Source organism: Dipteris shenzhenensis, chromosome 24 (genome assembly GCF_047967505.1).
Source record: "Dipteris shenzhenensis isolate YYH24624 ecotype China chromosome 24, Dip_SZ_1.0, whole genome shotgun sequence".
Lineage (NCBI taxonomy): Eukaryota > Viridiplantae > Streptophyta > Polypodiopsida > Gleicheniales > Dipteridaceae > Dipteris > Dipteris shenzhenensis.
In genome coordinates this window covers 42712394-42784482 of record NC_141619.1, presented here as the reverse complement: position 1 = coordinate 42784482, position 72089 = coordinate 42712394, and positions in this window count along the sequence as shown.

The following is a 72089-nucleotide window of genomic DNA, read 5'->3' as shown; positions in this document are numbered from 1 at the left end:
CTGATTCCAACAATATGAGCCTAGAAAGGCTCAACTACTAGAGTGAAGGCAAGATTAGAACATGGAACAGAAGGTGGTGTATGAGGAAAAGGCACAATAGAAGCTCCTTGGTCAACCTTCTTCATAGGATCATCCACTATTGCCTGAATGACACTGATTGTCTTTGACTCATAGCATCCACCATTGCCTCAACAGCATTGATTATCTGAGAATCATCAGTTTGTTTGACAATATAATGTATAATGTTTATCAATTGCCTCACAATTTTATACTATGAAAATAATCATTTTGTACCTATAATCATGAATTTTTAATTATCTCAATAATTCCATTTGGGATATCTTTATATAGAATTCTCCTTTCCCTTTGCTCCAATACATGTCAACATGTAGTGTAAATCAATGATTCATTCAATAATAAATAAAAAACATTGAGTCACATCAACTCTTTGTTTATCTTCTTGTTATTCAGAATGAATGAGAATCTTTTTGCAACAATACCCTCTGTCTCCACCTGAATGTCCTGGGGTAATTGAGTGAGTGTGCAACATTGTCTGAGTGATATAATTCCCAATAAATTGTCATTCTCATTAATGGTGATATCCAATGCTTCATTCTCATGACCAAAAGAGTTCAAATCTTGATCCATTGGAACCAATTGGCTCCCAATCATTCTACTACAGCTATAGTAACATGTTAATATGAAATTTTGAGTGGCAATCATGTACTTCAGTTTAATGGAGTTGCACACAACCTCACAGTATACTTGGTTGGACGTTATCATGTCCCAACCATAATCTAGGAAGTCATGAATTCTTTTAGCACCATTTGCAAAGAAAGAGAGCATCATCTTTCAAATCTTGATAGAAAATTTATTGAATGGATCTACAAAGACTATTATTGGCATGCAAATAGTTATTTTGTTGATTCTACTAGCAATCCCTGGTCGTAAGGATCATTGTACTTTTGAAAACAACCTAGCTCTATATGACTATTATAGCACCATGAGGAATTGGCCAATCAATGGTATTCCATGCTAGAAGAACTAGTTTCTTCAACACACCATGGGTGTTGGCTTTATCCAATAGTTGGTAAAAATGATCATAGAAAAAGACTCTTAACTAGCTAACTATGCTGCCAATCTACCTTGATATTGCAACTCTCCTATGGACCCATGTAATACATCCATGAATCCTAAAATGCATTCAATAGGCTGCCACTGCTCATAAGATGAATGATATATATCTGAAAATAAAAATAAAGACATTGAGGTTTAGGAAATTCTCTGCTTATGAAATAAAAAATTTCAATGAAGTTACTTACAATTTGGCTTGTGTTGTGGAAGATAAGTTGGATAATTCTCTCGCAACACAAGCTCTCTATGCATGTACTGTTAGTCAGAAAAGAAATCAGGACAAGAGGCTAGAGGATAGGTATGGTGACGCTCGAGGGCCATAGAGGAATGGGGAACGTGAGGGGAGAAGCATTAACCTGGATGGGGAAAAGAGACTAAGAGGGGAGGAAATGAAGAGGGAGACTATGGCACAAGGGGAGAGAGAGAGGGGAAAGAAGAGCATGTACATGATGGGAGGAGGAATGTAAATATGGAGACATCAAGGGAAGAGGGCCATGCTTTATTTGAAAGGAAGGGAAGGGGGAAATCAAAGTACTAGCTAGGTGGCTTTACAAATAATGAGCGTGTCAATCAAGGAATAGCCCCCTCCTTTTATAGCCAAGAGAGAGGGTCTCTCCCAATAAATTCATCCTCCCACATGCATGGTGTGTGTGGAAGAGTCTCCCATGTGGGCTAGGCAGTTATGCACTCTCAGTTGTGTGCGATAATGCTTGGCCACATTTTTCCACATATATCAACCCCCATATCCCAAGTCTATGATACTCCCTTAGTCTCTTCCCAATTTTATAATACGTTCAAACATCTAGGATGACAAGTGGAGGGTTGGCACAAGGAATCTTTCCACCTCATCCTACTTTCCCCATTATTTAACTTGCACTCTTGGACCTTCTATACCTCCCCCACATGGACCTATCCTACATGGAGGGAATAACCCAATATAATATCCATCTCCACTTATTTTAAATAACTTCTCCCATGGACTTTGGGCCATATCTCACTAAATGCAGGAATGGGACCGCCTAGGTGGAGGGTGGCACATGGAGGAACCATGCCACCTTACATTTCATAATATTACTACCATGGATTATGTACAACACACCTTATGGGTCCTCTTATGTGGAAGGGTGGCACATGATCATGCCCTGCCACCTCAATCCTGGGCCCTATGCACACCATATTTTATTATACTATTGCCACACATACAAGCACACACTCATATTTATGCCTTTTTACTTTGGTCAAATTTATCCATAATAGCTCCCCCCCCCCAGGCAGGGAATGCACAACATTTCCATGCCTAGATCCATCACGGACAAAGAAGGGCTTGAGATAATGCTTGTTGATCACCTTCTTGCCATATGGCTCATGGAGCTCCTGAACTTGTATAGATCCATTGCTACATTCCTTGACGACTTTGTATGGACCGGTCCATAATGGAAGGAACTTCTTATCCATTTGGTGGTCCAATCTGTTATCAAAGAATAGCACAACATCCCCCTCAACAAAATGTCTTTCCCATCCCTTGCAAATCTTAGCATCCAAGCGGGCCTTTTGTTGATTGTTTTGAATCTCTGTTTGATGTAGGGCAAGGCATCGGGTTTCATCTAGCTTCTCAAGTTGCACCAATCGGGCCTCCACATGTTTATCTTCACCACATGACAGGTCATGTAGAATGGATGCAAGATGCAAGGAAAATGGAAAAACCAAGATTTGTGGAGACTGGTGATGATACTGCACATCCTATTGTGCAGATTGTTAAAATTCCTTTGTCTATGCAGGATGGGAAAAAGAAATACCTGTCTGATGTATTTCATGTCCCGAACATTACCAAGAACCTGGTTTTTATTGGTCAAATGGTTGAGCAGGGCTTGCAGGTCAGATTTAATCCTCATGGATGCTTTGTTGAGGATATGAAAAATAACGGTCACTTGATAGCAAAAGGAAAGAAGAAGGGCAGGATGTTTACGTCGGATGCTGACATGCCTGAATTGAGTGCAGCAATGTTTGCACATGGGACCGGTGTAGTTATAGATATTGATATCTGGCATAAACGCATCGGTCATGTTAATATACAGTGACTTAAATCAATGCAAGCCCAAAATATTGTTGCAGGATTGCCTAATTCAAGGTTGCAGAAATGCATAAGGTTTGTGAAGCCTGTACATTTGGAAAATAGGCAAGGAAACCATTTCCTAGGCATGTTCAAGAGAGTAAAAAGCCATTGGAATTAATCCACTCTAATGTGTGGACTACTAAAGCTGCATCTATTGGAGGCTGTCACTATTTTGTCGCTTTTATTGATGACTTCAGCAGAAAAGTTTGGGTGTATTTTATGAAAAAGAAAAGTGAAGTGTTTGGGTACTTCAAAGCTTTTAAAGCTATGGTTGAAAAAGAAATAGGCCTGCAAATAAAATGCCTAAGGTCAGATGGAGGGGGAGAGGACCTCTCAAATGAGTTTGCAAGGTTCCTGCAGGAGCATGGCATAAAGCAGCAATATTCATGCAGTTATACCCCACAGCAAAATGGACTTGCAAAAAGGAAAAACAGGCATATTGGAGAGGTATCTAGGGCCATGCTAAATGAGAAAGATCTACCAGATTATTATTGGACTGAAGTAGTTGCTATAGCAGTTTACATAATGAACAGGACTCCCACTGCAGCAATACATGGCATGACGCCAGAGGAGATGTATACTGGTACGAAACTAGACGTTTCTCTTTTGAAAATTTTTGGTTGCATTGCCTATGTTCATGTGCCAGATGAGTTGAGGTCCAAGTTGGATCCAAAAGCTGAGATGTGCATCTTTATTGGTTATTCTCTGCAGTAGAAAGGGTATAGATGCTATAACCCTTCTACTCGTAAGTTTACAATGAGCAGAGATGTTGTTTTTGATGAGATGAGCAGCTGGTATAAACCAGTAAATGTGATGATTGGTGTAGATGCACAAAATGGTAATGCTGCACAGAATTCACAGCAGTAGTCACAAAATATTAGTGGACCTACAGTGTCCTCTAGCAGTGGTTCACATACTTTACTATGGATAGGCAGATTGAGATCAGGAGAATCTCCTCAAAGCAATGCAGATAGTGGTATGCAGGTATCACGAAAAGCAAAAGAGAAGGTAGATCAGCCCATGTTTGATGTGAATGCAGGTCACTCTTATGTGAATGGTGAATCCAGTGGCTCAGAATAGAGCATTAATGATGAGTTGGGTATTCCTTCTATTGTTACACCTGGAGTAAGGAAGACCAGGGGTGTTTTGAGAGCACCTGGAAGTGAGCCTAACTTATGCAGGTCTACCAGAGCTAGGTATCCTATGGATAGGCTGAAATATGATGGATTTACAACCATTCACTATGCCTATATGGTCAAAGTGATATAGGAACAAGAACCCACTTCTTTTGAACAAGCCATGGGAAATGAAAAATGGGAGAAAGCCATGGATGAAGAAATGGATGCCTTGGAAGCAAATGCTACATGGGAATTGGTGCCTTTCCCTAAAGACAAGAATGCAATTGGCTATAAGTGGGTTTATAAGATCAAGCACAATGCAGATGGTTCTGTGAGCAGATACAAGGCAAGACTAGTTGTCAAGGGGTATGCACAGACATACGGCATTGATTATGAAGAAACATTCAGTCCAGTTGCAAGGATGGTAACTATAAGAGCAGTCATTGCTATGGCTGCATCAAAGGGATGGTCTTTACATCAGATGGATGTAAAGAATGCCTTCTTGCATGGTGATCTGCAAGAAGAGGTCTTTATGGAGCAGCCACCAGATTATGTTCATGCTATTCATCCTGAGTTTGTTTGCAGGTTGAAGAAAGCCTTGTATGGCTTGAAGCAAGCACCTAGAGCATGGTCTGACAAGATAGGACAGTATCTTGTCACTATTGGCTTTCAGATTTCCAAGGTAGATTTCTCACTCTATGTAAGAAAAACAGAGAAACGGATTATCCTGCTTGTCATTTATGTTGATGATTTGATCATCACAGGTGATAGTGATGAAGATATCCTTCATGTGAAAATGCTATTGAAGCAGAAGTTTGAGATGAAGGATTTGGGAGAGCTACGTTATTTCTTGGGCATTGAGGTGATTAGATCACCAAGTGGGATACAGCTCTTACAGAGGCAGTATGGATTGGACATGCTATCCAAATATGGGATGACAGGCTGTAAGCCTATTTCAGTTCCTTTGGAGCAGAATGTGAAGCTGAGCATAGATGCAGGTGAGCTTCTGGAAGACCCTACTATGTACAGACGCATAGTAGGAAGTCTAATTTATATGACGATTACTAGGCTAGATTTAAGCTATGCTGTTGGATTAGTAAGTCAGTTTATGCAGGCTCCAAGGAAACTGCATTTGGATGCGGCTAGATGCATACTCAGGTATGTGAAGTCCACATTACAATATGGACTATTTTATGAGGCTAGGGTTCAAATACAGTTGCATGGATACACTGATGCTGATTGGGCTGGTAGTATTTCTAATAGACAATCTACCAGTGGATATGTGTTCTCTTTTGGGAGTGCTGCAGTCACCTGGAGCAGCAACAAATAGCCTACAGTTGCCTTGTCGAGCACAGAGGCTAAGTACAGGGGTGCAACAATGGCTGCATGTGAGGTAGCTTGGTTGCATAAGCTACTTTATGATAGGCATCAGTCTGCAGATGGGCCAGTTGTCATTTATTGTGACAACATGAGCAGTATACACTTGGCAAATAACCCTGTCTATCATGCGAGAACAAAGCACATTGAGGTGCATTATCATTATGTGTAGGAGAAGGTTTTACTAGGTCTTATTGATCTAGTTTATGTCAGCACAGAGGATCAGGTAGCTGACATATTCATGAAGGCATTGGGCGCAGAGAAGCTGCGCAAGTTCAGAGACTTGCTTGGTGTGCAAGGATTCGGATTGAGCTCGAGGGGGAGTGTTGAGATATCGAGCTCCACTCGCGATATGCCAGGGTGAACATTGTGCATTTATGTCATCGACTTGTTAGCTGCAGATGCGGTTGGTACAGCGCCCACGAATAATAGCTGGATGACAGCTATCCTTACCTACTCTAGTTCATGGCTCAGTTAGTATGCCACCTTAGTTAGTTGAGTTTGGTTTGAGACCCACATATAGGGTTCTTCTATTTCTTTGTACTAGAGTTCTTTTTGGCTTTCACAACTAAGAAGAGGAAAACTGTTTTCAGCCTCCACCTTTGTGTGTGTATTCCCCCATTGTGTATGAGAGAAAGCCGCAAGTGAGACTCTTTCCCTCTCTCCCACTATCTTCACACAATGCACTATACAATTAGTTGTTGCAGATTGACATGAAGATCAAGAAAGATATCTCGCCCATTGGTAGCCGTAAGGTGCAAAGGGCCAGGCACCAAATCCTTAAACTCATCAAGAAGTGACATAAATATCCACCCTCCTCGAGTGGCATGCATCCATGAAGTGAACTTGAAAAGGTTTAGAATCTCTGATCTAGTAGGAAATATGAGTAGAGCACATGAAGTACTTTTGCTTTCTACAGCATGTGAAAACTCCCTATGGTTAGAGAGTCACAGTTCCCAAGATTTCAATATGTAAGCAAAATCATTACATTTTCATCACTTCTTATCTGCTAGCCCAATGATAAGTCTCCCTTTTGTGAAGGGGGAGGTCTTGGGTTCAAACCCCACTCTTTAATAAAAAGAGAGGAGAGGAGAAGAGAAAGAGAAGGAGAAGAAGAAGAAGGGAAGAGAGGGGGGGCATGGGATCTGTTATAGTTTTGCAAAAGACGCAGGAGCCTAGAAAACTATTGCGATCTATCCGTGATGCATGCAGGTGTACACAGTAGATGCACAATTCATGCATGCAAGAACTCAGAGGAAGCACGAATGTTACAATTTTGCATATGCAACCGGTACGAGCAGAAGATTTGCCAGCCAGAATACACATAGGAACCACGAGCAGAAAGCAGGTAAATTGGAAGCGTAGAAGCAAGGAGTTTTGCAGTTGTAGAGATAGGGAAGGCACGTAGTTTGGAGGTGTAAAAGTAGAGAACTGCGCATGGAAGAGGCCACAGCCAGTCATAGGAGTAACAGGTTTTACACCACTAGCCGTGGAGATTTTGATCCCAATAGCCACACCATTTTTGTTAGCCGAAAAAAAAATCAAGACAAGAGGCTAGAGGATAGGTATGGTGATGCTCGAGGGCCATAGAGGAATAGGGAACATGAGAGGAGAAGCGTTAACCTGAGTGGGGAAAAGAGACTAAGAGGGGAGGGAATGAAGAGGGAGACTATGGCACAAGGGTAGAGAGAGAGGGGAAAGAAGAGCATGTACATGATGGGAGGAGGAATGTAAAGATGGAGACATTAAGGGAAGAGGGCCATGCTTTATTTGAAAGGAAGGGAAGGGGGAAATCAAAGTAATAGCTAGGTGGCTTTACAAGAATGAGCGTGTCAATCAAGGAATAGCCCCCTCCTTTTATAGCCAAGAGAGAGGGTCTCTCCCAATAAATGCATCCTCCCACATGCATGGTGTGTGTGAAAGAGTCTCCCATGTGGGCTAGGCAGTTACACACTCTCAGTTGTGTGTGATAACGCTTGGCCACATTTTTCCACATATATCAACCCCCATATCCCAAGTCTATGATACTCGCTTTGGTCTCTTCCCAATTTTTATAATACGTTCAAACATCTAGGAGGATAAGTGGAGGGTGGGCACAAGGAATCTTGCCACCTCATCCTACTTTCCCCATTATTTAACTTGCACTCTTGGAACTTCTATACCTCCCTCACATGAGCCTATCCTACATGGAGGGAATAACCCAATATAATATCCATCTCCACTTATTTTATATTACTTCTCCCATGGACTTTGGGCCATATCTCACTAAATGCAGGCATGGGACCACCTAGGTGGAGGGGTGGCACATGGAGGAACCATGCCACCTTACATTTTATAATATTACTACCATGGATTATGTACAACACACCTTATGGGTCTTCTTACATGGAAGGGTGGCACATGGTCATGCCCTGCCACCTCAACCCTGGGCCCTATGCACACCATATTTTATTATACTATTTCCACACATACAAGCACACACTCATATTTATGCCTTTTTAGTTTGGTCAAATTTATCCATAACAGTACACATGTTGAACCAATATTTCCTTTATTGATTTCATCCCCTCCTTGGTTCTAAAACCTTTCACCCTACCCTTCCAAGATGCCAAAAAGAAATTACTTGAATGTGGTTTCTTCCTTTTGTTTGGTTGCATGAGCACCCAACTTCCTTTTGATACAGTCAGTCTTTGCCAAGAGCCATCCAGTGTAACCTTGTTGGCAGCATCGATGGAAGATATAGAGGAAAGAGGTCAACAAGTGAGGGAGCTCACATCTATAGCTTCATCCTCGACAGTCTAATCAACATGATGTTTGGCACGAGAAGGGTTCTGATTATCGATGCATGCCATTGAGACTAGTATCCAAACTTTTACTCAAACCCTGAAGCTCAATGGACATATCAAAGAGCATGCATTAGACTCTAGTCTTGAATAAGCACGATCTTCTTATTCAAAACTTAAGAATATTATCAACAAGAGAGATTGATAAAGCAATGACATCATACTCATACCTTGCGCTTCAATATTATGATCAACAACACTTCCTAAAAAACTAAGACCATGGAAAACTTTCAAAAGTTACATTCCATTCTGCAGCATCTTTATAAATACACTCTTGCTCACCAAAAACTGAAAGAATATAATCCAACGTAACACTTTCACATATTAAATCTCAAAAAAGAGAGATTGAAAAAACAAAGAGCTCGTTGTTGTACCTTGCTCCTCAATATTTTGATTAACAAAGCTTCTCAAAGAGCGAGGTCATGTCAATGGTTTTCCGTACCCATGAAAAACTTGCAAAAGTTATATTCTAGTCTACATCATTTTGATAAACACATAGTTTTGTGCAAGCATAGATTAGATTCAAAGAGAGAGATTGACAAAGAAAAGAGCTCACTCTTGTACCTTGGTCTTAGAGGTACTTCGAGTTCTAGTTTGCTATTGCCACCCAAAACTCATGGAAAGAAACCCAATCCATAAGTTGAAGGAATGTATACGAGGAGCAAACTGAGAGAGAGAGAGAGAGGGAAGGAGAGAGAGAGGGAGGGGGAGAGGGGGGGGGAGAGAGAGAGAGAGAGAGAGAGAGAGAGAGAGAGAGCAAGAAGAGTAATTGGGGAGGGGAGAGTAGTTTGGGGGGAAAGCACAGTTTAGATAATGATGTATTTTGAATGAGACATTGTTAGGTAGTAGAATCATGTGAGTAGCTCGACCAAATTTGTTAATTGTTTTTTATAGTTGTACATTAATAAAATATTATTTCTTGCTCTGACAATCCAGATATAATTCAAAATTTTTATAATTTTCCCACGTTACATTGGCTCTATGGCCATTGGTTGAGAGCTATTTTTCATTTTGGTCAAAAGGCCCCAAAATGAGCTCCCTTTTTTCCTAATGCGACTACTTACTTGTTACATATGGTATTCTCAAAACATTAGAGAGGGATGTGTGTGCCTTGGACCTTGGCCATCCTTATACAATGGCCAACATAAGGTTGTCACCCTTGCTTCAATGATTTGCACATGGATATATTTGTGTTTCCCTTGCTTTAGTGATTTGCATATGGATATATTTGTGTTTCCACAAACGTGTTTGTTGCTTCTTTGCATACCATATCTCCTCCACACCTCCTCCCAATGCCAATGAGTGGCATTCATTTGAATGAATGGTGGTGTATGCAGAAAAGGAGGGTCTTCTTATTGCTAAATTTGAAGGTCAAGGGCACCATCTACATCTATTACAATGTAGAGAGAAATATGTATGCATGTCCTATCCAAGATACCCATTAAAAAATGAGGATACAAGTTTAAATAGAATAAAAAGTAAGTCACTAGAGTAGTGACTTCTCCAATTGATCTCATTTTTGTTTTGCCATTGAGAGTATATCAAAATTATTGCTGAGTCTATTATCTAGTGGAAGCAAATGATTGGTGATGTGTTGCATGTTCTTATCAGCTCGCAACTCATGCTTGCCACTTGTACTTGCCTTGCACTTGCCTTGGAGAGTCTCCATGCAACCTTGACATAGCTCCATAGAGCCCTTGCCTAGCCTCTAGCCTACCTTGGCGATGGATATCTCTCCCACAGTAGCTAGCCCATCCTCTTCAGGCTCCAACAGCGGCCAGCCCATCTTTTTATCAATTGGTTTGGATGGAATTTGAGAGCAAAATTTGTATGAGGAAATGTGTATGGCCTTCATGATCAAGACTTTGTACACTGTGGAAAGAAACTTACAAGCCCACTTGAGAGTCCTACTCGACAACTAGCAATTGGATGTGTTTGGATCACACTAAATCATGTATCTATTATTTACAATTCTTTTTCAATTGAGGAGCACAAGCTACGAGATGGAGATGCTCAAAGGAATGATCCACAAAATTGGGGAGCAAATCAAAGGATTGCAAGTAGACAAGTAGAGAAATGTTTGAGAAAACTTCAAAAAAAAGAAAGAATTATGAAGGGGATTGACGCCTATTTGATGATTGTTGCTGATTATATTGATATTTTCTTATCACCATATTTGATCTTGAAGGAGCCTATGGTGCTTGCAGCCAAGGTAGTTTTCTTTTCTAAAATTTGGTGACTATGGATTCATCACCATTCAACCTACACCTTGAAGAAAAATTTCATCAATAATAAGGAGGCTTATATGGACTGCATACTTTCTTGTCATTTTGTTATACTGCTCATAAAGATGTTTCGAGATTTTTATCTTAATATGAAGTGTCAAGTACATCTTACTAGTTCTAATGCTACTGAAATCTATTTTAGTAAAGTTGGAGGCATGATTGGACAAGAAAGAGCATTTGATCTTGGAGACAGTTACATAGCATTGATAGCTTGAATAAAATTGCCATGCATGAGCGTGCTCAAAATGGTCTAACTTTCTCTAGGGCTCGTAAAAGCAAGAGCATATACGAAAACATTTGAACAAACAAGAAGTGATGATTGAAGAAAATCTAGGTGACTATGAGAGTGTTTCTTTTGATGAAAAGATGATTGATGCATTGAAGGAGGGCTTACAACAAGCTCACATACTATGGATTTGAAACCTAGCAAGGCTGAAGACTTGAAATAATGGTTTCAACCTTGGTTGGATGCAGGGTCTACATGGTCTAAGCTAGATGTTGAAATGGGAGAAGCTGATGAGAATGATGAATTTGTGGAGCCATGTGGTGAAGAAGAATCTATGGATGAGAATAGCAATGAAAGCGAAGAGGTTATTGAACTTAGTGAGCTTAGACATGACAACATTTTGAAGGGAATAAGAAACACGCCCCCTAAGAAAAACATTAGCCTCATTGTAGAGGTTGACGGAAAGTTTATTTTCAAGTCAACATTAGAGAGCCAACTCAATGGATGTCCAACTTTGGCAAAAGATAGTCTCACAAGGGTAAAGCAAGGTGTTTACTTCAACAATGAAGCAAAAGCACAATCATCAAATGGAAATTTCTTTGGCATAGGTTGTGACTGTGATGTATACTTTCATGATGACACAAAAGGACAAGGAAATCAACACATGAAAAGAAATGGCAAAGCTACAATAACGAGGAAGATGGATGCAACTCATGGTACATGGTACTTAGGAAGAGTTCAAAAGATGAGGAAGAAAGTCGGAGGGAGGTACGTGGATTATAAGCATGGCTTTGATTTAGCAGATAGGCCCCAAGGTTTGAAAGTTCAGCTTGGATGGTATCAAAGGGCAAAAGGAGCACAAATTAACACTTATGATTTGATAAACTTATACATGGTGGACATTGAAACAATTATTTTATTAGTGAATTTGACATATAATATAAGAATGGACAAGTACCAGGTAGATGAAAATGACTACAAAGTTTTTAATGACTTCTTGAAAAGTGCTAAGTAAGTTTACTTTTAATTTTCATGCAAGGTAAAACTTTCTAAAATGTCTTATAATGAGCTAGATCATCTAAAGATCATCCTTGGCTAATTTTGGTTTTAGATAATCATTGGTCGCATGTATCGCATAAGGAGTTGAGCTAGTTCTTGAGGCAAAATTCTACATTTTTTGTAAGTCAAATACCTTTAGATAAACTTGAATAAAAACTTTTCTTGAGATATAATTCTATATTTTTTGTAAGTCAAGTAATTTAGATAAACTTGAGTGCAAATGTTTTCTAGCTTTATCTACTTACATTAATCATGCAAAATTATTGATTCTTCTTGGTGAATAAGCAAGGAAGTACTAGATGGAAGGTCAAATTTGGAAGCCAAGTGGCCTGTTTTAGGGCCCTCCCTTGGCTATAATCTTTACACTATAAACAAGACAATTTCACATCCTCCATGTTATCCATCTAAGATCATTTAAGGATCCATCAATGAGGAGGACAAGTTTGCATAGCAACCTTTAGTCTAGCTATCTCTAGTTGATTTTTTACCACATCTAAGTCTAAGGTTTTGATTATACTCTTGATGACAAGTGACCTTGGTTGTAACTTATATCTATTTTTAGATATCAATATGCTTGTACTTTGGATCCAATTCTACCTTTTCATTTGGTACTTTTGATGAAATTTGGCTATAGCTTGTGACCGTTGGTTGTGTGCTAGAGTCTGAATATCAAATTTAGCATCTATAAAAGAGAGTTTATCCACCAAATTGTGCAATAAATGCAAGTGTGATATGGATCTCATTGAAGCTTGAAACATCCCAAACCTCTAAATAAACCTTTGTGTGAAATTCCATATTGTGCAGCAAAAGATGGATTGTAAAACTCTAAAGGACTACTAAAGGAAGAATATATAAATACATAAATATGAAAGCATGTAGCTTAAAGAAAAGTAAAGTGACATAAATTGAGAAAAAGGTTCAAATTGAGTGATAATAAGCATGCACTTAACATGATTAAGTTGGATGCTTTTTGATGAGATGATAAACACTATCTTTTCCTAATATAAAAAGTGGCATATAGGCAACATGATGCTAGTGCATGCATCATATTGAATATAAACACTTGCACTAAATCAACATAATGCTACTACATCATGCATCATATTTAATATAAAAACTACCATTAGATCAACATAAGGTTAAAGTTTGGGACATCTTCTTATAAGTTTGTGCCATTTTATTGATGATTCAATTCAAGTTACTTCATACAAATCTCTAGTAGCTAGTGACAGTTTGGGAGCATGCAAGGGAAAATTTTTTTGGAAAAGGTGGAGTAAATGCATGAGATTTTGAGAAATGAAAAGATCAAAAGTTGAAAATATGCTCTATTAGTACTATTATGGGTGTAAAGCACGCATCTCTGCCACATACAAATTAAAGGGCTTTATTCAATTATACAATACAATTTCTCATAAGTAGCGTCTGTTTCAACTTACACTAAAATGTACAAGAGGAGGGAGAAAAATATAGGCTTCTCAAATTTTAAATTTATTGAAGGGATATAATTATTGATCCAAAAATTCACAGTAGGGGTATATAAAATAGATAAAATGTGGTTACAGAGGGGTTTTTAAAATACCTTTTGAACGCACGTTGTATATCTAACTTATGTAAGGTGGACCCTCCGAGTATGTGATATGTACATTATCCCTACTCTATGACTCAATATATTCTTCCAAGCATACTATATGAGCTATATAGCTCATACTATGTACTATGTACATTATCTCTGCTATATAGAAAGTAGTCTATTCTTCCAAGAATACTAAATAAGCTATATAGCTCATGTTATGTCTGATGTACATTATCCCATGCTATTGATCATGCAATCTATTCTTCAAAACATAATGTAGATATATAGCCCATACTGTGTGCTATGTACATTATCTATGCTATGTAGTACTCACTCTATTCTCTCAACCTATTGAATAAGCTACATAGGTCATGATATGTTCTATGTAAATTATCCCTACTCTGTAGCACTCAATCTGTTCTTCCAACCATACTGTATGAGCTATATAGCTCATAATGTGTACTATATACATTATCTCTGCTATATAGCAAGCAGTCTATTCTTCCAAGCATATTATATGAGTTATATAGCTCATGCTATGTGTTATGTACATTATCCCATACTATATAACATGCAATATATATTCTTCCAAAATAATGTAGCTATAGAGCTCATACTGTGTGCTATAGCACTCAATCTTTTATTGAACAAGCCTATTGAATGAGCCATATAGTGCATGTGTTCTACATTATCTTTGCTATACAGTACTTAATCTAATATTTCAAGCATGCTAAATGAGCTATATAGCTCATGCTATGTGGTATGTACATTATCCCATGCTATATAGCACTCAATCTATTCTTCCAAACATAATGTAAGAGCTATATAGGTCATGCTGTGTGCTACGTACATTATCTATGCTATATAGCACTCAATCTATTCTTCCATTGAACATAATGTAAGAGCTACATAGGTCATACTATGTGCTATGTACATTATCTATGCTATATAGCACTCAATCTATTCTTTCAAGCCTATTGAATGAGCTATATAGATCGTGTGATGTACATTATCTCTGCTATATAATACTTAATCTAATATTTCAAGCATGTTGAATGAGCTATATATCATAACACATATCATGTGATTTTTATATGCTACATGGCTCATTATTTTTACTATGAGGCACCAAAGTATCATTGCACAAGGTTGGTTAAAATACATATGTTTGGAGGTTTTGGAAAGTTTTGATATTTTGTATATATTAGCAAGTTTTAGTTTTAGAAATAGAGAGGATGATTGAGGAGGCACAGACCCACATGGTTTTTTTCTTGCAATTGAAGTCCAGGGCTGAGAGTCCAGGCCCCCCATTGTTACTCGTCCACATACACTGGTTATTGATGATATGGGTGGTTTACTTTTGAAGGCCAGTGAGTACAGCCACACTACTCTACCTATTACTTCCCTTTTGGTAAGGTGTTTGGATTACAATACGGTCACATGTACCACTTTATTTGATTTGCTTTATGTAGCAATAGAGATTGGTATGTGTGTACATAGTGCATGTAGGGAGTCCATTTCAGAGAGATCCAGATCAATTCTTGGCATTACAATTTCCTGTAGATTTGGTATATCTTAAATTATATGTGGTTTTTTCATTGTAGCAAGTTGGTTGTTAAATTATTGAAGTTTTGTTATGTTCATGTGTAGATGGCTGACTTGATCCTAAGTTTACTTCTCCTAATGGCGAGCACGTGATTTCTATAACAAGTGTGTATTGTGACAATATTCTCAACTATTCTTAGTTTCCATTTTTCTATGATAGTACTTTTGCTATTAATTTTGTAATGCATGTGAAGGAGGATCTGTGGTTGGAGATGTAAGAACACTTAAGAGAGGGAGGACTAGTGATCTAGAGTGCACTTTTGTATGTAGCAGTCATGACCACTCTGTGTTTTTGGAGTCCATCCATGGTCTGAGAGACATCACATACTGTATGGTTGAAGGTATGAATCTATAATATTTGTAATTTCATACATGTTCATCCTACTAGACGATCTAGTATCAGTTGAGTATGATATTCAAATGAACTTTTAGGCTCATGGAAATTAAAAAGAAGAAAGAAAGCGTTGCAATACCTTGAAGAAAGAAAGAAAGCATTGCAATACCCTGAAGCCTGAGTGACTAGAAGAATGAAGGAGAAGGAATCGTTAATACAAGTTGATGGAGGTGATCAGTTGGATGGCTCAGGAGGGTAGGTGCAAGATGTGGAGGATCTTGGGGGACTGTTGTTGGACTAGTGCAAGTAGTTGATGATGGCATTCCCTCATGTGTGGTTGAAGGTATGAATCCTTATCATTCATAATTTCATACAATGTTTATCCTACTTTGATAATCATGGTATCAGCTGCTTATGATCTCCAAATGTCCTTGTAGGCTTGGACAAATCAAAAAGAAGAAAGCAAGTATTGCAACACCCTAAAGCCAAAGGGGAGGCTCTTGACTAGAATAATGAAGGAGAAGGAATTGTTCTAGGAGGATGGAGGTGATGAAGAGTTGGCACAAGGTAGGTATTGGATGTCTAAGAGCCTAACAAGGCTCCCATTAGACCACTAGATGTCACTGATGATGACATTACATTATCTCACTTCACACAAAAAAGACTCTTGAAGCATACAGCTTAGGGCAATGGTATGTCATTGAAGTGTAATGAACTTCCATGACATTGTAATACATTGTATGTGAGTAGTTATTTGCAAGTTAGTTAGATGAGCATCCCAACAATGTAGCTTGCAAGAGTTTTTTGCAATATAATAAAGATGTGCCATGCTTGGTGAATCATGATCCACCATGTGTTCCATTTTCTCCATGTTTGTCTTGTTTGACATGTTTCAATAATCTTTAAGGCAAGTTATGTCTTGCCCAAAAATGCAATGTGCATGCAATTACTGTGCGCAATGCAAATAATTTGAATGATGATTCACATGCAGGAAAAGATCATGCTACAAAAAGAAAAAAGCAAGAAAGGAAGCATAAGATTAAACGGGATGGGGACATAAACAATGATGAAGGGTATCCTGATGTTAACAAGGCACAAGAAGGGTTTACTGATTATGTGGAAACTTTAGGGTAGGTTAAGGGTCTTAGCATGGGAAGGTGACACAAAAAGCACTGTCCGAGACAATGTGCTTTCAACATGTATTCTTAGCACAAAACAAATGAAAACATATTGTTTAAATATTAACGTAATAACAATATTTTGAAAGGCTGTTATAAGATTCTGCCAGCCAGGCCGTTATGTGGTTGAGGGACGAGGGTAGTGGGAGGGGTAATCTACATTTTCTGCCATCCCTCCCTAGCTTCTCTTGGCATTCTCGAAGATGCCTATGCTCTCTATCTTTCATGTGTATGCTCTCTTGAGATCACATGATTGCATGAGATGCATGTTTATCGCTTGTGGAAGCAGGAAAAAGCCAAAGGTAGAAGACGATCACTTGTCTCTTCCACAAGTTTATGAAGAAGACTTGGGAACAAAAATGAAGTAGTTTGAGTGAGAAGGCTTCTTGACATCCAAAAATATGAAGCATGAGCGGAATTTTTGCACTAAGAGGTCTCTGCGCCTATGGTTTATAACTCGAGAACTAGTTACATAAGCTCGAGGCTTGATCCTAGCCAATCGTGGGTGTCTCGGATGAGCAGCTCCAGGAGCAAGACTTATTGCAAGACTTTATGCCTACAAATTGGTACTAAAAGCTTTAGAAGGTACTACTCAAAGCTTTCCTCTTCCACTATGAAATCGACCATGATTGAGCATGTGTTCCAGATGCTAGAAGTAGTTGATGAGGGTCTTGGTCAAGTTGTGTGGCTGATAGAGCTTCCCCACATTCTGCTATGATCAAGATTACAACAAAGCCTGTGTCTGTTGGAGCTGAATTTTCCCCCCAGCACACTGCTTCATGATTGCCCGACCTTAAGGCATAGGAAAACGAATAGCTTGCCATGATCACAGAGAATATCAAAGGTTCTTCTATCGCTATGTCTTCCAAAAACCCTATGAGCCTAGGATAGCAAGGAGGTACATCTACCACAACAATATCATCATTTTACTCCCAAGAAAAGAAGACTATAAGGGCTTGGGAAGCATCAAGGAAGATGGAACAAAGAAGAAGAAAGAAATGTAAGTTGGATGAGGAAGATGATTTTAGCACAATGACAGAAAATATTGTGTTGTTTATACAAAAGAAATTAGAATCCTCTTCAAAGAAGAAAGGTTCAAAGGTACTTCAGCAAGTGCTTCGTGACCCACACATCTCAAAGCATACAAGGGAGTAGAATGCAAGCACAGCACTGCTTTCTGCTCTAAATGAATCTCTGCAAATCCTAAAGAATCACAAATCAAGTGATGAATTGTTTGTCAAAAGAAGCACTCTCACTTGCTTGTTAAATGCATTGCCAAGAGACCATGAGGTATCCATTGGCCAAGTCTCTAGAATTTTAGATGTACATCCAAGAGCTTTTCATCATGCCCATCAAATTCTTTCCTGCAATGAAGTTGAAGAGAAGATTCCATTGGATTTATGCAAATGTTAGCTTCTAGTTTGTGCATTTGATGAGGAAGCCAGAGAACTTATTGTCAACTTCTGGAGAGAGAACACTCAAGTGTCTCCAAACAAAAAGGATACATGTCGCCAACGTGTTGCTAGACAGCAATACACTAAGCATCCAACTCATTTTCTTGAAGAGTCGCAGGTAAGATTTATATGTTTATCTTGTTCTTAAATTCTTTTTGTGTGCTTTTATATGCTTGATTGTGCTTTTTATTATTTTTTTGTGCTTTCATGTGCTTGTATGTGCTTTTGTGCTATTCTTTTATGTGCTTCAAATCAATGCATCCTGATGTGATTATTGGGCAATGTAGTTTTGAGAAGTACAAACCATATTTTGTGCGAAAGCTAAAGGACAGGAATACTTGTTTCTGTATTCAACACATGCAAATGATATACTTCAAAGACGCCATCAATCATGTTTGGTCCCCTTTGTTTGGTATGCATGGAGCAACATGTGCTTGTTCTTGCAAGATTTTCTTATGTGATAGAGATAATGGTATATGCGTAGTGTCAGATCATGTATTCACTTGAATAATGGTATTTTGGGAGTCATGTCCTTGTAGTATACTAGAAAATGCAGCATTCCATCAGTTGGAATGCCTCATGGCATGTTGGGTGCAATGTAAGGCTAAACACCTATTTCATTAATTTTGGACTTTTTGTGTTGTTTTTGGACGAAGCCCAAAAATCCTTCCCAAATGAAAACTTTACTTTATGAAAATATCCTTTCCAAATCAAAATTTTACTTTCTAAAAAGTTTCTTCCCAAATCAAAAGTTCACTTTGTGGCACTGTCATATTCACATAAAAATATTGTTTTTTCAATCTATACTTTTGCACCAACATGCAAGAATTTGAAATAATCCTATATTAGAAATTCTAGCTATATCTAAGTTATTTGTTAATTTAATTATTTTTAATATTTTTCCTTGACGTTTTTCCTTCCCAAATCAAAAGTTCACTTTGTGGCTCTATCATATTCACATACAGATATTGTTTTTTCAATCTATACTTTTACACCAACATGCAAGAATTTGAAATAATCCTATATTAGAAATTCTAGCTATATCTAAGTTATTTGTTAATTTAATTATTTTAAATATTTTTCCTTGACGTTTTTCATTGACATGATAAATTTATAAATCCATGAAAGGAGACTTAAATATTTCATGAAAATAACATTGTCACTCGGCAATATGCACAAAATTTAACAAAACTTTTAATAAATAGAAAGAAGACATGATGCCATAAGACCAAAGAGGGATAATAGCAATTGTAGCTAAATTATGTATATGATTACATTGAGAGACGTTGCTCTTAGCTACAGTCTTTATATCCAAAATGATATAGATTGAACATATGTTTACAATTTAAATTGTTGCTCTTAAAGAGCCTCAATTCGTGCCATCTGCATAATTTGACACCCCATTGTCTTATTGCTCAATGTCACGACAGTCCCTTGCCAGTTGCCATCTGCATAATTTGACCTAGGCTTGTCTTGCCAAGCCTTGCCCCTTGGGTGCATTGACTCCCCATTGTCTTATTGCTCAATGCGATAGTCCCTTGCCAGGTGCCATCTGCATTAACTCCCTGTTGTCTTGCCAAGCCTTGACCCTTGGGTGACATCCAGTGCAAAATACAGGTGCCATCTGCATTAACTCCCACAAGTTATCTTGCCAAGCCTTGCCCCTTGGGTGCATTGACTCCCCATTGTCTTATTGCTCAATGTGATAGTCCCTTGCCAGGTGCCATCTGCATTAACTCCCTATTGTCTTGGCAAGCCTTGACCCTTGGGTGACATCCAGTGCATATTTTGACTCTTATTTGACATACGAGGTGATGACTCTGATTATAATTGTCTTGGATTGGCTCCTTGCCTAGTACCCAAATAAAATCCTTCTGAATCAATGGACTTCAATACAAAGCTTTAATCATGGACATTCTTCATTTGCGCTATCTCCTTCTACTTCCTCCATGGCGAGCATCCTTAAAAATTCGTGTATGACCCTTGGGTGACATCCAGTGCAAAATACAGGTGCCATCTGCATTAACTCCCACAAGTTATCTTGCCTACCCTTGCCCCTTGGGTGCATTGACTCCCCATTGTCTTATTGCTCAATGTGATAGTCCCATGCCAGGTGCCATCTGCATTAACTCCCTATTGTGTCTTGGCAAGCCTTGACCCTTGGGTGACATCCAGTGCATATTTTGACTCTTATTTGACATACGAGGTGATGACTCTGATTATAATTGTCTTGGATTGGCTCCTTGCCTAGTACCCAAATAAAATCCTTCTGAATCAATGGACTTCAATACAAAGCTTTAATCATGGACATTCTTCATTTGCGCTATCTCCTTCTACTTCCTCCATGGCGAGCATCCTTAAAAATTCGTGTATATGCAAAATAGTTTGCTGTGGTATTTTTATTTTTCCTTCTACCTCATATCCCATGTGCTTCTTTGATTTCTTTGCCCTTGAATGCCAAGACACTATGATTGTCTCTGTCGAAACTTGAGAGACTGCTTCATCATTTGGGACCCACTCCTTCATTATACAATTAGTATATAATGTGTTGTTATCCATATCCTCCTTCCTGCCCTTTGGCTCATACCATACCGCTGTAAATGTTGTAGCTCTCCCTTGGTCATCTCTTTGCACATCAACTACTTTTGCAACCCAAAACTTCACATTCTCATATTCATCATCCGATGGCCGAACCACAACAAAACAATCAACCTCTATATCTACTTGTGGCATAAACTCTCTCTTCTTCGGTCCACAATATGGACGTGGGAGTAATGATACAAAATCATTTTCAAAGACTGGAGCTGGGCGCAAATCGTTATGAACATTTGGCCAAAACATATTGCATTCTTCCTTGACATCCTTTGAGCCTCGCATTCTCTCAAGGTCCTTTATTAAATTTCGTGTCTTGTTAATTACAGTGGTAGTGTGTTCTCTCCAAGCAGGCTTCGAATCAGGATATCTCTGGAGCATTTCCTCTTTGTATGTAATAAATGCTTTTAATCCATCTATTTCACAATTAGACCTCTCATTAAATTCTTGTATAGGAGCCCATGTTGGATACCTTTCCTTGCTGGGAATTGAAGTTAAGAGACTGTAAGGTTCTTCAGGTTCCCATTTTGTATCATGAGAATACTGTTGCCATTGCATTACGGGTTTTTCATCTTTTAAAAAAAAACGAAAGTAGTGTGGATTGGTATGACCTGTCAATGCATCACCACCCGTTTGTATGAAAGGTAGAATGAAGCTCTTCCAATCATACATTCTTTCGAGCCTCTCACATACTGTACTTTCCTTACGACCACCAACTTGCCTGCCACATCTTCTTACCAAGTCATCTATTGTCTCCACATCCTTGCATTTAAGCTCCCTTGAGACTGTGCTAAAAACTTGATCGATATCCTCATGTGTATGCCCAACATACAAAAATCCACATTCGACCTCATTGAAGATTCGATGAGCAACTAGCATGGAGCAGAAGGCAAACATAAGTACATTCTTATTTTCTCGCCAGCAATTATCAGCTTGTATTCTCAAAGTCGGTGGCAGGCGACCTTTTTCTGCATGTACATTGCGAATTGCCTTCATAATAGATGTTACAACTTGATTGCTATCATGTAGATGCAAGGAATCAATCCATATATCTGCAAAGAACTTAATTCCATGCACTAACACTCCACATAGATGTGTCTTTAGAAAGTGCTTTCCTTGTAATTTAGGTGGAGTGGCAACAAAACGAGGCAATGTTGTTGTATTCTGATCCATGCCATCTACAATAAGACACATGTAGTCATCAGGATGCGAAATAGCTTGCTCCTTCCAAAATGCATATTTTTGTCTGGAATGTCGAATAAGGTCATGATGAGATTTTCGGTTTTTTTTGTATAATTCCCTTTGATTTGGACATGTTGCACTCTCAATCGCTCGCTTTAAATCATCACAGACATTGCACTTTGACATTTTTTGCCTCCTTGGGATTTTAACATATCCAAAGTTCTTCTTCCAAAGAGTATACAAAGTATGAGAAGAAGCTACAGCATCCCCTCTTTGCCTTTGCTTTTCTGCAATAGAGTCAAATACTTCGAGCTTTGTCAAGCCCATTGGAAGGTGCATTTCAGTGATCGCGTCACCGTTAGGGAGTTTGGTAGATATATGGGGTTGAGGCAAAGCATTTTCATGTATGAAGTCTTGTAAAATTGCTGCTGCCCTGACAGTTGAGATTCTTGATTTGGACCTTCCTCTATTACCGTGAATGCTAAATTTGTTGCCGCCCTTTGCCTTGGTGACTAAATCCCAATATGTACCATGGGATAATCCAGTAATATTGCGATATGCCTTATTGCAAATCCTTTTTCCATTTACGAGAGGTTTTACCTTTTGTCTTGAACTTAGCCTTTTATTGCCATTCTGAAGAAAGCAAGAGAGACTTGTGAGAAGGTATTCATTTCTTTCGCTTCCCCTTCTTTGCCACACGTGTCCTCTACATTCCCTGATGTCTGCAAGATCAATGAAGCGCATACATCTTCGCTTGCAACATAGATATCCCAATGCATTTAACATGTTCTCCTCCTTCATTACTCTCTTCCTCTTTGGTTGCTTTTGTGGATCTGCCTGGATTCTCTTTCTCTTCATGCATATGTATGACCGTTTTCGTTCCTCGTACACATTGTTATCTGTATTTATGCACTTCTTCTCCTCACATTTGTTTGTAACCAAGCATCCATGATTGGTCGTTGCATCCTTGTTCATATCACAATCAAAGTTAAATACTGAATAATCCTCTGTTGATCTCATCCTCATTTTTAACATACTCTTAGGACCATTCAATGAATTCAATATTCTACGAGAGTATTGAGAACCTTGAAACTCTTCCACTCCTGAGAGAACATCACTCATTGGGACATCTTGCATGGATTTCACAAATCCACAACCTTGATTGACACCAGGTTTGTTAATATGCATGAACTCATCCACACTTGACAAGACATCGCTATTGAAACCTTTGCCCTTCTCACTGTGCAAGAATTCATCCACCCCAGATAAGGCTTCGCTTCTAAAATCATTTTGTTTCTTGGAACCAATGAACTCATCCACTCCAGATAAGATGTCACTTCTATAATTGAGTATATTGAAATCATCCACATTTGAAGTGATAGAGCCTGGCACATGGGCACGCTTTTTAGGTCCTTTGATATTGTAGTATGCGTTGTCTTTATCATTGAAAACCACGTGCCTCTTTCTCATGTTTAAAAATTGCATGCTCCATCTCATATTCTTGCCTACCTCATAGTAGGGATCACATAAGGATGTTATGTTATCAACCATACCATCATCAGTGACTTTTAGAATCCTCATCTGCGCAAATGACCATTGCTCCACTTGTTCAAATCCCAATACTTCACCTTCTGCTACAATCTTATTTGCAAATGATCTCATTTGTAGAATGTCCCCTATAGTAAAATCCAAGGTGGTGCACTTTGTATTCTTGATAATGTCTGTTGCATAAGTCTCATCTTTGTCCCATGCTATAAATGATTTGTTGGATGTATTGTAGGGCATAACATCTCCAAGTGTTTCCATATCTCCACATTTATACTTTAGCTCAACATGTGCGCTAAGAATCTTTGATACAGTAACTGCTACCTTATCTTCGCCAAGTCTTCGAAAGTGGCAAAGAGAATTGGGATCACTATCATGGATTGTAGCAAATGCAACTACTTCTCTTTTGCTACATAAAATCACATCCATCCCTGGAACAAAATCTATAGCCATCTCCTTTGTGAGAGTCCTTCGCAAGCAAGCTGCAGTGGCAACAATTACATAAATATTAGTCTCTTTTTAATAATCTACTTATTTATTATAATTTTTAATTAGTACTTAATTTATTAGTGGGAGAAGTTATGCGATCAAATACTCATCAGATGGACATGCCAAGTTATCCTTTGCATGGTCAATCTAGCATTAAATACTATTTTTGCTCTAGTGTCATGCACATCCGTAAAAAAACATGAGCCTACTAGGTACGTTATCCAATCAAACATATCCAATCAAACACTAGGTACGGATGCGGGTGCCACTTTGCATGTAAGTCAATTCCACCTAGTTGAGGTGTACAAAAAGTGTTGTGCCCATCGGATATGCTTTGCATGGTCCATCGAGCATTAAATACTATTTTTGCTCCTATCATGCACATCCATAAAAAAAACACGCTGCTAGGTGTGTTATCCGATTAAGTACTTATGCGATGGGAATGCCACTTTGCATGTAAGTCAATTCCACCTAGTTGAAGGTGTGTGCAAAGTATTGTGCCCATCCAATATGCTTTGCATTGTCGATCAAGCATAACACACTATTTCTGCCTTACTGTCATGCACAACCATATAAAAACATGGCCATAGGTGTGTTATTCAAATAAGTACTTATCAGATGGGGGCTCCACTTTGCACGCAAGTCCGTTTTAACTACATTGAGGTGCATGCAAAGTATTGTCACCATCGGATATGATTTGCATGGTCGATCACGCATTATACACCATTTTTTCCCTAGTGGTATGCACATCCGCAAAAAAACACGCCCTTGGGTATGTTATCTGACCAAGTACTTATCGGATGGATGTGCCTCTTTGACAACATTTTAATAACAATTAGGTTGAGGTATAGGAAAAGTATTATGCCCATCGGATATGCTTTGCATGGTCGATCGAGCATTAAATACCATTTTTGCCTTAGTGCCATGCACATTCGTAAAAAAACACGCTGCTAGGTGTGTTATCCGATCAAGAACTTATGCAATGGGAATGCCACTTTGCATGTGAGTCAATTACACCTAGTTGAAGATGTGTGCAAATTATCGTGGCCATCCAATATGATTTGCATGGCTGATTGAGCATTAAATACCATTTTTGCCTTAGTGCCATGCACATCCGTAAAAAAACACGCTGCTAGGTGTGTTATCTGATCAAGCACTTATGCGATGGGCGTGCCACTTTGCATGTAAGTCAATTACACCTAGTTGAAGGTGTGTGCAAAGTATTGTGTTCATCGGATATGCTTTGTATTGTCGATCGAGCATAACACATCGTTTCTGCCTTAGTGTCATGCACAACCATATAAAAATACGGCCATAGGTGTGATATTCAAATAAGTACTTATCAGATGGGGGATCCACTTTGCACGCAAGTTCGTTTCAACTACGTTGAGGTGCATGCAACGTATTGTCACCATCAAATATGATTTGCATGGTCGATCACGCATTATATACTATTTTTTTCCTAATGATATGCACATCCGCAAAAAAACACGCCATTAGGTGTGTTATTTGACCAAGTACTTATCGGATGGGTGTGCCTCATTGAGAACATTTCAATACCACCTAGGTTGAGGTGTACGAAAAGTTTTGTGCCCATCGGATATCCTTTGCATGGTCTATCGAGCATTAAATACTATTTTTACTCTAGTGTCATGCACATCCGTCAAAAAACACGTTTCTAGGTATGTTATAGGATCAAGCACTTATGGGATGGGCATGCCACTTTGCATGTAAGTCGATTCTAGCTAGTTGAAGGTGTGTGCAAAGTATCGTGCCCATCGGATATGCTTTGCATGGTCGATCGAGCATTAAATACCATTTTTGCCTTAGTGCCATGCACATCCGTAAAAAAACACGCTGCTAGGTGTGTTATCTGATCAAGCACTTATGCGATGGGCGTGCCACTTTGCATGTAAGTCAATTACACCTAGTTGAAGGTGTGTGCAAAGTATTGTATTCATCGGATATGCTTTGCATTGTCGATCAAGCATAACACACCGTTTTTGCCTTAGTGTCATGCACAACCATATAAAAACACGGCCATAGGTGTGTTATTCAAATAAGTACTTATCAGATGGGGGCTCCACTTTGCACGCAAGTCCGTTTTAACTACATTGAGGTGCGTGCAAAGTATTGTCACCATCGGATATGATTTGCATGGTCGATCACGCATTATACACCATTTTTTTCCTAATGATATGCACATCCGCAAAAATACACGCCATTAGGTGTGTTATCTGACCAAGTACTTATCGAATGGGTGTGCCTCATTGAGAACATTTCAATACCACCTAGGTTAAGACGTAAGAAACGTTTTGTGTCCATCGGATATGCTTTGCATGGTCGATCGAGCATTAAATACTATTTTTGCTCTAGTGTCATGCACATCCGTCAAAAAACACGTTGCTAGGTATGTAATCCAATCAAGCACTTATGGGATGCGCGTGCCGCTTTGCATATAAGTCTATTCCACCTAGTTGAAGGTGTGTGCAAAGTATCGTGCCCATCGGATATGCTTTGCATGGTGGATCGAGCATTAAATACCATTTTTGCCTTAGTGCCATGCACATCCGTAAAAAAACACGCTACTAGGTGTGTTATCTGACCAATTACATATCGGATGGGTGTGCCTCATTGCGAACATTTCAATACCACCTAGGTTGAGGCATACGAAAAGTTTTGTGCCCATCGGATATGCTTTGCATGGTCGATCGAGCATTAAATACTATTTTTGCTCTAGTGTCATGCACATCCGTCAAAAAACACGCTTCTAGGTATGTTATCCGATCAAGAACTTATGGGATGGGCGTGCCACTTTGCATGTAAGTCGATTCCACCTAGTTGAAGTTGTGTGCAAAGTATTGTGCCCATCGGATATGCTTTGCATTGTCGATCAAGCATAAAACACCGTTTTTATCTTAGTGTCATGCACATTCGTAAAAAAACGCAGTCCTAGATGTGTTATTCAAACTAGTACTTATCGGATAAGGGCTCCAATTTGCATGCAAGTCCGTTTCCACTAGGTTGAGGTGTGTGCAAAGTATTGTCACCATCGGATATGATTTGCATGGTTGATCACGCATTATACACCGTTTTTTTCCTAGTGGTATGCACATCCGCAAAAAAACACGCCCTTAGGTATGTTATCTGACCAAGTACTTATCGGATGGGTGTGCCTCTTTGACAACATTTTAATACCACCTAGGTTGAGGTATGAGAAAAGTATTATGCCCATCGGATATGCTTTGCATGGTCGATCAGTAGTAAATACCATTTTTGCCTTAGTGCCATGCACATCCGTAAAAAAACACGCTCCTAGGTGTGTTATCCGATCAAGCACTTATGCGATGGGAATGCCACTTTGCATGTAAGTCAATTCCACCTAGTTGAAAGTGTGTGAAAAGTATTGTGCCCATCAGATATCCTTTGCATGGTCAATCGAGTATTAAATACTATTTTTACTCTAGTGTCATGCACTTCCGTCAAAAAACACGCTGCTAGGTATGTTATCCAATCAAGCACTTATGGGATGGGTGTGCCACTTTGCATGTAAGTCGATTCCACCTAGTTGAAGGTGCGTGCAAAGTTTTGTGCCCATCGGATATGCTTTGCATTGTCGATCAAGCATAAGACACCGTTTTTGCCTTGGTGTCATGCACAACCATGAAAAAACACGGTCCTAGGTGTATTATTCAAACTAGTACTTATCGGATAAGGGCTCCAATTTGCATGCAAGTCCGTTTCCACTAGGTTGAGGTGTAAAGTATTGTCACCATCGGATATGATTTGCATGGTTGATCACGCATTATACACTGTTTTTTCCCTAGTGGTATGCACATCCGCAAAAAAACACGCCCTTAGGTATGTTATCTGACCAAGTGCTTATCGGATGGGTGTGCCTCTTTGACAACATTTTAATACGACCTAAGTTGAAGTATAGGAAAAGTATTTTACCCATTGGATATGCTTTGCATGGTCGATCGAGCATTAAATACCATTTTTGCCTTAGTGCCATGCACATCCGTAAAAAAACACGCTGCTAGGTGTGTTATCCGATCAAGCACTTATGCGATGGGAATGCCACTTTGCATGTAAATCAATTCCACCTAGTTGAAGGATCGTGCCAATCGCGGATATGCTTTGCATGGTCGATCGAGCATTAAATACCATTTTTGCCTTAGTGCCATGCACATCCGTTAAAAAACACACTTCTACGTTTGTTATCTGATCAAGCACTTATGCGATGGGCGTGCCACTTTTCATGTAAGTCAATTCCACCTAGTTGAAGGTGTGTGCAAAGTATTGTGCCCATCGGATATGCTTTGCATGGTCGATCGACCATTAAATACTATTTTTGCTCTAGTTTCATGCACATCCGTAAAAAAACACGCTGATAGGTATGTTATCCAATCAAGCACTTACGGGATGGGCGTGCCACTTTGCATGTAAGTCAATTCCACCTAGTTAAAGGTATGTGCAAAGTATTGTGCCCATCGGATATGCTTTGCATGGTTGATCGAGCATTAAATACCATTTTTGCCTTAGTGCCATGCACATCCGTAAAAAAATACGATGCTAGGTGTGTTATCTGATCAAGCACTTATGCGATGGGCGTGCCACTTTGCATGTAAGTTAATTCCACCTAGTTGAAGGTGTGTACAAAGTATTGTGCCCATCGGATATGCTTTGCATTGTCGATCAAGCATAACACACTGTTTTTGCCTTAGTGTCATGCACAACCATATAAAAACACGGCCATAGGTGTGTTATTCAAATAAATACTTATCAGATGAGGCCTCCACTTTGCACGCAAGTCCGTTTTAACTACGTTGAGGTGCGTGCAAAGTATTGTCACCATCGAATATGATTTACATGGTCGATCACGCATTATACACCGTTTTTCCCCTAGTGGCATGCACATTCGCAAAAAAACACGCCCTTAGGTATGTTATCTGACCAAGTACTTATCAGATGGGTGTGCCTCTTTGACAACATTTTAATACAACCTAAGTTGAGGTATAGGTAAAGTATTATGCCCATCAGATATGCTTTGCATGGTCGATCGAGCATTAAATTCCATTTTTGCCTTAGTGCCATGCACATCCGTAAAAAAACACGCTGCTAGGTGTGTTATCCGATCAAGCACTTATGCGATGGGCGTGCCACTTTTCATGTAAGTCAATTCCACCTAGTTGAAGGTGTGTGCAAAGTATTGTGCCCATCGGATATGCTTTGCATGGTCGATCGACCATTAAATACTATTTTTGCTCTAGTTTCATGCACATCCGTAAAAAAACACGCTGATAGGTATGTTATCCAATCAAGCACTTACGGGATGGGCGTGCCACTTTGCATGTAAGTCAATTCCACCTAGTTAAAGGTATGTGCAAAGTATTGTGCCCATCGGATATGCTTTGCATGGTTGATCGAGCATTAAATACCATTTTTGCCTTAGTGCCATGCACATCCGTAAAAAAATACGATGCTAGGTGTGTTATCTGATCAAGCACTTATGCGATGGGCGTGCCACTTTGCATGTAAGTTAATTCCACCTAGTTGAAGGTGTGTGCAAAGTATTGTGCCCATCGGATATGCTTTGCATTGTCGATCAAGCATAACACACTGTTTTTGCCTTAGTGTCATGCACAACCATATAAAAACACGGCCATAGGTGTGTTATTCAAATAAATACTTATCAGATGAGGCCTCCACTTTGCACGCAAGTCCGTTTTAACTACGTTGAGGTGCGTGCAAAGTATTGTCACCATCGGATATGATTTACATGGTCGATCACGCATTATACACCGTTTTTTCCCTAGTGGCATGCACATTCGCAAAAAAACACGCCCTTAGGTATGTTATCTGACCAAGTACTTATCAGATGGGTGTGCCTCTTTGACAACATTTTAATACAACCTAAGTTGAGGTATAGGTAAAGTATTATGCCCATCAGATATGCTTTGCATGGTCGATCGAGCATTAAATTCCATTTTTGCCTTAGTGCCATGCACATCCGTAAAAAAACACGCTGCTAGGTGTGTTATCCGATCAAGCACTTATGCGATGGGAATGCCACTTTGCATGTAAGTCAATTCCACTTAGTTGAAGGTGTGTGCAAAGTATCGTGCCCATCGAATATGCTTTGCATGGTCGATCGAGCATTAAATTTCATTTTTGCCTTAGTGCCATGCACATCCGTAAAAAAACACGCTGCTAGGTGTGTTATCTGATCAAGCACTTATGCGATGGGCGTGCCACTTTGCATGTAAGTCAATTCCACCTAGTTAAAGGTATGTGCAAAGTATTGTGCCCATCGGATATGCTTTGCATGGTGGATCAAGCATTAAATACCATTTTTACCTTAGTGCCATGCACATCCGTAAAAAAACACGCTGCTAGGTGTGTTATCTGATCAAGCACTTATGCGATGGGCGTGCCACTTTGCATGTAAGTTAATTCCACCTAGTTGAAGGTGTGTGCAAAGTATTGTGCCCATCAGATATGCTTTGCATTGTCGATCAAGCATAACACACTGTTTTTGCCTTAGTGTCATGCACAACCATATAAAAACACGGCCATAGGTGTGTTATTCAAATAAATACTTATCAGATGGGGCCTCCACTTTGCACGCAAGTCCGTTTTAACTACGTTGAGGTGCGTGCAAAGTATTGTCACCATCAGATATGATTTGCATGGTCGATCACGCATTATACATCATTTTTTTCCTAATGACATGCACATTCACAAAAAAACACGCCATTAGGTGTGTTATTTGACCAAGTACTTATCGGATGGGTGTGCCTCATTGAGAACATTTCAATACCACCTAGGTTGAGGCGTACGAAAAGTTTTGTGCCCATCGGATATCCTTTGCATGGTCTATCGAGCATTAAATTCTATTTTTACTCTAGTGTCATGCACATCCGTCAAAAAACACGTTTCTAGGTATGTTATAGGATCAAGCACTTATGGGACGGGCATGCCACTTTGCATGTAAGTCGATTCTACCTAGTTGAAGGTGTGTGCAAAGTATTGTGCCCATCGGATATGATTTGCATTGTCGATCAAGCATAAAACACCGTTTTTATCTTAGTGTCATGCACATTCGTAAAAAAACGCAGTCCTAGATGTGTTATTCAAACTAGTACTTATCGGATGGGGGCTCTAGTTTGCACGCAAGTCCGTTTCAACTAGTTTGAGGTGTGTGCAAAGTATTGTCACCTTCGGATATGATTTGCATGGTTGATCAAGCATAACACACCGTTTTTGCCTTAGTGTCATGCACAATCATATAAAAACACGGCCATAGGTGTGTTATTCAAATAAGTACTTATCAGATGGGGGCTCCACTTTGAACGCAAGTCCGTTTTAAGTACATTGAGGTGCATGCAAAGTATTGTCACCATCGGATATGATTTGCATGGTCGATCACGCATTATACACCATTTTTTCCCTAGTGGTATGCACATCCGCAAAAAAACACGCCCTTGGGTATGTTATCTGACCAAGTACTTATCGGATGGATGTGCCTCTTTGACAACATTTTAATAACAATTAGGTTGAGGTATAGGAAAAGTATTATGCCCATCGGATATGCTTTGCATGGTCGATCGAGCATTAAATACCATTTTTGCCTTAGTGCCATGCACATCCGTAAAAAAACACGCTGCTAGGTGTGTTATCCGATCAAGCACTTATGCGATGGGAATGCCACTTTGCATGTAAGTCAATTCCACCTAGTTGAAGGTGTGTGCAAAGTATCGTGCCCATCGGATATGCTTTGCATGGTCGATCGAGCATTAAATTCCATTTTTGCCTTAGTGCCATGCACATTCGTAAAAAAACACACTGCTAGGTGTGTTATCTGATCAAGAACTTATGCGATGGGCGTGCCACTTTGCATGTAAGTCAATTACACCTAGTTGAAGGTGTGTGCAAAGTATCGTGCCCATCGGATATGCTTTGCATTGTCGATCAAGCATAAGACACCGTTTTTGCCTTAGTGTCATGCACAACCATATAAAAACACGGCCATAGGTGTGTTATTCAAATAAATATTTATCATATGGGGGCTCCACTTTGCACGCAAGTCCGTTTTAACTACGTTGAGGTGCGTGCAAAGTATTGTCACCATCGGATATGATTTGCATGGTCGATCACGCATTATACATCATTTTTTTCCTAATGACATGCACATTCACAAAAAAACACGCCATTAGGTGTGTTATCTGACCAAGTACTTATCGGATGGGTGTGCCTCATTGAGAACATTTCAATACCACCTAGGTTGAGGCGTACGAAAAGTTTTGTGCCCATCGGATATCCTTTGCATGGTCTATCGAGCATTAAATACTATTTTTACTCTAGTGTCATGCACATCCGTCAAAAAACACGTTTCTAGGTATGTTATAGGATCAAGCACTTATGGGATGGGCATGCCACTTTGCATGTAAGTCGATTCTACCTAGTTGAAGGTGTGTGCAAAGTATTGTGCCCATCGGATATGCTTTGCATTGTCGATCAAGCATAAAACACCATTATTGCCTTAGTGTCATGCATAATCGTCAAAAAACACGATCGTAGGTGTATTTTTCGAACAAGTACTTATCGGATGGGGATGCCACTTTGCACACAAGTCAATACTGCCTAGGTTGAGGAACGTGTAAAGTCTTGTGTCCATTGGATATGCTTTGCATAGTCTGTCTCACATGATACACCATTTTGTTCCTAGTGTTATGCACAATCGTCATAAAATACGTAGGAGGTGTGTTATCCGAACAAGTACTTATGAGATGGGTGCACCACTTTGAATGCAAGTCAATAAGACCTAGGTTGAGGAGTGTACAAAGTTTTATGCCCATTGGAGAAATGTAGATGCGATAATATTAGAAAATTCTCGGTATATGTATATGTGTGTGTGTGTGTGGCAAACAATTTTGGCACAAAGTAAACACCTAGTGCACAAATTATGCACTTCATACCTTGAGTAAATAAGCTTGTTGATGAGGATAAATATACCCTTGAATAAAAGCACAGTTGTTGTATGACCACAATAGGATCGCTTTGACACCTGTGATTTTGCCCATATGTAAGTTTACAAATAGTATAAAAAATCATGTAATAATATATTAATAGTTTGCAAATGTGTATAGCAAGTGAGTAATGGGAAGTGGAAGTGGGAATGAGGAGGGAGGAGTGGAATAGGATAGGGAAGTAATAAGGGTGTATGATAATTAGTATAAAAAATAGTATAATAATATATTAATAGTTTTTAAATGGCAAGTGAGTAATGGGAAGTGGAAGTGAGAGTGGGGAGGGAAGAATGGAATGGGAGAGGGGAAAGTAATAGGGGAGTAGGCTAATAAGGGAGTGAAATGAGTGAGGAAGTTAATAGGGGATGAAAAAGAGAAGGGTGAGATGGGGAAATATGGGATTTTGGAAAATGGGACGTGGTGGAAATGTGGGATGGGAGTGGTGGCAATGGGGAGGAAGAAGAAATGGATGGATGGGAGGAGGGCTAATGGATGAGGGATGGGGGTTCAATAGGAGAGGGGGAGTAATGGGAGCCAATGGGAGAGGAGATAAATGAAAAGCCAATAGGAGAGAGGGGAGGAATGGAAAGCCAATAGGAGAGGAGGAGGAAAACCTAATTTTTCTTATATATAGTCTTCCTTCATTCATTCTTTCTCCCCTCATTTCATTCAAGCAAGAAAGCAAGGACGATCAAGAGAGCAAGGAAGGAAGAGCAAGAAAGCAAGAAAGAGCAAACTTACAAACTGTTTCCAGGTACTTGCAAACTTTTTTTTCTAGTTTCTTTTTTAAAATTTAAAGAGAGAGAAATTAGAGAGAGAAAGGTTCAGGGGAGGGGAGGGAGGAGGAAGGGAGGGGAGGAAGAGGGTGGGACGGGAGGGAGGAGGAAGGGAGGGGAAGAAGGGGCGAAGAGGGAGGTGGGTGTGAGGGTGGGAGGGGAGGCTGGCGCGGCGGGTGGGAGGGAAGCGGGTGGGTGCAGAGGGGAGGCTGGGAGGAGGAGGGGGGAGCGGCTGAGAGGGGGAGGGGGGGGCGCAGCGAGAGGAGGGGGGAGCGGCTGAGAGGGGGAGGGGCCGGCCGCGGCTGAGGGGGGGAGGGGGGGGGAGGGTGAAGAGGGGGGGCTGGCGGCCGCGGCCGCCAGCCAAGGAGGGTGAGGGAGCGGCTGAAGGGGGGGAGGAGGGAGGGGGGGAGGGGGGAGGAGGGGGAGGGGGGGGGCGCGGTGAAGAGGGGGGGCTGGCGGCCGCGGCCGCCAGCCCGGGAGGGTGGGGGAGCGGCTGAGGGGGGGAAGGGGGGGTGGGGGAGGGGTTGCGAAAGGGGGGGGGGGGGCGGGTGAAGAGGAGGGCGGGGGGGGGGCTGGGTGAGAGGGGGGGGGGGCTGGCGGCCGCGGCCGCCAGCCCAGGGAAGGGGGGGGGGGTGGGTTGGGAAGCGGGGGGGGAGGGTGAAGAGGGGGAGGGGCTGGGTGAGAGGAGGGGGGGGAGGGGTGGGGGGTGGGTGAGAAGGGGGGGGGGCTGGCGGCCGCGGCCGCCAGCCCAGGGAGAGAGGAGAGGGGGGGCTGGGTGAGAGGAGGGGGGAGAGAGGAGAGGGGGGGGGGGCTAGGTGAGAGGAGGGGGGAGAGAGGAGAGGGGGGGGGGGCTGGGAGAGAGGAGAGGGGGGGGGGGGGGCTGGCGGCCGCGGCCGCCAGCCAGGGAGCGGGATGGGTGGGGAGGGGTGGGGGGTGGGTGAGATGAGGGGGGGGGGGCTGGCGGCCGCGGCCGCCAGCCAGGGAGAGAGGAGAGGGGGGGGGGGGCTGGGAGAGAGGAGAGGGGGGGGGGCTGGCGGCCGCGGCCGCCAGCCAGGGAGCGGGATGGGTGGGGAGGGGTGGGGGGTGGGTGAGAGGAGGGGGGGGGGGGCTGGCGGCCGCGGCCGCCAGCCAGGGAGAGAGGAGAGGGGGGGGGGGCTGGGAGAGAGGAGAGGGGGGGGGGGTTGGCGGCTGCGGCCGCCAGCCAGGGAGCGGGATGGGTGGGGAGGGGTGGGGGGTGGGTGAGAGGAGGGGGGGGCCAGCCAGGGAGCGGGAAAGGGAGAGAGGAGAGGGGGGGGGGGCTGGCGGCCGCGGCCGCTAGCCAAGGAGGGTGAAGGGGGGGGAGGGGTGGCGGGTGGGTGAGAGGAGGGGGGGGGCTGGTGGCCGCGGCCGCCAGCCTAGGGAGAGAGGAAGGAGAAGGGGGGGGGCTGGGTGAGAGGAGGGGGGGGGGCTGGCGGCCGCGGCCGCCAGCCAGGGAGCGGGATGGGTGGGTTGGGAAGAGGGGGGGAGGGTGAAGAGGGGGAGGGGCTGGGTGAGGAGGGGGGGGGGCTGGCGGCCGCGGCCGCCAGCTGGGAGGGTGAAGGGGGGGGATGGGTGGGTTGCGAAGGGGGGGGGGGGGGGTGAGAGGAGGGGGGGGGGGGCTGGCGGCCGCGGCCGCCAGCCCAGGGAGTGAGGAGAGGGGGGGGCTGGCGGCCAGCCCCAGGGAGGGCGGAGGGGGAGCTGGGTGAGAGGAGGGGGGGGTCGCCAAGGAAGGAGGGAGGGGGGGCCAAAGGGAGAGTGGGGAAGAGGGTGGAAAGGTTGGGGGGGTCGCCAAGGGGGGTGGGGAAAATTTAGGAAGGTTAAAAGGGGTAGGGGGAAAAAGGGGTAGGGGAGGAAGAGGTTAGGCGACGGGAGAGGGGAAGGGTAGCAAGAGGGGAGAGGGATTTTGGGGAAGGAGGGAGAGCGGAGGGAAGGGAGGAGTTTTGGCGGCGGAGGAAGGGGAGGGGAGGGAAGGAGGTTGGAGGAGAGGATTGGGTCGAGGGATGGATGGAGGGAAGGAGAGGAGAGAGAGGAGAGAGAGAGAAGGAGAGAGAGATGGGAGAGGAGGATTTGACTTACTATCACGAGCAAGAACGAAAAATAAGATTTGACTTACGAGAAGAATGAAAAGGACGTACGAGAATGAAAAGGACTTACATGAAAAGGACTTACGAGAATGAAAAGGACTTACAAGAATCGAGAAGAATGTTGAAGAAAGTATCAAGAAGAATGTTGAACATAAATTTGAATTCAAAAGGAACGTATAAGAAGAAAGTATAAGAAGAATGTTGAACACAAATTTGAATTCAAATTTATAATGAATTCAAATTTCCCTCTCTTTTTTGAAAATTCAAATTTATGTGTAGGAGTGGACTAGTTTTAACTCTCTCCTCGTTTCATTGAAGCAACCAAGAGCGGAAGAGAAAGGATAAGCCGAGCCTTACTTTTTTCACTTTTTCCAGGTACTTGCATTCTTTTTTATTCGTCTTGTAATTCTATTTCTTTACTTACAATTCTTTTCAATTAGTTTCTTGTTAAGGTTTTTGAGTTCTATTTCTTAAAATTCGTATTGTAATTCTTTTTCTTTACTTATAATTCTTTTTCAATTAGTTTATTCTTAAAGTTTTTGAGGAGGGTGGTCTTTTAGAAGGCATTACAATTCTTTTTAAATTAGTTTCTTATTTGAGTTTTTGAGTTCTATTTTAATTAGTTTTTTATTTATATTCGAGTTTGTAAATTTGAGAAATGGGAGAATAGGGATTAGTTTCTTATTTGAGTTTTTGAGTTCTATTTTAATTAGTTTTTTATTTATATTCGAGTTTGTAAATTTGAGAAATGGGAGAATAGGGAGGGAGGGAAAGAGAGAAATTAAGAGAGAGAAGAGGGGCTCCTTAAGAGAGGGAGAGAGAGAGAGAGAGATTCACACAGAGAATAGGGGCTCCTTAAATGAGAGAGAAGAGTAGGGAGGGAAAGAAAGAGAGAGGAGAGAGGCGGAGAGAGATTAAGAGAGAGAAGAGTAGGGAGGGAAAGAAAGAGAGAGGAGAGAGGCGGAGAGAGATTAAGAGAGAGAAGAGTAGGGAGGGAAAGAAAGAGAGAGGAGAGAGGCGGAGAGAGATTAAGAGAGAGAAGCTGGTAAGGAGTGAGGAGAGAGGGGGAGAGAGATTAAGAGAGAGAAGCGGGTCTCTTGGGGGCCGTGGCTACTTGAGGGAGGGAGAGAGTAGGGAGAGAGAGGGAGAGAGAAAGAGAGAGAGGGAGAGAGAGAAAGAGAGAGAGGGAGAGAGAGAGAAAGTTTATAGGAATGAAACGTGGCGAGAGGAGAGAGGAAAAGAGAGAGAGAGAGAGAAGAGAAGAGGGAGACTTAGGGAGAGAGAGGGAGAGAGAGAGAGAGAGAGAGAGAGAGGAATGAAACTTCTGTGCTAGAGGGAGAGAGAGGGAGAGAGAGAATAAGTGGGATGAGGATAGAGAGAAAAATACTTAAGAGTTGTCAAAGAGAGAGAGAGAGAGATTAAGAGAGAGAATGAGGTGTCTTGACTATGACTACAAGGAGATTTAGGAGGAGAGAGAGAGAGAGAGAGAGAGAGAGAAAGTAAAGAGAGTTTTATATATTTACATCTTTTATATTATATTTTTAAATGAGAGAGAAGAGTAGGGAGAGAAAGAAAGAGAGAGGAGAGAGAGGGAGAGAGATTAAGAGAGAGAAGCCGGTTTAGGGTTTAGGGTTTAGGGTTTAAGAGTTATAGAGAGAGAGAGAGAGATTAAGAGAGAGAATGAGGTGTCTTGACTATGGCTGCAAAGAGATTTAGGAGTAGAGAGAGAGAGAGAGAGAGAGAGAGAGAGAGAGAGAGAAAGTAAAGAGAGTTTTATATATTTACATACTTTATATTATACTTTTAAAAAATTATAAAAGAGTGAATTTATGGTTTATTTTGAAAGTGAGATAATGTTTTTATATATATTCATCTTTTAAATTGAAAAATAAGAGATTTAGGAGTAGAGAGAGAGAGAGAGAGAGAGAGAGAGAGAGAGAGAGAAAGTAAAGAGAGTTTTATATATTTACATACTTTATATTATACTTTTAAAAAATTATAAAAGAGTGAATTTATGGTTTATTTTGAAAGTGAGATAATGTTTTTATATATATTCATCTTTTAAATTGAAAAATGTTAACTTTTCTTTAGATACTTGTTCTTTATTTATATCACATGCAGGTTTAGCCTCTACATCACAACCCCTTCTTTTGCATATTTAAGCCTCTTAAACCCCAGCACATTAAAATGAACACAGAAAAAGAAATTATTTATTGCTTTTCTTCGCTTCGACGGTTGGTTTAGCATAGTTTAGCATAGATTAGATTGCCTTAGAGGAGAGACAATTCTCCAAGTTGCCAATCGAAGCCATGCTCAAATTTTTCTAACTAGTTCCTATTCGTTGTCAGTCCCTTCGCTCACATGCGGTTTAACACTCATAACATGCTATTAAATAAGACCTTTTACCATTTACCAAGAAGTTTATCAGTGGGCAGATTGCATGAGCAAATATCAGTGGACAGATTGCATGAGCAGATATCAGTGGACAGATTGCATATATCAGTGGACAGATTACATGTCATGGGACATATTGGAGCTTGATGATTATTGGTTATTTTTATTGCATTTGTATAAATATTTAAGCTCATTTATTGTCATAAAAATCCTTGTAAAGCCTTTTATGCTATTTTTTACATTTATTGTCATATGAAGCGCCTTGTAATAAACCCGACCATCCCGACCATTCACTAATTAACGAGTATCAGTGGGATGCATAAGTGGATATCATGTGGGCTGCATAAGTGAATATCAGTGGAACAGTTTTTAGTGGATAGATTGCAACAGTTGGGTATCAGTGCTCAGATATCAATGGATGGACAGATTACATGAATCTTCACGAAGATTGAAGCTTTATCACTAGACGACATTTTATATTACTTGTAAAGCTTTATTGGCTAATTCTTTTACATTTGTACAAATATTTAAGCCTTGTAAAGCCTTTTAGGATATTTCCCACATTTATTGCCATATGAAGCCTTGTAAAGCCTTTTGGGCTATTTTCCACATTTATTGTATCAAGGGTTGTATATTGTACTTTACTTGTATGTATCTAAATTCTTCATTATCTTTTCTTGTAGGATTATGGAGCAATCAGCTAATGTGATGGCTATGCTAGATGACTCTGAGATCAGAGAATGGGTTTCTGATGTCACTTTGAATTTCAAAGGAAAGGAATATAGCCCCAATGGCTTTGGTAGGTGGACTCGATATCACATGGGTAGAAGAGCCTGGTTTCTTCATCAAAAGGAAAAGAGACTCTTTCTACTTATGTCAAAAAGGGAGTTCAATGGTGTTGAAGATCCATGGGATGCTACTTTCTTCAAAAAAGATATGACTTCAAGCCTTGTAGTAGGCATAATAATTCAGCGAAAAGACACCTTTGTGGATATTTTAACAAAGAGTTCAGATCCTGAAGTTGGCGGTATGCATTTTATTGTGTCGAGGAGAGACGCAAAGACCTTTGTGATGCCTCCTCCTCAACCATCAAAGTTTCCAGAGTTGCAAAGGGCATTGGAGACTCTTTCATATACTTGGGAGCAATTTCCTAGTGTGGTGGCAAAAAGGATGCATGCAAAGATAATGCTTGAATACTTTCAGGATGCAGAATATGCTCTCCATATGCAAGAATCATCACATGAAGGAGATCAAAAAGCTCAGACTTCAATGCAGGGACAAGAAGAACAGACACACTGTCACAAACCTGTAGAAGATGAGCGCAAACTTGTAGAGCCAGAAATGGTGAATGTAACTAAGGATGATGAAAAACAAGCCTTGAGTGCACGGGAATTAGCAAAAATTGAAGAAGATCAAGGTCGATCCACTGCAGTTATGCTAGAAGCTCTTGCTAGCAAGCCACGACGTGAAATGCAAAAGGCTAGTACTGCAAGAGCCACGGTTCCAAGCAGTAAGAAAAGACATCGTCCCACTGTAGAGAAAGATAATGTGGATGAAAAACGGTCAAAAAAAGAGAAAGATGAAGAAGACTCAGAATCCGAGGCTGAAGATGATCAAGATGAACTCACATCAATTAAAAATCTTAATCTGCGTCTTAATGAAGCAGTTACAGATGATGATGTGGGATATATCTGGGGTCAAAGGACGTGGTTTGTGAATGCCAAAGATGTGGAAGCTGCAGCTCTGTTTACTAATAGCCGAAGCCTTGATATATCCTATGCAATGCAAATATACGAGGCTTTGAGAGATGGCAAGAAACCTGTGGCAAGTAATGTGGTCTTGCGCCCAATAATGTTTTGTCCAACCAAAAATAGTTTTCTGGATCAAATAACATTTACAGGGCCTACACATTTCGAGGAGATCTTCAGTCAATTCTTTAAAAACACTCTAAAAAATATTCCACATGAACGAGGCGAAGAGGCACAAGGAGAGAATATGCTAAAGGAAGTCAAGAAGGAATTTCTCCTTCATTGCAGATTCCAGCCCATTGATGGTCAACATTGGGCTTATGCTTGTAATCAGATCGCAAGGGAAGCAAAGGAGGGCAAAAGACTCACTCCAGAACAATTTGTAAAGATAAGCTCATTCCATTATTATCCTGCAACGATCTGTATATTCAAGCATGAGATTAAATATTTGATTGAGTCCGAAAGACTTAATCATTATGTCCATGGAAAGCGTAAGATATCCTCAACATCAGAGGTCTTACAGAAGGCAAGGGTGATATGGACAACATTTGGTTCCCCAAATCCTGATTTGAAGCGAAAGGTCACAAAAGCAGACGCCGACACACTCACAAACTTTTATACTTCTTTGAGTGCAGTTGTGCCTAGGGGAACCCAAGAGCGGGAAGAAAGTATGACAAGCCTCAAGGTGGTGAGGGACAGATATGCCGACTATACTTCTATCATCTTTCGTCCTGTTGAAGTGTTCAATGAGATGCTTGAAACGTGCATTGCTTGTGAGCGTGGACAGCTGACCTATGAAGCTCCTTTGTTTATCTCCGGCAAGTCAAAGGTAATGGATAAGAAGGAGTTGACGGCAAGGATGTGGAGGCCTGTAAAGTACTTACCTGATAAGTATGCATCCATGGCAGCACAAAGAATTTTAAAGAAAGAATGGTTTTTTGGAAAAAAAGACAAAGACCACTGCATGGAAGAATGCATCAATGTACAGGTGAGGCGTGATGCAGTGCATAGTGCCATCAAGTATTTGCTGTCAGAGAAACAAATTCCACTTACTCATTGCAACATTGACTATAATGTGGTGAAGCATATAGCTTCTTTGTCAACACCCAAGGTAAAGCTATGGGCCAACAGGTGGATTAAAAAGGATGAAGATGGGTCGGAAATAGTAACCTCTTATATGAGAAAAGAGATCCCACAACAGGTGGTTGCATATGTGGAAAGATTAATCAGCGAGATAAGAATGCCAACAGATATGCACCAAAGCTTTCAATTCAATGTAGAGGTTATGGCAGAGTCTGAAAAGCTTGTCAACTTCAGGGGAGTCTCAGAAGATGACTTCTTTAAGAATGAGTCAGCATGGGATAAGCCACAACTATTCTTTATCAATGAAGTTTCTAGCGATGATATCCATAACTTCATTGATAGAATAGTATATACCACCATTAGCAAAGTGGCGATTTGTAACATTGTCATATTTGTTGATAAAAAAGACAAAGAAGCCATGCAGGTTACTCTAGAGCGAGCATATTCATCAGATTTGAAGATCTATAGTGGTGTTTATGCAGCAAAGAGAGGCAAGAGAGAATGTGGCATAGCGATTCAAACTCTTGAATCATTCTTTCTATGTATGCGGAGTCCCAACCCTGATCACTCTTTACAAAAGAACATAAGAGGGAATTCAAATAATTTGAGATTGATGCTAGAAGAGCAAGATATTCCCAGGTCCATACATTATCAGAAAAACAACTACGGAAGTCCTGCAAAAAGTGGGAGTCTCTTGCTTACCATGATGGAGAATTTGCTGCCGGCAGGTTGGGAGGTCACCTTGTGCAGGATGGGATATTTATTTGAGGATCTCCTAAGAAAAGGCAACTCCACCAATATTATTGAAAATAAGCATTTCATGGCCTATTTCCAGCTTCAAGCAGATCTAACCACAGGCTATGAAAAAGAGATAGACCACAAGGACACTGATGACATGGATGATTACCTTGAAGATCATAATGTCCCAGTTGTTAATGATGAAAAGATGGACTTACATGACCCATTCACAGAGAGGTTGGTGGATGAAGACAAATATGATGATGCCCTCTTTGATAATTATGGCTCTCAGGGTTATGAAAAAAGGCCACTACGACAATACTTAGCGGTATGAACTCTCTATTTCTCAACTAAATACAATTTTTTAAATAAGATTTAAATTTAAAGATAATGACTCTAATCTCTCATATTTATTTACAGGCAATAGAGGGAGAAGAAATGGATGAAGTCAATACGGAGGCACTCCCTTCCACTTCAACAATGCAACCACCTCTAAATTTGATTGAAAAATCAAATTTAGCTGCATTAGATAAAATGGAGAGCTCATTTCAAGTTAAGATCGTTTTGAAACGAGAACCTCAGTATTTAAGCTTTGGTAGAGAGGAGGTTTCAATCCTCTCCAATCCTTTAAAAGAGGTTAATGACAATGTTATCTTGGCCATTCTCAGGTAATGTTTATTTATTTATTGCTACTTCAATAAGCTAACATTTGTTTATTTATTCACAGTTCAGTTATATATCAGTTTCCTAGTGCAGAATGCAAATCAATTCTATGAGCTAATGTTTGTTTATTTCTTGGTGCAGTGTAGTTATTTCTCAACTTCCTAGTACAGTGCAGCATCGTGTCTACATGCTCGATGCTCTCCTTTCTTCTATTCTTAGCTCTCCTCAAAAGACTATAGAAGATGTCTGTACCTGGTTAAGCCCTTTGAATTTAGATGGGGTGCGAGTCATCTTAATGCCTTATCATGAGGCGTAAGTATCAACTCTAACCTTATTTTTACTATTTCTTTGGCAAGTTTGTGTAAAACAATAATCATTTTTATTCTGGTCGTGTAGCTCACATTGGAGTCTGATCTTCTGGGACCTTGAACTCAACCATTTATGGTTTGTGAATTCAATAGAAGGCTATCATGCCAACTCCCCAAGGTAATTATTCTCTTAATATTTTTGATACTTTCTTATTTTGTATCTTATGATCATGACATATTAATATATTTCATATGTCATGCTGGACAGTGCTGCATATCGGCTAGTATCTGCTGTCAGAACAACCACGGAGCAACAAGATCAAGTAGAATTCAAAAGACGTCTGCCAGTGGAGCAAAAAGATGGACACAGTTGTGGGTGGAGAGTCGCCTACAACTGCATGTTGTTTCTTAGAGAGATTTTTGATCTGGAGTTACCAGTCAAAATGGAATCATATACAGAAGCTGATCTGCTAGCATTTCGGGCTGAGAGTATTCAGCATCTAATTACTACCATTGGGAAACAACATGAAAATATGACTACATTGCAGCATGTATAAAACCTTATCTTTATACTTGTATACTTGTTCCAGCCTTTAAGTGGGATGTATAAATCTCATAACTTTTTTATATTTTCCTCCAAAAGGAGAAGAGAATGAGTTTAATGAAAGCAAACTATCTTTATACTTTTATAATTATTTAAACCATTAATTTTATTTGGGATGTATAAATCTCATAACTTGTCTAATGAAAGCATGCTATCTTTATACTTCTATGATTATTTAAACCATTATTTTTATTTGGGATGTGTAAATCTCATAACTTTTTAAATTTTTCATCCAAGAGAAGGAGAGACTCACTCTAATGAAAGCGTGTATGAAACCTTTTTAAATTTTTGCTCCAAGCAGAGGAGAGACTTACACTAATGAAAGCATATATGAAACCTTATCTGCTTGTTTAAGCCTTTATTTGGGATGTGTACATCGCATAACTTTTTTATATTTTTATGGCAGAAGGAGGATGTGGAGGACATAGCAAGTGAAGAAGAATACGATGTAGACTACTCCCTCAATAAGATGAGTCATAAAAATATGAATCTATTGGAGCAGATTGGAAGTTCATTCACTGCTATGTTGTTAATTCGACAACAACCTCATTTTTTTGAATTTGGTGAAGAAGAGATTTCAATCCTCTTGAATCCTAAGAATGAGGTTAATGTCAAAGTCATTACAACCATCCTCAGGTTTGATGCAGCCTTTTCCTTGGCTTTATACTTTGCTTATTTTGATTAAACCCAAGAAGCTAATACTTTTTTTTTAAATATAGCAATGTTATAGCAAATTTTCCGCAAAATATACAAAGCGTTTCATATATGCTCGATCCTCGTATTTCGGAAGTGCTTATCAACAAAGAAGAAACCATAGAGAATGTTTGCAAGTGGTTGAAGCACATTCCTATGAATGACGCACGAGTTATTTTTACAGCATATTATGAGAAGTAAGCATCAAACCCTACTTGTTTTTCCTATTGCATTTGCTAGAATTGTCTCAAACACAGTAATTATTCTTTATTGATAATGCAGCTCACATTGGAGTCTGGTAGTCGTGGACATCCTTGCGAAGAAGTGCTTCTTTGCAAACTCAATGACATCCGTCCATGGCAATGTGTTAGAGTAAGTATAGACTACACTTGTTGTCACTTCTTGACATGTAGATTGATATGCAATGCACATATTCACTGTTGTTATATGTTTTGATATGCAGATCAGCTCAAAAATTAGTAGATGCTATCGACATAGTAATGCGGCAATGTGACTTGGCACAACAAATAGAGTATATAACATGTCAGGTATCACATCAAGATAATAGCCACATCTATAATTGTGGATGGAGGGTGGGCTACAATTGCTTTTTGGTACTTGGTCAAATTTTTGAGATGCAAAATGACACCACACTATCAACATATACGGATTTGCATCTCTATGCATTTATAACATGTACCATTCGAGCAATCATTGATTGCGAAATGAATGCCATCAAAGAGTCAAAGAGGATAGATGACCTCAACTCTACAAACATGGCCTCATTAAAAGAATTGGGAAGCTCTTTTAATGTTAGGGTTATGATTCAACATAGACCTCAGTATCTTGAATTTGGGGGAGAAGAGATTTCAATTCTCTCTAGAGCTTCAAATGAGGTCAATAACAACGTTATGATGGCCATTCTCAGGTTTGATACAAACTTTTTCTCTACTTGATAATTCAATATTTTGATTTAATCTAATAAGCTAATAAGCTAATATTCATTTATTTTGATTAAATCTAATAAGCTAATATTCATTTATTTGTTGGTGCAGTATAGTTATCTCACGATTTGGTAGAGTCGTACAAAATCGTGCGTATATGTTGGATTCCCTCCTTTCTCCTATACTTAGCGATAGCAGAAAGACAATAGCCGATGTTTGTAAATTATTACAGCCTTTACATTTACATGGCGTGCGAGTCCTATTTATGGCATATCATGAGATGTAAGTATCATGGCAACCTTTATTTTCATCTTGTACTGGCAACATTGTGTTAAATAATAATGGTTCTTAATTATTCGTGTAGGGAACATTGGAGTCTGGTGGTTTGGAACCTTGAAGACAACTATTGTTGGTTTGTTAACTCCATTGCAGGCTTTCATGGCTCAGTGCAAACGTAAGTATTCTATTAATCTGTTGTTACTTCTATATTATGTACCTTATGTGATAGATACACTAAGTTTTTTTAATATGTCACGATGAGCAGGTCGATTGAGAAGTTGGTATCTGCTATCAGAGAAACAGGACAGTACAAAGACTCGGTAGACTTCCAAAAGCGTTTAGTAGTAGAGCAGGAAGATGGGCATAGTTGTGGGTGGAGAGTTGCCTACAACTGCATGTTGATTTTCAAAGAAATTTTCTCACTTATGCCACAGATCTCATCGGAAGACTCTTTGGAGCTCAAATATTCAGAGGAGGATATACAATTGTTTAGGGCTGAAATCATTCGAGACCTAATTGCTACCATTAGAATACAACGTGCAACTGAAGCAATACCAGAGCTTCCCTTTAAGGAAGAGGAGACTGAGTCTACTATGAAAGCACTGCATACTACAGAAGAAGTAGAGACCCAATGTACACCTACAGCACCACAGCCTCCACTGGAAGCATCAGAAGAGTTGCCACCGCCTCCGCTTGCATTTAAGGAAGAGGATACTGAGTCTACTCCGAAAGCACTACATACTACAAAAGAAGTAGAGACCGAGTGTACATCTACAGTACCACAGCCTCCATTGGAAGCGTCCGAAGAGCTGCCAGAGTCTCCACTAGAAGCATCACAAGAGTTGTGATGCATGTATGATGTTGTGTTTGTAGTTTTTGTTGATTATACACCAATTTGTGACTTATTACTTAAGTGGCATAATCATGATATTTATATAATTTCTTTATGCACACAATTTTATGATATGAATGTGTGATGATGTGATTATTTGGAAATAAATCCTTGTGTGATGGGAATTCTGATATGAATATTTGATGATGTAATATTTGTAATATATTTATTTCATGCACACAATTTTATGATATGAATGTGTGATGATGTGATTATTTGAAAATAAATCCTTGTGTGATGAGAATTTTGATATGAATATGTGATGATGTAATATTTGTAATATATTTCTTCATGCACACAATTTTATGATATGAATGTGTGATGATGTGATTATTTGAAAATAAATCCTTGTGTGATGAGAATTTTGATATGAATATGTGATGATGTAATATTTGTAATATATTTCTTCATGCACACAATTTTATGATATGAATGTGTGATGATGTGATTATTTGGAAATAAATCCTTGTGTAATGAGAATTTTATTCAGTTGGACAGTCTCCACTCACTTAAAGTAGAGCATTCGCAATGCTTCTCTCACTTTATTCCAACCCTTATCCTTATCATCTCCACTCACTTAAAGTAGAGCATTCAATCTCCACTCGCTTTATTCCAACCCTTATCATAGTGAACACATCGTGCCACTCACTTTATTCCAACCCTTATCCTTATCGTAGTGAACACATCGTGCCTTAGTGCACTTGTATTCTTCCATCCTAGTCTTTCCACAAACACTCTCTTATTTCTTACATCCTAGTCCTTCTGAGTAACTTGTATTCTTCTATCCTAGTCCTTCCGCAAACACTCTCAGAGTCTTCTTTCATCCATCCTGATAACCAAGTATCCTTCTGAGTAACTTGTATTCTTCTATCCTAGTCCTTCCCCAAACACTCTCAGAGTCTTCTTTCATCCATCTTGATAACCAAGTATTCTTCTATCCTAGTTCTTCCACAAACACTCTCTTCTTTCATCCATCCTAGTGCTTCTCACATTAACTTGTATTCTTCTTGTATTCTTCTATCCTAGTCCTTCCGCAAACACTCTCAGAGTCTTCTTTCATCCATCCTGATAACCAAGTATTCTTCTATCATAGTTCTTTTGCAGACACTCTCTTCTTTCTTGCATCCTAGTGCTTCTCATTAACTTGTATTCTTCTATCCTAGTCCTTCCGCAAACACTCTCAGAGTCTTCTTTCATCCATCTTGATAACCAAGTAATCTTCTATCCTAGTTCTTCCTCCGCAGACACTCTCTTCTTTCTTGCATCGTAGTCCATCTCCCTTTCTTTATCATCTCCCCACCCATGGATGTCCTTGGCATTGTCGAAGACGTGGAGTTCGGAATTAACAATCTCAAAGAATGGATTGCTGACCAAGGAGCACAGAGAGAGGCCAGAATTCGACAAGGTTCTCCTTTGACACACATGGAGAGAGAGGAATTTGCTGCACAAAGGCACGCAGAGAGGGAGGAGACTCTCAAGATAGCAGACAGTGAAAGACTTCTAAGACGTATGATAAAAGCACGACAAGATCTATTAGATTTCTTAAGTAACCTGCGTTATCGTAGCTCTCGTCATGGGCGATTTGATGCGGATGCTGAGAGAACAATAAGAGCCTCTCAGAGAAATTATAAAGAAACAATTTGTGATTGCTTAAACTTCTTCTTCTCATGTAATTATGTTGAGGATACAGCTGTGGAGGCAGTGAAGGATTGGGTTGTTGAGAAGATAAGAGAGACCAATGATGAGATCTTCTAGACTTAGATAAGAGAGACTGTATAAAGGTGTTTTTTGACACCATATGGCTTTGTATTAAGGTGTTTTTTGACACCATATGGCCTTGTATTAAGGTGTTTTTTGACACCATATGGCTTTGAGTAATATGATCTAGTACTTCTTGTACAAATGTGATGTTAAGATGATGTTAAGAGAGACTGTATTAAGGTGTTTTTTGGCACCATATGGCTTTGAGTAATATGATCTACTTCTTTACAAATGTGATGTGCTCTTTTTGAAATGTACTCTAGTTTTCATAACATGTCACGCCATTTTTTCTAATTTGATTTTTTAAAATCTTACTTTTTTGTCTCTTTTAACAATGTGATGTACTCTATTTTTAACATCTCACGTCATTTTTTCTAATTTGATTTTTTTAAATCTTCCTTTTTGACTCAATGTTTTATCCAGAATTATCTCACAAAATGAATTTGGACAGTGCAAGAGTCCAAAATTAATGAAATAGGTGTTGCTATTAGAGAAGATCTTAGGTGCCTACTTGAAGTTGTAAACTTGGGGGTTGTGAATGTGTAGATTTTGGAGGAGGCTATTGTTGGCAAAATCAAGGCAAGAAAAGAACAAATGAGAAAGATTTTGTCTATTAAACAAGTCCATGTTGGTACTTTGTGGACTATGGTAGAGCAGCACATAGAAAGATTCATCACCCACAATTTAATCTTCAAATGGCAGGCTGCCCAATTCAAGGAATGTGTCTCAAATTTTCCAAAAGATGTGATAGCATCGGTCGTTGATTTTGCTGAGAATTACTCATTGAAACAATAGAATGAGATCCAATCGATGCATTGGCACTTGGAACAATGCACTTTCTTGGTACATATCACCTATTACCGTAAACATGATGATAATTTTGTGATAAAGGAGATGCACTTCTACATTTTCGATGGCAAAGATCATGATACACTCTTTGTGCAATGTTGTTTTTTGAGTCATTGGAATTGGTTGAAAGAGCAAGGCTTGTAATTTAAAAGGCATTGGGTGTGGTCAGATGGGTGTGCAGCCCAATTCAAGGCTGCAAGGACTTTTTTCTTTGTTGGAAGGTACTATCCTCTCACAAACTCGGAGATGACATGGAATTTTTTCACCTCTGGACGTGGAAAAGGAGAGCATGATGGAGTAGGTGTAGTCATAAAGAGAGCACTCACCCAAGAGCAGCTCAAAGAAAACAGATTTATGTTATAGAAAGCCTCTGATGTTGTGGCTTTTTTGAGGAATACACTAAGTACAACATCAAGTAGTACCTTCAATAAGAAGAAGGAAAACACAATGTGAAGATTCTATTGGGAGATAAAACTTAGCAATGTAGATAGGTCGAAACAGTATAGTTATGCACGATTGCCTAGCTCTTGATTAATGCCACAGTGTATGTGGCTATAGTAAGAATGATCTAACCCAAATCAAGATTAGAAAATTAAGTTTCTATTATCAAACTTGTATGCGCAATGCGTGCCAGAGGTGTGTCAATAAGGACTATGAGATAAAATGGAATCAAAATTTGTTGAAACCTATAGAGGATGATGCACCTGATGTTAAAGTTATAATAGAAGAACCCAGTTTTGAGGGCCATGAAGACTTCCTCAGTCATTTGTTTGTGTGAAGGTGGCAGCTTTGCTATTCGTGTAGAGCTTGATAATGATGAAGGGGTAGACATTTACATTCTGAAATGGATAGAGAAAAGGCAAGTTGCCACACGTATGGTGAAGTATGGGGGTTAAAGGCCATTGTACCTTAACCCCGGTTATGTACAATACTCAAACACATATATATATGAGTGAAATAGAAGATTAGGTTGTTCTACACCCACCAAAACTTGTGTCTCTCAAGCTTCCTCTCACCCTCTCAGCTTCCGTTATGTCCTCACAACTGGTATAAGAGCTTGGCAGTAGAGCCTGGCGGTAGTGTAAGCAGCCTAGTGTAGCCTCTAGCCCAAAGATGGTGCATCCCAAAGATCCTTGTTCAACAAGAGGAGCTACAAATTTTGGAGCTGCTATAGCAGTTGGAGAGAAAGGGGCAAAATCCTCTAGGGCATTTGTTTTGCTAGGTTGCAAAGTTAAAGGCGCAGGATATAAGCAAATCTTCTTAGACACACATATATATTGGTGCAAATATCCGGAGTTAGAGAAATAATTTAGACTTGAAGTCTTCAAGGAAGGTGTAGATCAGATTATGAGCTACATTTTCACTTTTAACGTCTCTGTCATCCAATTTTTTTGTGCAAAGTTACAGCTCCTGTAAAAAGTCACGAAATTCATTTCTTGCGAGGATTTTGTGTGTTGGATCTCCATATCCAGGCCACCATTTGCAGTTTTGACACTCCCTGTGGATCCAGAGTGGTCCAAAACTTCTACTTGAGAAGCTGCTTCTGGTTTCGTGAACTTTTGAAGCTGTGGTGAATCTTTGTCTACTCCGACATCTTCATTTCGCCATTTCCTGTGTGAGTGGGATCTCAACATCCGGGCCTCCATTTGCAGAGCTATCTATCCCGTTGGATCTGGACTGCTTGAAACATATGTCTACAAAGGTGCTTTCCATTTCGTGAAGAATTGAGGGAGTTGTGATTCACTTTGTTTTTCTGTCATCTCTTTGAAGGAAATTTCTCAAAGTTTCCAAGACCTTCTCATTGATTGCCATGTGGCATTTCAGCTAAGGTTAAGTTTTCTAAGGTTCATTTTTGCAAGTAAATGGAAGGGTTGATTGGCTCTTACTCCATCCTTGGATGAGATTTTGGAGTTGTGGCAGAAGAGAGATATTTATAGATTGTCTTGTTGAGTTCAATTATGTAGTGATGCCCATGTTTTGAGACATCCCAAGTTCTACTTTCACTAGCAGTCATTGCCGTAAGGCTATGATTTCTTGGATATACCTTCTGCAGATCACTCTAGTTGTAGTCTGAGCCATGTGCACTCATTTCTGGTTTGCATTGGGTTGCAGTGGATGCTTTACAAGCCATTTGGATGCATTGTGATCCTTGTTGGATGTACCGATAGGCCTAGATTGCCTTGTGGGATGCTTTATTGATGGATGTTTAGCACACAAATGCTATTTTATGCTGAGGGAGAGCTTTGACATATTGCAATGGATGCACAAGTTGTGCTATGATCTTTTGGATGAGACATTATTGATGCTTATGCCCATGGACAGTGTTTATGCTTGAGGCATTCGGCTCTTATTGGCATTATATTTGCCATTGTTTTGTCATTGTGGGTTGACATTTTCTTTTGGGCCAGATTTGCTCATATGGATGCATAGTATATGCACATGAGTCAGATGCATTTTGATGCTTTGAGCCTTGGGTTTTGGTGACACTATCCTTCATTATTGGGTGCACCTAGTATTTGGTGTGATTTCTCTTTTGCAGGTACTAGCATTTGGGATTTTGTTTCATTTGCATCATGGCATCCTCTTCCATGTCTGAAAAGGAGATTTTCAGCATTAAAAAGTTTGATGGGATAAACTTTTCTTTGTGGAAAGAATAGATAAGGGATGTGCTTATTCCAAAGAAGCTAATTAAAACCTTGGTAGGGACTCGCCTATAGATGTGCCAAAAGAGCTTCACAAGAAGCTACATCCTAAGTCTAGGAAATGCATCTTTCTGGGTTATGGTAAAAGTGGAGAGATGGGCTATTGTCTCTAGGATCCAGAAGCAAAGAAAATCATATGAAGCCATGATGTGGTCTTCAATGAGAAGAAGTGCATAAGACACCCCATGAGGGATGTGGAAATGAGGAGAATCACTTTCCAAGATGTGAATCCACCCACATATGTTGATAGACAGCAAGCTGTCCATGCACCAAATGTGCAAGAAATGGTGCCACTAGGTACTTCCATAGGTACACAATCAAGGGCAAATGATGGATCATCTATTGGTGGCAATGATGAGCCAAATGTGGCTGATATGCAGGTGGGATAGCAAGTTGAAATGCCCTTAAGAAGAACATCTAGAGTGACTAGGCCACCTAAGAGATTTGTTCCAGGGATAGACTATGTGATGCTTACTAGTTGGGGGGAGCCTTCTGCTATAGAGAGGCTATGATGCACGAGGATCAGTGCAAGTGGGAGTATGCTATGCAATCAGAGATGAGTTCACTCATAAAGAATAAGACTTGGGACTTGGTTTCTTCGCCACATGAAAAAAAAGCATTGCCATGTAAATGGGTCTACAACATGAAGGTCACAGGTGATGATGTGCCCAAGTACAAGGTCCATTTGGTTGCTAAAGCGTTCAAGCAAGAGAAGGGTGTGGACTTTGATGAGATATTCTCTCTGGTTGTGAAGATGACCACACTTAAATGTGTACTTAGACTTCTAGCAATAGAGGATATGGAGCTTATGCAGATGGATGTCAAGATAGTTTTCTTGCATGGGGATTTGCATGAGGAAATCTACATGATACAGCCAGAAGGCTTTGAAGAAAAGAGCAAAGAGCATTTGGTTTGCAAGCTGAAAAAGAGCCTCTATGGCCTTAAGCAAGTGCCTAGAGAATGGTATCACAAGTTTGATGCTTTCATTCGGTCCCAGGATTTCAGAAGAAGTGAGATTGATTATTGCCTCTACACTAAAAGGGCTCAGGATAATAGCTTGATACTCCTGGCACTTTATGTGGATGATATGTTATTGGCTAGAAAGAATACTTATGAGCTTGATGCATTGAAGGCCAAGTTGCATGAGGCCTTTGACATGAAAGATTTGGGACCTACACGTCATATTCTTGATATGCGCATCACGCATGACCGTAGTAGGAAACTCCTTTGGCTTTCACAGAAGGAGTATGTTACAAAAGTGTTGCAGTGTTTCAATATGGAGGGGGGGAAGGGAGTAAGTACTCCATTGCCTCCATATGTGAAATTGAGTCAAGAAGATAGTCCCGAATCAGATGAGGAGAGGGCCATGATGGCCAAGGTTCCTTATGCATCAGCGGTTGGGAGTCTTATGTATGCTATGATAGCTACTAGACCGAACATTGCATTTACAGTGGGAGTTGTTAGCTGGTATATGGCTTATCCAAGAAAGAGGCATAGGGAGGTAGTTAAGTACATCATGAGTTACATTAAGGGTACCAAGGAGGTGTGTATCTGTTTTGGTAGAGGAGAGATGCGTGTATTTGGATACACAGATTCCGCCTATGTAGGGCATGTGGATAGCAAGAGATCCACTTCTGGTTATGCGTTCACCTTTGCACGTGGTGCAATGTCATGGATGTCTCATGCATAGAAGTGCATTACTTTTTCTACCATAGAGGCCGAGTATGTTGCAGCCACAAAGGGTTGCACGGAGGCTATATGGCTTGATTGGCTAGTGAGAGATTTGGGGATTCACGTAGCTGGACCGACATTGCATAGTGATTCCATGAGTGCTATTGAGCTAGCATAGAATCCGGTCTTTCATGCAAAGAACAAACACATTGAGGTCAGGTACCATTTTATCAAGGAGGTACTTGAGGACAAGCGCATAGAGCTTTTCAAGGTTCATACAGATGATAACCCTGTAGATATGCTGACAAAGAATCTACCTAGTCAGCGGTTTGATTATTGTCGTTTGATGGGCATTGGATAGTATGCTCATTGGTTGTTCTCCCTTAAAGGCACATTGGCCTTTAAGTGGGAGGTTGTGGGGGTTAAAGGCAGTGCACTGTACCTTAACCCCGGTTATGTACAATACTCAAACACATATATATATGGATGAAATAGATGATTAGGGTGTTCTACACCCACCAAAACTTGTGTCTCTCAAGATTCCTCTCACCTCTCAGCTTTTGTTGTGTCCTCACATGAAGGACAAATGGGGAGGAGAGTGCAAGTAAGTATTTGCATATGTCATTGATTTGTACTAAAAAAAACATGATGAACATCATTATTAGCTTCTGGTTCAAGGCCCCTTTGTGATCATTCTTTCTCGTCTGGTGAAGTCCATTAAGTTTTCAATGGATGCTAGGAACAATGATAGCAACGTGTACTACCTCTTTTCAGAGATGCATGAGGCCATATATAATGCAATGTAGGATATTTGTAATGAGACCTAATTCTATGAAGTTTTATGGAAGCAAAATTCTATTTTTTGTACCATTGTGTACATGTATGGCTTGTTCGCACAAATGCATGAACAAAGAATTATACATCTTTCATATGTTCTTATGCTTAGAATAGCTCCTTGTGGTACTTTGAAGGGAAGCTTGATGTTTCATTGCTCATTTGTGAGCTGAAAACATACAAAGACACATGATATATTCAGAGGAAACTAGTAGTTTCTGTCATATTTTTTCCTCAAATGCTTGTGGGCTTCTCTTAATAGATTGTGACAGAATTGAAACATCAATGGAATAAATTCAGAATGTTACTTTTACTGTGACAGCATGTCATTGTACTGAAATAAATTCTAAATTTAAACTTTACGAGGAAAATGAAGAAAAAGTACGTAATTTTATATTAATAGAAACATTTACAATGCCTAGTAAACTGGGAAGTACAAGAACAAAACTGTAGGCTCTTAGTTAATATCAATCCACAGGCTTCTCTATATTTCCATTGCGGCACATCTTCTGCTTCACATATTCAAAATTTGGGGTCGAATCCCCCCACATGTAAGGCTACTTCCTTGCTAATGCCAACCTATCAGGTGAGTGTAGCCACTCATAGAGCCACACACTCAGGTCACAAACCAAAATTGGGAACTTGGGAAAAATTAAGTAAGTGCCAGGCTTGTTCCCTTTGCATTTATTGAGGCTATCATCAAGCAACAAAGTGTTCTCCTTTGTGTACTGGGGAAACACCTCCCAAAATGTAGAAACACTATATTAGAGAATTTGGGAAAATCCCAATTCCCACGAAATAAAATATAGTCACTTCAAAAGTAAATTTTGATATTTTTTATTGAAACATTAGCTCCATTGAGGACCCAAGTTTCAGTTATGTTGGGGGAGACTAGACCATGCACAATACTTTCCCAATTCCTAGAGCCCAAGCAACAAGCTTCCGTATGTTGCTATGGCAAAAGGCCTTAATAGATGTGAACATGGTCCCATGGCCAAAACATTTGTTGATTTGCTAGTGAAAGAAAGATGTTTGTTGTTTCATATACATCAAAACCACAAACAAAAGCCAATTTATAGATGTTGCATTAGGAAGATTCATTGGAGTAAATTAAATTGCAGTATTGATATATGCAATAGGATTGTTATAGAGCTTTGACATCCATCATATAAATGTGTGTTCAAAAACAAAATTAAACTTGCAACAACTGTCAGTTTATATGTTGATAAATTGCACTATTGACATATGCAATAGGATTATGGTAGAGCTTTGACATCCATCATATAAATGTGGTGTTCAAAAACACCGTTCCATCACAATAGAGCTCATGAAACTCTCCATCACAATAGAGCTCATGAAACTCAGAGACATGGTCTTGATAAAAACCTTTTTTTTAATTTCTTTCTCGTGCTAAATATAATCAAAGCCATTGACACATAGCCAAATTTGCAACTAAATTTTGCATCACATCGTTTAACATAATCATTAACAATTCCATACTAGTATTCATACTCACAAATTAGCTCATCTCCGAAGGAGATATCCTTTATGGTTTGCACAGTAATGTAGCCATGGGCACTCAAATCTCCTTGTGACTTTTGAGCCCAAGGTGGTAGCTTAGGGATGTATACAAATATAACATTTGTTCTTTCTTTATAATACATTGAGCTATTTATATATCCAGCAATGTTTCCATACAATACATCTCCCACAATACATTTCACATCTGTCAATGGCTCAATGAATGGATCTTCAAACATTCCATAAGTCTTCATCCTTGGGAAAAACTTGAGGAGAGATCTCCAAGTATCATAATCATACTTTGGACCATTATATACCATCAAATCTTGTTTCTTCTTGATGCTCGTATGTACAAAAAGACCATATCCTGCCCCAGGTATTGTTGATTTCTTTACTTCATAATGGATGCCATTCATTTCAAACACGTGCTCAATGGGTATGGGCAATTCATGTTTCCATAAACCATTGGATGCAGGATCAAAATTTGTAATAAGATAGCTCTTCAACTTTTTAGGACAATCTGCAACACCTATCATATGTTTAAAATCAAAGAATCATTCTTTTAGTGGAGGAATACAAACTCACATCACAAAGCACAAAGCATTTTTGCCACAAGGTACTAACTCAATGTCTATTAATTCTTTCACAAAACAAATTGAAACATAATGTTTTGCAAATCGAATCTAACCAAATAGTGTCCAAATATAAATCAAAATGTAGGTACAAATGTTTTAGCTGAGCATTTGTGTCTGTAACTCTAATTAACAAGATCACCCAGATTCACTAAGGGTTATCTATGCAATAAAATTAAATCAAGTTGGCTAAGAATGCCCTTGCAGCATCAGTAGTGATTCCCCTTTCCTTGCATCCAAGAACCATAGCAAAGCGTTTTGCCTCACTATCTTTCAACGGCCCCATTTTGGCAATTTTTCCTAGCATGCATTCTTCCTCTTCATTCAATGTAACATGTTGAGCATGCACCATACTTCTTGTAGTAGGACAAGTCCCTCTCACTCTAGTTTTGGTTATAGGTGAAGCAATACCTTTCTCTGTGTCTTTTTTTGAACTACGAGTAGACATATGAGATTCGACATTCATCCTTTCGAGCACTTCTTTGTTTTTTTCTTTGAATTCAAGGATCACTGGTTGAAAATAATAGAACATATCATGCCCTTCGATAATCGGAGCTTGACCAAATCTGTTAGAAGAGATGGCACTGCGCACATCTACTGCATCATCTAGCATCTGTAGGTACGGCAATAACTCATGAAGCAAAATAGAATCACCACAATCTATATCAAATTTTGTAGGGAAAATGCAATTTTCTGCTGGATTAACACAACCCGTGTAAGGCGAAACGTCAATGAACACTGTTCTTGCTGGTTTGCATTCCTCTTTGAAACAACACCACACTCTCATTAATGGTTTAAACTCCGCTTCCACATTCATCCTATCTGGTCGAATGATTCTACTCTTTGTATGCTTGTGGCATGCCATCGCACCCCAAACCATGAAGAAATGTAACTTTCTATTAACATGATGCTCCAAAGTGTCCAGCATGTGTTGCACCATGCCCTTTTCTCCTCCAGTGGACCAAATGCCAACATGGCAGTGATCGAGCAACCATTGTAGAAACTCTAAACACCCAGGACGGAGAACAAGCCAATGCTTCCCATTGTGCAAGCTCACATGTTTGTTTGACTTCGAAAAACAACGCTCGAGCAATAACCCTTTCAAATCTATTACCACTGCTAGTCTTATTTTTGTTATCACCTCTTTTGACATTATTTCTGAGGGTGACATTATGTCTTCTCCTTTATCTTCTAAGATTTCTTCTTGTACCTTGGCTTCATACAATGACATTGCATCTTCTCCTTTACCTTCTAAGCTTGCATCCACATTTGTCAATGGAACATTAACTCCAGACATTGCATCCTCAACATTTTCAATCAACCATGTTGAGCTTGGAACTTGCATGCTAATGTTCAAATTAGGCACATAATGAATCATTGGATCAGGTGTCACATATACAGGCAATGCTTCTAGCGATGTGAAATTGAGATGGCCAAGATCTGTTGATAAACAAGGAAATGAAATTCATAAGTAGAAACAAACTGAAGATTGAGTTGGAAAACCAAATTGTCAAACTTTAGGTTGTGTGCTCTCAATGAAATTTGTTTGAGTGAAAGCAATCATGTTTTTCTTTTTCAAAACAAAATTGGATTACTAAAAAAAAGAAAGCATATGCATAGTATACCCCTAAAGTTATTGAATCTATACCCTTTCAAGTTATTTTAATCCCCAAAACTACATATCCTTACAATGCCAAAAACCTTTGCATAATAGATAGAGTGGAGTCCAACATTGTCTAGCATTGCCCAAGTGTTCCCACTAAGAAAAGATTTGGCCAAGCGGCCAAAATATAATTGAGCATTCATATGAAGTGAATAAGGATAGAAACAACAATTTACACTAATTCATTCATCACGAAACATATTCAAGAATACATATGTTCATGTTTGAATTATGGCAATGAGATAGAAGAAATTTCCAAGTAATATTAAAAGATCCTTGGAACAAAATTAATACATCATATGGAGAATATAGCAAGATAACATATGGAAAACATGAACACCATATAAAAGGACAATTTCAAGGACCTGTTGCTTCCTCTTCTGTTTCCCAAAACTTTGAAGCGTGTTTTTGTAAATGCTCACGCTGCTCTTCATTGAAGGGTTGAAGCTCTTTTTGTCCTGGTATGGTATCAATTTCTTTATCCCCTCCACCTTCAGTTATATCATCTTCTTTTGGTACCCCCTCTATTGCCAATATTGGTTCTTGCAAGCCAGCCCATTGTCGAATTTCATGATTACTGTAAGCATACGTGCAACAAATACTTTCCACCTTTGCTAACTCCTCATAAGTCTCAACAACTAAAACAACACGCCTCTTACAAGAAAGAGACTCTATTGCAGCAAGCCCCTCAGAGAACAAGTCCAATACATACTCATCTTCTCGGCAGAAACCCATGATCATGTCTTTCATGATACTTGAACGTTTTCTTTTCAAGGACAATTCAATGTCAAATTCATCATCATCATCCTCATCATCATCATCCTCATCACCTGATTCTTCTCCACCACTTGATTTTTCATATTTTTCATCTTTAACATATATTGATGGCTTACATTGTGCATTGGTATAGCGCTCAATATCGTTGAAATGCTTTTCCTTGCTTACCAGTACACAGGCAATTAAGCCATCCATAGATCCAGTGACAAATATATCTGCAGTTTCAAAATTAAGGCAACCAAAGTGTATTTTATATTGTCCGCATGTCTTATTTAATGCATTCTTCAAACATGATACATGATCCATGGTCAAGAACACTACAAGAAGGAATTGCACTGGGGGAGAAGCGATTGTCATCAAGCTTTTCAACAAACACTCAAAGCGATCCTCGTTCCAATTTCTACTTCTGCTTGGTCCATACATTACGTCCAAAAAAGCAACCCCTATTGCCATTGGCTCTTGGTACACATTATGTATAAATTCCATTCCCTCCATGTTTGAACCGACTGTGTAGAACCTCCAAGGCCGGGTGGAATTCGGTCCATGACTTGAACCTTCACTTTGTTCCATAATCCACCTTAGATACCCCTTTGCAGCATCAGGCAATGGTGGAGTTTCCTTGCCCTGTTGAAGCTTCAGTTTTAACCATGAATCAGAGCAACCACGAATCCGATGATACAATTCTGGAGTAATTTTAAAATGTAATCTGCACTCATCCCAATTTTTTAACATTAAAGAAGGCCGTTCTGCTGATATAAACATATAAAGTTCTTCTTGTAGTGCAGCATCTCTCTTGATCTGCATAGCTCGTCCTTCAATATCAAGAATCATGGCATCAGTCTTTGTTTTAGTTATGACTACTCTACCTTCCTTAATGTCATTTTGAATTTGACCAATTTGATCATCACTCAATCCATGCAAGCATCTAAACATTGAGACTGTGGGTTGCCTACGGCATTTTCCATCTTGTGAATATTTGCCTGCAATGTAATCCTTAAGGATGGAGATCCAACCATCATAAATGGCATCGCTTGTAATTATCATATGTACATCCTTCGTGGCAAAGCTATTGCCCAATGTTACCTTGCCAGTGTCAATGAAAGCCTACAAGATATATGAATCCATTAGAATGCAATAATTAAGAAAACATTCTTGTAAAAAATGATTCATAATTAAAATATGTACTTACATCCCAATTCTCACGATCTGGATGTCCTTTTGCAAGCCCTTGTTGTGCTTTCTTGGGTTTGTTAAAGAGAATCCATTGTCCCCTCACCTGCTTAAGTATATCAATGTATGGAGATTGTCTCAAGATATTTTGAGACTCTAGGTTTGCCATCTTTGATATCTCCACACAAAAGCGTGCGGGACAATTCACTACAATCCTCGCCTGACGGGTGCGGTAGTAGTTCTTTCTTTGGGCCGTGCTGTTATCATCATTAGATGTGAATATTTTAGCAGCATATATTGAATGTTGTCCAGATAGTATCCAATAGTGGCACTTGGTTAAATCCTTTTTATCTACCCTTTCTAGGGGTTGCTTTGTTTCAGGATTGAAAGGCATTAAATCTGCTACAGCAGCAGGAGGCCTAGAGTTATAACCGAAGTCTGCAGCAAGCTTCTCCACATGCTCTTTGTTCAACCCTCTATATACATAGCTTGGAGGAGCTTTTTGACATCTTGCAACTGGAATTGGAAATGTTGCATGCAACCCGAATGGGTAGTATTTTTCATATTCCACCAAGCCTGATGGTTTCTTTTGCCCTTTTTTTCCTATGACCTTTCCACTTGGCTCCAATTCACTACCACTGCTTCTTTCCACAATTGCTAGCATACCCTCTGGAGGTGTTCCTTCCTCTGGTACATCAATTATAGTGAGCTTTCCTTTCTTTGCCCCTTCTCCACTACCACTTGGTGCTTGAACCATAGTCAACTTTCCTTTCCTTGTTCCTTCCCCACTATCTTCCCCACTCTTGCGCTTCTTTAATGTTGCTGAAACTTTGCGATATGATTCAATGATTGTTGTCACTGTGTTAATTTCATTTTCATCAATTGATTCCACACTTATCCAACCTCTTGAGTGCATGTTGTCATCTACATCAGACTTCATACGAGATGCTTCATAATCACTAGGATCCAAGAGAAATTTCTTATTTTGATTTATAATGATTAACAATCCAATATCTCCCTCTTTTCCAACCACATCTTCTGTGATTTGATGTACCGATCCAACACAAGTGTATGTACTTTTGTTAGGTAACAAAACAAATAAGTGAACTCGTGTCAACTGTGCTCCCTCAATACTGTATATGTCAAAGTACCATGGTATGCTTTTTTCTCCAAATCCACTTACAACTTTCTCAACCTTCTTCACATTTGTGTCTTTCCTGTAAAAAATCCAAGCAATATACAAACTATCATCTTTATAATCTTTAATGTTAGACAAAACACATTATCAATAAATGTATCTGAAATAGAATCAAGAATTAACAGCAAACATAGTGGTAGATTTGAGAAAGCACCAAGGTCTAGGAAGATTTCTTATGGGCTTCTTTTAGAGCACTGGAAAGGGAGGTTTGGACGTGTGGCAAAATCTTAAGGGCTTCTTTCAAAGCACCAAAGTTTGGGGAGATTAGCCTTGTGGCCAGATCTTGTGGGCTTCTTTCAAAGCACTAGGTCTGGAGAGATTTGGTCGTGCGGCCAAATCTTGCTAGCTTCTTTCAAATCGGTCAAATCTTTCTAGCTTCTTTTAAATCACTGGATCTAAGAAGATTTGGCCGTGTGGCCAAATCTTGCTAGCTTCTTTCAAATCGGTTAAATCTTTCTAGCTTCTTTTAAATCACCTGGGTCTAAGGAGATTTGGTCATGTGGCCAAATGTTGCTAGCTTCTTTTAATCACGAGGGTTTATGGAGATTTGGCCGTGCGGCCAAATCTTTTCAAAGCAGCAGGGTTTGGGGAGATTTGGCTGTGCAGCCAAATCTTTTCAAAGCACTAAGGTTTGGGGAGATTTGGCTGTGCGGCCAAATCTTGCTAAATTCTTTCTAATTAGGAGGGTCTAGGGAGATTTGGCCATGCAGCCAAATCTTTTGAAAGCAGCAAGGTTTGGGGAGTTTTGGCTGTGGTGCCAAATCTTCCTAGCTTGTTTCTAATCACGAGTGTCTAGGGAGATTTGGCCGTGTGGCCAAATCTTTTTAAAGCAGCAAGGTTTAGGGAGATTTAGCTGTGGTGCCAAATCTTCCTAGCTTCTTTCAAATCACCAAGGTCTAGGGAGATTTGGCTGTGTGGCCAAATCTTTTTAAAGTAGCAAGGTTTAGGGACATTTAGTTGTGGTGCCAAATCGTCCTAGCTTGTTTCTAATCATGAGTGTCTAGGGAGATTTGGTCGTGTGGCCAAATCTTTTTAAAGCAGCAAGGTTTAGGGATATTTAGTTGTGGTGCCAAATCTTCCTAGCATCTTTCAAATCACCAAGGTCTAAGGAGATTTGGCCGTGTGGCCAAATCTTTTTAAAGCAGCAAGGTTTAGGGAGATTTAGCTATGGTGCCAAATCTTCCTATCTTCTTTCAAATCACCAAGGTCTAGGGAGATTTGGCCGTGTGGCCAAATATTTTTAAAGTAGCAAGGTTTAGGGAGAATTAGCTGTGGTGCTAAATCTTCCTAGCTTCTTTCAAATCACGAAGGTCTAGGGAGATTTGGCTGTGTGGCCAAATCTTTTTAAAGCAACAAGGTTTAGGGACATTTAGTTGTGGTGCCAAATCTTCCTAGCTTGTTTCTAATCACGAGTGTCTAGGGAGATTTGGCCGTGTGGCCAAATATTTTTAAAGCAGCAAGGTTTAGGGAGATTTAGCTGTGGTCCCAAATCTTCCTAGCTTCTTTCAAGTCACCAAGGTCTAGGGAGATTTGGCCGTGTGGCCAAATCTTTTTAAAGCAGCAAGGTTTAGGGAGATTTAGCTGTGGTGCCAAATCTTCCTAGCTTCTTTCAAATCACCAAGGTCTAGGGAGATTTGGCCATGTGGCCAAATCTTTTTAAAGTAGCAAGATTTAGGGAGAATTAGCTGTGGTGCTAAATCTTCCTAGCTTCTTTCAAATCACGAAGGTCTAGGGAGATTTGGCCGTGTGGCCAAATCTTTTTAAAGCAGCAAGGTTTAGGGACATTTAGTTGTGGTGCCAAATCTTCCTAGCTTGTTTCTAATCACGAGTGTCTAGGGAGATTTGGCCGTGTGGCCAAATCTTTTTAAAGCAGCAAGGTTTAGGGAGATTTAGCTGTGGTGCCAAATCTTCCTAGCTTCTTTCAAATCACCAAGGTCTAGGGAGATTTCACCGTGCAGCCAAATCTTGTATGTTTTGAAAGAAGCTAGGAAGATTTGGCCATGCGGCCAAATCTCCCCATTTAAAATTCAAAATTCAAATCTTAAGATTCAAATTTTGAATCTGAAAATTCAAAATTCAAAATTCAAAATCTTAGATTCAAATTTTAAATTTTGAATCTTAGATACAAAATTCAAATTTCAAATTTCAAGATCTGAAAGTCAAATCATACACTAAAGACCCTACTTTCAAATCACACTTTGAGATTCGTACTTTTACAACTCTTGCTTTCAAATCGTGGTGTTTTGAAATGGAAAAGATGGAGAACATGCAAGAATCAGGTACACTTTCTATTTCTTTCGTTTTCTTACTTGGATGATTGAGTAGCCATTGTTGTTCGTGAGCTTGGCTCTTTGGATTTCAAGCAGGCACGGGATTGTGCTTCCGTGAAAAGCCACGGGATTGTGCTTCCGTTTGGATGGTCGTAGTTCCAGAAACTTAAAGAAAAAGTTTCATCCGCTAGTAGGGTGGCCAAGATCCACTCGTGGAAGTAGAGATGCCAGTGATGGAAGGAGAAGAAAAGCCACGATCCGTGAACTTAGAAGAATAGCTTCTCAAGGGAGGGAGGGGAGCGCAGCAACCGTGTGGAGAAGGAGATAGCCGTGTGGAGAAGGAGACGACGACGAGGAGGAGTGTGGAGAAGGAGACGATGAGGAGGAGGCGCTGCAGCCGAAGGCAAGGACGCAGTAGTGGAAGGGAGGGAGGGGAGCGCAGGAGCCGTGTGGAGCCATGTGGAGAAGGAGACGACGACGAGGAGGAGCGTGGAGAAGGAGATGACGAGGAGGAGGCGCTGCAGCCGAAGGCAAGGAGGGGAGCGCAGGAGCCGTGTGGAGCCGTGTGGAGAAGGAGACGACGACGACGACGACGACGACGAGGGGGAGTGTGCAAAAGGGGACGACGAAGAGGAGGCGCTGCAGTCGAAGGCAAGGACGCAGCAGTGGGAGTGAGGGGAGCGCAGCAGCCGACGACGATGAGGAGGAGAAGGAGACGACGGTGAAATTGCACCGAAATAGCAAACGCGAGGATGAGGATGAGGATGAGGATGAGGTTGAGAGAAAAGGAAGGGGTGGGAGGGAAGGAGGAAACCCCCCAAAAAAGCATGCACCCCCCAAATAGCATCCCCCAAATAGTATGTAGAGCAAAAAAAAAAAAAAAAGACCTCTTTCTAATCCAACTATTGAGTGTGGAACCTATGGAATGTTTACTTGGTATTGGAATTTTAAAATCTACATAGTTAAGTGCACATTGTTAGGACAAATCTGGGATGGGGAACCTCCCGGGACCTCTCATTTTGACATAGTTTTGAAGTTTTTTGCTTGCAATTAGCTAACCAAGGGTGGAGGAGTGTTTTCCAAGAACTACCCCATCTAAGACATTGTCCTAAGGCTCTCAAACCACCCTAGTTACACATTTGAGATCTAGGAAGGGAGAGAACAAGGTGAGCCTAGCACTTCATCCCCATGAAGATGAATTCAATTCCTTCTCATAGTTTTACTTTTTATGCTTGGTTTAAAAGGTTTGTTTAGCTTTGCCTTTTAAAGTTTTGGTTTTTTTAATAGTTTTAGATTTTTAGGTTTGCTTTTAAAGTAAAAGTACGATTTTAAAGTGTAATAGCGTGAATCATGAAAAGCATGTACGATGTTTTTGAAAGTAGGATCTCTAGATACTAATTTCAAAATTTGAAACTTGAAACTTGAAATTTGAATTTTAAAATTTAAAATTTGAATTTTAAAATTTAAAATTTGAATTTTAAAATTTAAAATTTGAATTTTGAATTTTGAACTTTAAAATTTAAATTTTAAAATTAAATTTAACTTTTGAATGTTTGAAGATTTGGCCATGTGGCCAAATCTTCCTACTGGTTTGAAAGAAGCTAGCAACATTTGGCAGCATGCCAAAATTTTCCCAAACCCTGGTGCTTTGAAAGATTTGGCCACATGGCCAAATCTCCCAGAACCTGGTGATTTGAAAGAAGCATGCAAGATTTGGTTGCGTGGCCAAAATTCCCCATACCCTAGTGCTTTGAAAGAAGCCTACAAGATTTGGCCACATGACCAAATCTCCCCAAGTTTGAAAGAATGCCACAACCAAATCTTCTCAGTGCTTTGAAAGAAGTCACCAAGTCTGGAATGATTTCACCATGCATCCAAATCTTGCCAGCTTCTTTGAAAGCACCAAGGCCTGAGTAGATTTGGCCATGTGGCCAAATCTTATTGCTTCTTTCAAAGCACTAATGTCTTAGAGATTTGGCCATGTGGCCAAAGGTGCATGCATGGTAATAAAGGAATCGTGCGGAGAGGTTGGGACCACACAGAACTGGGTAGAGCCATAATCCAAGATTTTGTGGATAACAATTCTGAGCGTATGCCACACAAAAGTAGAACACTTCAGGATGGATCAAGGGAAACACAGTTGGTGATACCGGATGTATACAAGCAGGTTGATATTCTCTATGAGGTTAACATGCAATTAAAGCATAGTTTGGGTTGTAAGGAGATGTCAACTTCCACATTCAACCGTATATGGAACTTTGAATTCAAGCATGTAACTTTGTCAAAAACAAGTGAATTCTCTAAGTGTGGTTTATGTAGTGCAATCAAGGCTCAGCTTGCAGCGACAAAATGCCAAAATGAACGTAATAAGTTGATGGAAGATAGAAGAAAGCACATGTTACAACAAAAAAGTTGTAGAAATGTGTACTACACTTGGCGCAGATTTTCTGAAATGTATCCTTAGACATACTTGTGCATTATCCATGATAAGATGGACCAAAAGAAGATAGCCATCCCTAGATTACGCAATCGTTCAAAGGACACAGACAAATCCTTTCAGCTCCCAGTGGCTTTGACTGGCATGATAACACATGGACATGGTCAAGGACGTTATGGTCACTTTTCTTTATCCTTGTGGCCATCAGATCCTAACTTCACAATCGGTTCATTGGCTTTGTGTTTGAGAAATCTTGAAAGATTTGATAACCATGCACTTGGAGATTTGGTACATGATGGGATGCCAAGGTCTGATAATGCTCTGCTAAATGCACTAACCTCAAGAGAAGCATTGGATTCTCACTATGTTTCTAATGAAAAGCAACAACTTCATCTTGGAGCAGTGGGTGGAACATTCAAAGACCTTGGACTTGGAAGTTCCCATCAAGAAAATCCTTATAAGAAGCTACCCGAACACCTATTGTTGCAGTTGGATAATTGTGGTTCTGAAAATAAGAATAGGTACTTGTTTGCTTACCTATCATTACTTGTTGCTCGAGGGATTTTCAAGTCAATTCAATTGGGATTCTTGATGGTTGGGCATACACATGAGGATATTGATGCAATGTTCAGCAGGTTTTCAGAGAGGTTAAGAACTAGCCAAACATTGACATTTGCACATCTCATGGATACTTTTAGACAATGTGAGGAGTCTTCTCCAACGCCATTTTTGGTAACGGAAGTCCCTGATTTCAAGAGCTATGTTGATGGATGCCTATGCGATGGGCAAGATGCTTTAGTGGGACACTCAAAGCCTCTCCAATTTCGGTTCTTTATGCGAAATGAAGTTCCTATCATGCAATATAAAGTGCATCCACGATCATTAGATTGGCAACCAAGTGAAGGTGGCATTGAGTTGTGGAAGAGACATCCGGATGGTCATCCAATGCTACCAAGTGGAGAGCCACCTTGTGTACCCATGTTCGAGTATGTGAAGGATCACTCACATGTGATAGTTGGTATCAAGGAGTATGTACACTTTTGGGAAAAATGGGCACACCTACAAGGTCCAGAAGCATCTTTCACAAAGTTTTACAAGCCGGTAGTGAAGTACTGGAAGAACATGATTGATGAGCTTCATAAACCAAACAATAGTGTAGAGGGCATGTACGAGAGATTTTGGCCAAAGACGCAACATATTGATTGTGTGCAAGTAGTTGATAATGAAAACGATGAGTTTCAAGGAATTGAAGAGTTGAATGATCACTATTGTGGACCTCAAAGGAAAAAGCCAAAACAATCATTTGATCCAATGATTGATGTACAAAAAGGACACTTTCTTTTGGTCCGACCAGCAGAAAGAATTTACCCAATTTGGCTAGGCATTGCTCAAACTGATGTACAAAAGGATAATAAATCTAAAAATTTCAAGAAGGTTTTCATACAATATTGGGCACCTATATGCAAAAGACGCAATGCACAAATTGAGGAGGTGTATGCAGATTGTTGGAACAAGATTTGGATGTGCAATAAAGGTGATCCTCCACGTTGGGAATCTGTTGATGCTATTGTATGGTCATGGGTTCCAAAAGGTAACCTCTCAAAGAAGGTTTCCTCAAAGAGTAGCAACCTCCCCATCAAGGTGAAGATACCAACCATTGCATGCAAGCGAGCTTTATCTAGTTTGTCTCATAGTACAGATTCCAACTCTGATGTTGACTCCACAATGGAGTGAAGGGTACTTGAAAATCTTGACTTTTTTTTCCTTGCACAACGATAATTGAATTGAATACTGACAAATATTTGGAAGGTATGACATTGATCTTTTTTCTTTATCTTTTTTGTTTGTAGACCATTGCTTTGTGGTTGCAAGTTCTGCACACTTGACAAAATATCAAGGACTAGTGTTGCATTCTTACTTTTTCTCCAACTAAACTAAAATGGTGTTTTTGAACACCACCTTTTTTCGAGAAGAGACAAACAATGCTTCGGTGAACTCAAACATATGATGTTTTTTTCTCGGCTAATGCAGAACATTCACACTCCAAACTGTGAGCTTCATATACACGGCCAAATCCAATGAGAAAGTCAATGGAGTGCACTCAATGCATTGTAATTGCAACCCCTCAAAAACTACCATGCATTGGTTGAAACCTCAACATTTGACATTTTATTTATGTTGATGCAAACATGCACATTTGTGAGATTTGGATGGACTGCCAAATCTATGGGAAAAATGAATGAAAAACATTGAATGTTACATAATTACAACCCCTCAAAAATTCCCAAATTATCAGGATTTTCCCAAATTCTCTAATATGGTGTTTAGATAGTTTTACTTAAAGAAAATCAATTTTCCATTTGCAAATGGGAATGCTGCCTTGTGACACAAGTCTTGGGATAGTAAGTTTGAAAGCTTCTCTCTGATATCCCCAAAACACAAGTCTACTCTCCTGAAAATTTGTGCTTGACGCACAACTCCATATGTATATATCAAAAAACTCATGAGCCAACACCAGAAATGCCTTCGCATCTTTCTTGACATAGTGTGTGATACCTCTAGCTTTGGGAACCCTGGCAAAGCATGGGGAGAATATGGGTAAGGTCTCCCCTCTCCGTGCATTTATTGTAAACATGAGTACACCATTCAAATCAATAATCAGGCTTTTCAACATTGCACTTGGGAGCCCTACCATAATATAGCACATGAGCTTCCTCCTCTGTATCTGCCTAGGGATCTACTGGATCAGGCTGTGTATCACGGTGCGTAACATCATCAGTCTACAGTGCAACATCAAGTTGTGGTATATTGGGCTATGAAACATCAGGCTGTGCAACATCGAGCTATGCAATATCTGGTTGTGCATCATCGAGCTGTGCATCATTGAGCTATGCAATATCTGGCGATGCATCATCGGGCTGTGCAATATCAGGCTGTGCATCATCAGGCTGTGCATCATCCAGCTATGCAATATGTGGTTATGCATCATCATGCTGTGCAATATTTGGCTACGCAATGTCTGGTTGTGCATCATTGGGCGTCTCCAAATTGCAGCTAGCCTTTGCATCATCACTGGCTTTTCTCTTTGGCACTCATGCTACTGCATTTAATAAAAAGTGCTACTAAGCACATACCAAAAGAATTCACTGAACATGAAACTAAAATTTATACTCAACATAGCAAAAGCATACACCAAACATAGCTTTTGCATACAGTCAATTGAATGAGGAGTTGGAGGAGACATGAAAATTCATAATTTCAATACAAAATGGAAGGGTCGTGCTACAATATGGGCAAATGCCAATGCACATAGTGTTACATGCCTTTTGTTTTCCTCTTTGGAAAAGAACAAGGCAAATGTTTGGAGGCCTTTTTTTTCCTTGAATGCAAGAAAGAGGACAAAGGTACTTCATCCTCAGGTCTTGAAACACATGTGCACCCTCAACTTCAGCATGCCGCTTTGATGGTGTGGCCTTTGATGGTCTCCATTGGTCCCTAGCATGCTTAGATGGCATGGTCTCTGGTGTGCTTAGAGGGCTTTCCTTCTTGGAACCAACACTGCTCCCCCTCTTGCCACGTAGCTGTTGCATAAACTTGCATTCATGTCCAGATGCAAACCCTCCGCAATCTTCAACAAAACCACTATGCATCTCCTTCAATGTTCCTCTTGGATTTTCCAGAACTGGGTTTTCATGTAGATCATTTGGGTTTTGCTCGGCTTCAGTGGTGTTATCTGCAATATTTGCACGGTCGCACTAGAAAATTGTTTTGGAAGAAACAATGGACATTAGCAACTAAACCAAGCATTGGTAAGGAGAAATGATAAGAAGAAAATGTAAATAATTGCCTACAGTGGATAAATATATGTGTTACCTTTTTTGGGAGTAGGCATTCCGAGCATCTTCTTCACCCTTGGAGAAACCGTTTGCAAACGGTTGTTCTCTACACACATCCCTTTCACCAAACATATAAGCACAAAGCACAGAAAGTGGTAGACATGTTTGCAGGGCAATGAGAACACCTCCAAGCATGAAGAATCAAAATCAAAATCGCATGCAAAACATGTTGTGTATGGTCCAATGAATACTCTGTCAAACACTACAATAGTTGGTGTGACAGGCTATGGAGAAACTGTAAGCTACAAGGAGTGTTCTACCCACTCCTTAAGCTGCACACAGTAGTTATGCTGTTCTAGTGCCTGTTCGTATCTCTCCTATTGTGAATCGACTAGACTCTGCACATAAATCCACATAAAAGAACCATAAACCACATAGAAAAGCACATGGAAACAAAAGCACATAAAAGCACAAGCAAGCACATGGAAGCACAAGCACAAGCACATACAAGCAAAAAAAAAGCACACAAAAAAGCACATGAAAGCACATAAAGGCACATGGAAGCACAAGTGAGCACATAAAACAAATTGAAAGCACAAAAAAATCAAACAAAAAAACACATGGAAGGACATAAAAGCACACCTTAAAGCACATAAAAGCACAAAAAAGCACAAAAAAAGCACACATAAAAACACAAAAAAAGCACAATAAAGCACATGAAACTGCATAAAGCACATACAAAGCACACATGCAAGTACATAAAAGCACACCTGAAAGTACATAAAAGCAGAGGAAAGCACGTAAAAGCACACCTCAAAGCACATAAAATCACAAAAAAACACACATAAAATCACAACAAAACACATGCAAGCACATGAAAAAAAACCTGAAAGCACATAGAAGCAGCAAAAAACACATAAAAGCACACCTCAAAGCGCATAAAAGCAATGAAAGCACACATAAAAGCACAATAAAGCACATGAAACTGCATAAAGCGCATGTAAAGCCCAAAAAAACACATGCAAGCACATAAAAGCACACCTGAAAGTACATAAAAGCAACAAAAAAAACACATAAAAGCACACCACAAAGCACATAAAAGCACGTACAAAGTGCAAAAGACCACAATAAAACACATGCAAGCACACCTATGACCCTTTAATTATCCATTAAAACACATGCAAGCACAAAAAAACACATGCAAGCACATAAAAGCACATGCAAGCACAAAAAAAGCACACAAAAAAACACATGAAAGCACATAAAAGCACACCTCATTGCACATAAAAGCAAAAAAAGCACAAAAAAAGCACACATAAAAGCATAATAAAGCACATGAAATTGCATAAAGCACATACAATGCACAAAAAAACACATGTAAGCACATTAAAGCACAAAAAAGCACACATAAAAGCACAAAAGAACACATGCAAGCACATAAAAGCATACCTGAAAGCACCAAAAAGCACATAAAAGCACACCTCAAAGCACACAAAAGCACAAAAAAAGCACAATAAAGCACATGAAACTACATAAAGCACATACAAAGCATAAAAAAACACATGCAAGTAGACCTAAAAGTACATAAAAGCACTCCTCAAAGCACATAAAAGCACAAAAAAACATATGTAGGCACATAAAAGCATACTTGAAAACACATAAAAGCACCAAAAAGCACATAGAAGCACATAAAAGCACACCTCAAACCACACAAAAGCACAAAAAAACACAAAAAAATCACACATAAAAGCACAATAAAGCACATGAAACTACATAAAGCACATACAAAGCACAAAAAGACACATGTAAGCACACCTAAAAGTACATAAAAGCACACATAAAGGCATAAAAAAACACATGCAGGCACATAAAAGCATACCTAAAAACACATAAAAGCACCAAAAAGCACATAAAAGCACACAAAAGCACAAATAAACATAAAAAAAGCACACATAAATGCACAATAAAGCACATGAAACTACATAAAGCACATACAAAGCACAAGAAAACACATGCAAGCACATAAAAGCATACCTAAAAGTACATAAAAGCACACCTCAAAGCACATAAAAGCACACAAAAGCATAAAAAACACACGTAAAAGCACAATAAAGCACATGAAACTACCTACAATACATAAAAACACATGCAAGCACATAAAAGCACAACTGGAAGTACATAAAAGCACCAAAAAGCATATAAAAGAACACCTCAAAACACATAAAAGCACAAAAAAGCACAAAAAAACACATGCAAGCACATAAAAGCACACTTGATAGCACATAAAAGCACCAAAAAGCACATAAAAGAATCTGTAATTGCCGTCGTCAATATGTCCCTTGAGGGGTCCCCTTTAAAGGCAAGGGACATATTGACAAAGAAGTTTAGGTGGCCCTTTCCCTCAC